The sequence below is a fragment of the Bubalus bubalis genome, chromosome X (genome assembly GCF_019923935.1).
Source record: "Bubalus bubalis isolate 160015118507 breed Murrah chromosome X, NDDB_SH_1, whole genome shotgun sequence".
Lineage (NCBI taxonomy): Eukaryota > Metazoa > Chordata > Mammalia > Artiodactyla > Bovidae > Bubalus > Bubalus bubalis.
The window spans coordinates 104,235,003-104,307,091 of NC_059181.1; the positions used below are offsets into that span (position 1 = coordinate 104,235,003).

Genomic DNA, 72,089 nt, shown 5'->3' on the forward strand with positions numbered 1-72,089 from the left:
TCCTGTGTGACTCTTTGTGACCCCATGGATTGCAGCACGCCAGGCCTCCCTGTCCCTCACCATCTTCTGAAGTTCGCCCAAGTTCATGTTCATTGCATCCCTGATGCCGTCCAGCCATCTCATCCCCTGACACCCTCTTCTCCTATGCCCTCAAACTTTCCCAGTATCAGGGACTTTTCCAGTGAGTCAACTGTTCCCATAAATGACCAAAATATTGGAGCTTCTGGTTCAGTATCCATCCTTCCAGTGAATATTCAGGGTTGATTTCCTTTAAAATTAACTGGTTTGATCTTCTTGCTGTCCATGGGACTTTCAAGAGTCCTCTCCAGCACCACAGCTAGAAGGCACAGATTCTTTGGTGCTCTGACTTCTTTACAGCCCAACTCTCACAACCGTATGTAATCACTTGGAAGACCATAGCCTTGACTCTATGAATCTTTGTTGCAGAGTGATGTGTCTGCTTTTCAACACCCTGTCTAGTTTTGTCATCACTTTCCTGCCAAGAAGCAATTATCCTGTAATTTCATGGCTGTACTCACCATCCACGGTGATTTTGAAGCCCAAGAAGAGGAAATGTGTCACTACTTCCACATTTTCCCCTTCTATTTGCCATGCAGTAATGGGGCCAGATGCCATGATTTTTGTTTTTTAAATATTTAGTCTTAAGCCAGCTCTTTCATGCTCCTCCTTCACCCTCATCAAGAGGCTCTTTAGTTCCTCTTCACTTTCTGCCGTTAGAGTGGTATCATCCATGTATCTGAGGTTGTTGATGCTTCTCCCACCTATCTTGATCCTTGCTTGTAACTCATTCAGCCTGGGATTTCTCAAGATGTGTTCAGCATATAGATTAAACAAACAGGGTGACAGAAGACAGCCCTGTCATACTCCTTTCTCAATCTTGACCTATCAGTTGTTCTATATAGGGTTCTGTTTCCTTTTGACCCGCACCCAGGATTCTCAGGAGACAAGTAGTATGGTCTGCTATTCCCATCTCTCTAAGAGCTTTCCATGATTTTTCATTGTCCACACAGTCAAAGGCTTTAGCCTAGTCGAGGAACAGTATGAGATGATTTTCTGAACTTCACTTGATTTCTATATAATCCAGCAATTTTTGGCAATTTGATGTCCAGTTGCTCTTCCTTTTCTAAACCCAGCTTGGACATCTGGAATTTCTTGGTTTGCACAATGTTGAAGCCTAGTATGCAAGATTTTAAGCATGACCTTACTAGCATGGGAGATGAGTGCAACTGTCTGATGGTTAACACATTCTTTGGTACTAACTACCCTTCTTGGCAATTGGGATGAGGATCGATCTTTTCCAGTCCCATGGTCTTCCAGATTTGCTGACATAATGAATGCAAATCCTTGATGGCATCCTCCTTTAGGGATTTGCCAAGTTCTGCTGGAATTTCATCACATCCACTAGCTTTTTTTAACATCAGTGCTTCTTGGGCAGCTGAACAAAGTCAATTTGCTGACCTCCCCCAGATGGATACCTGGGAATGGCCGCCCTGGGGGAAACATGGGCTCCAAGGACTGACCCACTTGCCCAGGCTGCTGCCTCCCACTGTCAGGTTCATTCCCTGTCACACTCTGATATGTGTGACAGACCCATTTTCTTTCACACAGTCTCTCACATTTACTTTCTCATACTGAGTCAGATTATCTGTCAGATACACTCTTTCCATAATATTCCTGCATCACTCTATAATGCTTTGTCCATCACACATATTCTCTCTCACACCTTATCTCTCTTAGAATGTATCTCTGACACTCTGCCGCACACTCCCTCTGTCTTGGTTTCTGCAGCTTAGTCTCTTCTCATGACATTCTGTCCTATAAATTCCTGTCCCAATCACACATTCACTCTGTCACACTCACTCAAAAGCATTTGCCTGTCACGGTGGTAAACTCTCTGTGAAACTCATTCTATCATACACTCTCTTTCCTTCATAGTTCTGTCACTGTGTCACACACATTATTCGTCATTGTCATTATCATTATCCTTTGCAGATCTCACCATACAGACCCAACTTCAGTCCAGTGCCTGATGGAGCACTGCAGTCATCATTGTTTTGAGACATGCAGAAACCAAAATGCACAAAACTTTTATCCACTGGTGTTGGTGAAAGAGTGGGTGTGTGTGATTTGTTTGGAGGAGACCTGCATCACGGGAGACAGGACACCGACATGGCCATACTGTCTGAAAACTGACATGATGGACGAACACATGGAAAGCAGCTGAAACAGCGCATGGACCATAGGAAGTGCTAGCTATCACTCCGGTCAAACAGCACAGGTATAGATGTGGAGTAGGCAGAGGGGGGCTGTTGGTGGGTCGTGTGGCTTGGTCCCTTGCCCTCGACTGGCATCGTAGTCTAGTGAGACCCTTCTGTGGCATATGTTGGAGAAATCAAAGTTGCACTGTGGAACTAGCTTTAGGACTTGAGCCTGGAAAGCTGTCACTTGCGTCTCAGTGGCGTCTCTGTGGACACTTGGCAGGGTCCATTCCATGCCGTCTGGGCGAGCACTGGAGGGGCCCGAGTGTGCAGGCGCATTGGGGGCACCTGAAAGGTGCGTGGCTTTGTGAGGGAGCCAAGTCCCTCCAGCCCCACGGGGTTTCCATAGCGGCCCATGGGTAGCTGGGCAGTAACCAATCCAGTGTGAGGAGGCGCCCTGAGGCGTGTCTGCACAGGCGCACTTTTACCGTCCTTACGCAGAAGGGGAGGGACTTCCTGAGGAGCTCAGTCTTTCCGCCCATTGTGTTGGCATCTAAGGGCATCGTGCGGCAGCCATGCGGGCATCGGGTAGTGGCGCCGGTGGTGCTGAAGGTGAGGCCCCGGGCCGCAGTGGTTACCAGGCCCCATTACGCCACCAGGTGGGCCTGGCAGAGAAAGAGCGCTGATGGAAGCTGCTAGAGCTCATCCCCGGGGTGAGTGGGCACCAGGTGCCCCAGGACCTGGTGGAGATGTAGCACCTGTGGCTGTAAGGCCTAGACGTGGAGATATGGTGCTGTATCCTTTTCATGGAGCCTCTCTGGGCACGGTCAGTGTATGGTGGTGGGAAACATGCCGGCAGCCTGAGGAAGGGATAGAAGGGAGCATGCGGGTGGTCCGGGGCAGCAGGACTGGGCAGCCTGGAAGGAAAGGAGGTTGTCAAGGCCTGAGGAGCCTGGAGGGTGGGGAAGATGGACCAAAGGGTTACGGAGGCAGCTCAGGGTGGTCTCAGGTTGTGGTTGGAAGCATGGGCATCCTGGGGTAAAAACGGGCCTCTCCGAGATATCCAACGCAACCAAGGAATTATTTGAAAGGAATTTTTAGTGAATGGCAGTGACCTGATTGTGTCAGTTCCAGATGAGTTTGCCTTGGGGAGTGGGGGTAGGCGGCGGGTGCTGTGGTGTCAGCTCCCTCTTAAGAGTGCTATGATGGACACTGAGGGGCTTGGTGTAAGGAGGGGGGCTGGTACCCTGGACCTACAGGAATAAACTCCCCTTTAACCTGATTTTCCCCGCTTTTAGTAGATGGACTGCTGATGACCTTGCTTTCATCCGACTTTCCATCAACCCGTTCCTCGATCAGCTTTTCATGGTGATTGATAACATTCGGAGCCTTGCGACCCCACCTCCCCAAAGCATAGGCTGAGGAAAAGGGCTGAAGCCTAACCTTGTGTCCTCTACTCGGCAAGGCATAGGGAATTCATACTCGAGTCATTGCCATTTTGTTATTTGAGTCTAAGTTTTTGCCTTTGGTCTCTCTTGGTTCACTTGTTTTGTTTCCCTGCTGCTTGAGGAGTAGGATGCTTCAGTATTTATTATAGCAGAAAATAAAGCTAAGTTACTTTATGTGCCCCAGTTTCTTTTCAGCTAATGCGCTTCTAGATTAAAAAAAAAAAAAAAAACTTTTTATATTTGTTCTCGTGTTAGAGGGAAGGTTCTGAAATTCAGATATTCCAGTAGGACAAGGTAATTCAAAACTAATTAGGAAAATAAAAATAGAGCCCTATGTTCAGCACTAAATACGGTCAACACTAAACAATATTTTCTAGTTGTACTTGGGCATTAAATTTATAAAAGCATGTAATATTCATTTAAGTCGCTCCGTCGTGTTCAACTCTTTGGGACCCCATGGACTGCAGCACGTCAGGCCTCCCTGTCCATCACCACATCCCTGAGCCTGCTCAAACTCATGTCCATCGAGTTGGTGATGCCAGCCAACCATCTCATCCTCAGTCGTCCCCTCTTGTCTTCTATCAAGTTTAGCATTAAAGATTTTCCTGATTTTTTAAATTTAATATACTACCTTTTCCACTTCCTAAAAGCTCTTCAAAAATGTGTTATTGAATAGATATGCTGCTGCTGCTGCTGCTAAGTCGTGTCAGTTGTGTCCAACTCTGTGCAACCCCACAGACGGCAGCCCACCAGGCTCCCCCATCCCTGGGATTCTTCAAGCAAGAATACTGGAGTGGGTTGCTATTTCCTTCTCCAGTGCATGAAAGTGAAAAGTGAAAGGAAGTCGCTCAGTCGTGTCCAACTCTTAGTGACCCCATGGACTGCAGCCCACCAGGCTCCTCCGCCCATGGGATTTGCCAGGCAAGAGTACTGGAGTGGGTTGCCATTGCCTTCTCCATTGAATAGATATAAGATGCATCATAATGTAATTATTGGGGACTTCCCAAGCAGTCCAGTGGTTAAGACTTTGCACTTCTGGTGCAAGGGCTGTAGGTTCAATTCCTGGTAGTGGAACTAAGATCCCACATGCCATGTGGCATGGCCAAAAAATTAAAATTGGGTTATCAAATAAAAACAACAGCAATAATAATGTAATTATTGAACATTTAAGTTGTTTACAATTTTTTCATTACTGTGGTTAATGATTCAGTGGAATTCCTGTATATAATTCTTTCCATTAATGGTTATTTCCTTAAAGTTTTAATATATTCCAAAAGTTAGAAATATTGACCTAAATGATTCTTTCTCTATTTTTTTTAAAGACTCTTGATCACAGGGAATTCTGTCATGGTCCAGTGGTCAGGACTCCAGGCTTCCACTGCAGGAGGCATGGCTTTGGTCCCATGGTGGGGAACTAAGATCCTACAAGCCATGAGATGCAACAAAACAAAAGACAGAGAGAAAACAGACTCTTTTGAAAAGAGTCTTGATCACAATTTCTTTTCAGAAAATATACCTGCTACCAGATTTCTGGTTGCCCAACATCTTTGTCACAACTGGCTTGATTTCCTACTAAAATAAAAAACTTAGTTTGTATGAGGAGACAAAACATCCGGGCACACTAAAATAAAAATTTTGTGGCTGACTGTACTTATTTCAAGTCAGTGAAGAAAAGTGCTGGGACAATTAGTTAACTGATTGTATGTGGGGAGTTAGCTCTCTCTTCATATATCTTTTATCCTATAATCTTGCTAAATTTGATTAGTTCTTGTCAATATTTTGTAGATTCCATTTGATTTTCTGCATAGGTAATCATGTTGTCTGCAGATAGTTTTACTTTTTCCTTTCCAATTGAGATGCCTTTTATCAATTGATTTCTCTCCTCATAATGGTTTGGATATTTCTCATTCTTGGCATACTCTTTTCCTTGGGTGCTGGGTGTATTTTTCCCTAGGTGTATTCCACAACTTTTAAAAATGTAATGTTATTTACTCACTTAGAAACACTTTGATCCTGTTGAGTCTTGCCTTAAGGGTTGATCAGTGGGAGTTTGAGACAAGATCCCTCTGAGTACTGTATATGATGTCAGCTGAATGACAAGTTTCTGCTATGGCTCCAGCAGACTCTCTGGAGAGAGAGGCTCTCTCTTGTGCAGGGTTCTCTCCTCCCTCTGCCACCCTTTCCTCTCTGGTCTGCCACCTGCCAGCTCCAACAGCCTCTGCTCTGCGATCCCCCCTCAACACCCAGGGGGCTGGCAGGACATGGCCTTGGCAGTCTGTGTAGACAGCAAGCTGGGGCAGCTGCACAGCTCGTCTCTTCCATGTCTCAGCTCCTAGAGATCACTGCTTATCCTCCCTGGCCTGATGCCCAGTTTTTTCACAGCCTGAGCTTCATATATTTTGGCCGGTTTTAAGGAGATCTTTGAAGTCAGTGTCAGGGCAGAGCCACTCCTGTTCCTCCATACGCATGAACAGAGTCTGCCATGACAGAACTCAGAGAGCTCTGCCCCTGTGGGCTGGAGGGAGGCAGGTGCTGCTGCCAGGAATGATGGCAATGATGTTGGGGGTGATGGTGATGGACTTATCTCACCTGCCAGCACCCAGCACCTCTAGTGGTTACAGTGATCCTTCCTTTCAAAATGTAAGCCAGATATGTCTCCCGTGTTCAGTTCCCTTCACTGGCTTTATTCTCATTCAGAATATAAGCCAGAGGTCCTTATAATGACCAGAAAGGCCCCACATTCTCATCTATGAATCCCCATTACCTCTGTACCTCCTCTGCTGTGCTCACTCTTGCTCACTCCATGCCGACCACACTGGCTGCTTGGCTGCACCCTCAACATTCCAGGTTTTCTGAGGGATTAGTGCTTTTTTTTTTTTTTTTTTTTAAACTTTACATAACTGTATTAGTTTTGCCAAATATCAAAATGAATCCACCACAGGTATACATGTGTTCCCCATCCTGAACCCTCCTCCCTCCTCCCTCCCCATTCCATCCCTCTGGGTCGTCCCAGTGCACCAGCCCCAAGCATCCAGTATCATGCATCGAACCTGGACTGGCAACTTTGCTTTTGCATAGTCTGTTCTCCCTGCCTTGACTTAATTCTCAAATATAGCTCCTGGCCACCTCCGTCATCTCCGAGGCTGCTCAGGTCTCATCTTCTCACCTGCCTTCCTCCTGCGGCCGCCGTCCCCACAGCCCCGTGGGCAGTCAATCCTCTTCATTCTGTTCTTTCCCACACCACTCATCCCCTTCTATAATACAGTATAATTTACAAATTTGTTTTACTTCCTGCCTCTTCCCAATAGAGATAACCACTATTCTAACTTCTATCACCATAGAGTATGAAAATGAATTAAAAGTCATATTGAAGAACAAAAAAAGTGGAAATATTTAAAATTTTAAGACATATAAAACAATTAAGTTGTGTTCTTTTACGTGAAAGTAAACAGAGACTAAAACTCATTGAAATAAGAGGTTTTGACCATGACACAAAGACCATGAGAACACAGTGCTGGACAGAAGTGAAATGAAGGGACACGTCCCATGGATTTCCCTGCCTTCCCCACGGAGGTCTCCCAGGAAGCGATGTCTGTGTGTGGTTCCAGAGTGGAGTCGGGTTCACGATTGGCCTTGTGGAGTTCCAGTGACTGGCAGCCTTTATTGGAAAGGCTACCCTGTCCCTTAGGCTCTTCAATGCCCCATCTGCCATCAGTGAGGTGCCCATGTGGGAGGGGTCTGTGTCTCAGCTCTGCTCTCTCCCATCGGGCCCCCTGCTCCAGCCTGCACAGTGCCACTCTGTCTCAGAAAATAAAAATTAAATTTATAAAAACAAATGGCACAATTAAAGAAATTATAATAAATGCAATTTAAGATCAAAGAAAATAAAGTAGAAAGCTGGAAACTTAGGGAGGTGCCTGGTGGAGTAAGAGGCCAGAGCTCAAGGGGCCTGGGCTCAGAGACCTTCAGGTTAGGTTTCCTGGCCCTTGCTTCTCAGGTTAGCCTTGTGGGCCAACATACCCTTCTTTGGATCGGGGCCTTGGTCTGGAGTGTCAGGAAAAACAGTTTGTGGTAATCAGCCCAGTCCTTGACTAGGGTGAGGAAGTTCACGTGGCTTCCCCTCCTTTCTCTCAGCACCAGGATTCCCCTTGGCTGTAGAGTCTGTGCCTTTGGCCTGGTTCCCCCAAACCCAAGCCCCAGCTACTCTGGTTGTCTCTGCCTTACGTCATGGCCTAGAGACTCTGCTGACCCGGCACCCAGGGCACTGGGAGCACCAGCCATGGGGAAAGAGAAGTGAGGGCACAAGAGACCCCTGCTGTGGGGAGGCTGGGTGCTGTTGCCTTTTAATGTCAGTACTGTCAACTACTGATGCTAGTTTCTGAACCAGAAAAAAGACGTTGTTTGGGTGACCAGAAACAGTGCTTGTTCCAGCCATCTGCTGAACTGCTTGCAGTGAAGTAACATGGATGTGGGGCATTCCATGTGAGTCAGGTTAGGCCTGTTGTACTTGAAAACAGCAAGAAAGTCTATTTTCAACACTCAGCCTTCAAAACGTGTTCCGAGTTTTTATCAGAGGTCATTACTTAAAACAAGAAGACACTTAGGTCATGATTCTTCCTTATGACCTTTATTACTGCCAGAAATGAAATAGTAAAAACACCATAAATTTTTCAAAATGGCATGATTTTGTCCCATTCACAGGCTCCAGGGGTTAGGACTTCAACATCTTTTTCGGGGAGACACAATCCAACCCACAGCCACCCTCCACCACCTCCCACTTCGCTCTGAGCACAAGCCCTCAGCATGTCCCCTGAGGCCTCCACATCCAGTCCCTGTCAGCTATCGGCCCCCTGTCCTGCTGCTCTCCTCTTCACCCACTCTGCTCCAGCCACATTGGTCTCCACATGCTCCCAAACCTCCCTCAAGTCTTCACTCTGTCTCTGCTTCACAACGAAGCCAACCCCGACCACCCAGTTGAAAATGGAAAACCACTCCTCTCTAAGTGCTACCTCTCTTTTCTCCTGCTGCACTTCTGGCCAGACATCTCACCACCTTTCCACAGGTTACATTGTGCAGTTTTTTTCTCATTTCTTGACAGTCTCTCCCAGCTGGACTGGAACCTCCACGGAGGCCTGGAAAGGTGTCCAGCAAAAACTGTTCCAGGGGGCCGAGAGCTGACGGACTGGATGTGGAGGCCTCAGGGCCCATGCTGAGGGCTTGTGCTCAGAGTGAAGTGGGAGGTGGTGGAGGGTGGCTATAGAAACTGTTGGAGAAGGCAATGGCACCCCACTCCAGTACTCTTGCCTGGAAAATCCCATGGGCGGAGGAGCCTGGTAGGCTGCAGTCCATGGGGTCGCTAAGAGTCAGACACGACTGAGCGACTTCACTTTCACTTTTCACTTTCATGCATTGGAGAAGGAAATGGCAACCCACTCTAGTGTTCTTGCCTGGAGAATCCCGGGGACGATGGAGCCTGGTGGGCTCCTGTCTATGGGGTCGCACAGAGTCGGACAAGACTGAAGTGACTTAGCAGCATAGAAACTGTAAGAAAATATCCTTGTGAGCTAGGAGTGGGGAAGTACTTCTAAACATTGTTTTAAGCCCCTAACAGATTAAATCAAGAATGTACTAATATATTCAATATCCTGCTGAGCATCAAGAATATAACTACAATTCTGATTTGTGGAAATGGGCAAAGGATACAAATATGCTAGTTACAGAAGAGAAAACCCACAAAGGTCACAGAATATGGTAGGAGTGGAGATGGGCGCAGTGTGCCAGGGAGCAGCCTGGCAAGACTGAATCCAGTGAAGCCTGCACATCCCTGAACTCCAGCATTTCTGCTCCTGGGAAACGGTGACCAGTCCCCTCAGTGGGGGGTATACAAAGGTGTCCTCATGGTGTCGCCTGTGGAGGCAGGAGTCAGAGCCACCTAAACGACCCACTGACTCTCCTTCTGCTCTTATGTCAGACCCTCAGGTGGGCTTGGTTAATTCATGAGCTTCCACTTGTGGTATGGAGGACAGCAGAAGCCAACACACTAGACCCTTGCTTGGTACGTTCTTCGTTCTTTGGGCTTTCCTCACACATGTCTGACCAGAGTGTCCACACCTACTGTACGTACCCATGTGACTCTGGTTCTGCCCTGACATGTTTTTCTCCAGGGATGACGGCAAAAACCTATTAATATCTGCTAAAACTACAACTAAAACTGCAACAGCGTCTGCTCATGGCTCCCCATTTATAACACCGACAGGGGAGCCTGGGACAAAGAGCTCATTTAGTTGTCTGTAAGCGACTGTGAGGCTTTACTTTCCACTTGGCTTTTGAACATGATCCCTAGCCCAGCTCAGCACTGCCCTTTACTCGGAGAAGCTGGCCTGCTCTCCTCTCATCATGTTGACTTTATTTATATATTTTGACCTGTGCTTAGTGTTCGTTGATGCACATGTGCTTTCTCTAGTTGTGGCCAGTGGCATCTACACTCTAGTTGCTGAGCACAGGCTTCTCATCGTGGTGGCTTCTCTGATTGCAGAACATGGGCTCTAGAGCACAGCCTCATTAGTTGCAGAGCATGGGCTCAGTTGCTCCATGGCATGTTGGATCTTCCCAGACCAGGCATCAAAGCAGTTTCCTTTGCATTGACAGGTGGATTCTTGTCCAGGGAACCCCTAGGGAAGTCCTAATGTTTTATCTTGCTCTGTCCTGAACTGTAACCACTTCTCTAACCTCTGCTTTCTCCTGGATTAAAAGTATAAGTGTATATATGTATGTGGGCTCAATTGTGTCTGACTCTTTGCAACCCATGAACTGGACCCTGCCTGGCTCCTCTGTCCACGGAATTTTCCAGGCAATAATACTGGAGTGGGTTCCCATTTCCTTCTCCAGGGGATCTTCCCCACCCAGGGATTGAACCTGTGTCCATTGCTTCTCTTGCATTGGCAGGCGGATTCTTTACCACTAGCTCCACCTGTCTTTTGAAAGCCCCAAAGAAAGTGTCTGTGAAAGCCAGAAGGATGGTCGGAGTCAGGTAAGCGGCTGAACTGGTTGTTCTCACCTCAGACCCCAGAGCACTCTCTCCCACATGAGCTGTTGGCTTAGCCCCAGGGTTTCTGACTCAGAGGCCTGGGATGGGGCCTGGGAACCTGCATTTACAACAAGCTCCTAGATGCTGCTGCTGCTAGTCTAGGGACCCCAGTTTGAAGATCACCGGATTAAGCAGACATACAGGCTGTATGAGGCACAGGAAAACCTGTGTGATGCCAAAAGCACAGGATAGACACATTGAGAGAGCTGGCCAAGGGCAGCAAGGAGGGAGAGCAGGGAGGGAGGCAGGATGACACGGGGACAAAAGGCAAGGCTGGGCTCGTGGTCTCTAACACACCACAATCACCCTCTACCCCCACCCCCATCCCCCATGGACATGCTCACAACAACAGGTGGACAAGGGAACATCCCCACAGGCTGTGAAGGCTGGAACCCCTGGGGGCAAGCCACAAAGACCCCCCCCCCAGACCCGGGCATCTCACCTGAAGGGCTGTAAGAAGCTGAAGATCTCCTGAGACTGGGAGATGGGCAGCCCTCCCCTCAGTCCCAGCCGGGCTTGAGCTTGCAGAGACGTGGGAAGGGAAATTAGGATCTGCTGGGCAGCAGCAGCCTGCAGCAGGGAGGCAGGTGGGTCACCACACTGCCCTGCAAGCTGCTTCTCACATCCCATCACCGGCACCCCTTCACCTCCACTCCGGTCTTTCTCCCTGAGGGATCCAACACTGCCCACAAAGCGAACTCAACACAGCCTGCCTACACTTCCTTCCTTCTTGGGAGAGAGCAGAGAACTGGCAGCAAGCAACCCCAAACCAGCACTACAACCATCCCTACACTGGACCCTGCACAGGGGGACAAACGAGCCCAAGCTCCACCCCCAACAGAGGTGGGTTCAGAAATGGAACAGTGGATGGAAAACACCACGGACAGAGGAATATGTGTGGTATGACCCAGTTATGAGACCTTGCAGAACCAAATGACATAATGTTTAAGAATACGCTCTGAAAAGATCAGGACAGGCCATGTCCTCTGCCCCTGGGGCAGCGCTTCACCCTGGGCTCTGCAGGTACAGGGGTTGGCGGGCACAGGACCCCCCGTGGAAGGCCCAACAGCAGCTACAGGAGAGTCCCCCACACGCGGCCCCTGGCAGCACAGCAGTGTGCCCACTATGCATGAACACAGACACCTGCTCACTTCTGCAACTACCTCTTTCTAACACATCCATGCCTGGGAGTCGAGGCCTTTCTTCTCTTCATCAGAAGGATACCTGATCCCAAAAAGAATTCTGATTCAGTAAATTGCCTGGCTAGGGTGCAGGAGGGAGAGCATCAAGAAAGGAAAACTAGGCAGTCCAGAGCACTCAGCTCCATCCCTCCCTCCTTGGCTCTCACGTTTTCACTCAGGAAGCACTGACTGGCTGCCGTAATGTGCCAGATATGCCGCAGTAATGTGAGGGGTGCAAAACATGAGACAGACCATGAACAGGTACATGAAGCAGCCAATCACGCCCTGTGCTGCAGCCTCCCCTCTATCCCTGGGTCACCCATCTCCCTGGCATCACCTGTTGGTAACTCTGCTGCTGAGGTATGGTCTGAGAATCAGCCAGGGCTGCCTCGCAAACACATGGCCATCCAGGTAGAGAGGTGGCAGGTGGCTGCCTGTAACAGAATTCAAGGCAGGGGAACAGGATCCAGTCTCACTGTCCCAGAAGGTCCCACAAAGCAGTGGGGGGAGGGAACATGGCAGAGTTGGCCCTGGGCTCCTGTGCAGCCCAGAGCCCAGGGGGGAGGGGCCGCTGCAGCCAGCCTTCCCCTCTCACCCACCACCCCACACACCCAGGAAGGGCTCAGTAATAAAGGAGGCTGCTATGGTCTCTGTGTCATGGTCCTCTTCATCTCCCTGCTACTGAGTCCACAGTGGAGTGTCAGAAGGATCTGCTGGAATCACATCACTGAGATGCTGGCAGCTGGGCCCCCTGAATCCCCACGGGCTCCTTTGGGCACTAAGACCGTGATGAGGATAGTGACCATTGGGGTAAAACTGGCTCCCGCTTTTTGAGGCTCAGCTGATACAAACCCTTCCTGGATGTGAGCTCATCTCATCGGCGTGGTGACCCCACACGGGGCCATCACGACCCTGTGCTATTTCACAGAGTAGACAGCAAGGCTCAGACAACTGCTCATGCAACAGAGTCTCTGCTAGGACATCTCTGCAGGAGCTGAGAGAGCCCTGCAGAGGTCACAGAGTCCTGTTGCCTCCCAGGGTCAGAAGCTGAAAGCAGCAAGTGACAGAGACCAGAGCACATAGGAACCCATGGCCCCCAGCCAAGAACACTCTCCTTAGGTCAAGGTGGGGGGGCCTCAGGGCTACAAACCCATGTTTCCCTTGAGGAAATGAAGAAGGATCCCTGAGCTGGACCAGGGGAGAGGTACCTGGAAGGGTTGCAGAAGGTGCAACCGAGGCCCTGGGCACAGGGGGCATGGAGACTCCACTGAAGGAGCTATAGCTGACTCTGCTGGAGGGCCCCCCTGGAGGATGGCGGCTACAGGCCTGAGCTGGTGCCTCCTGGCGAGCTCTGCTCCAGCAAGCTGGGTGAGTTTTCCCAAGCCTTGTGCACAGACTCCAACTTTGCATACCAGGAAGTGGGGGGAGATGGAAGTTACCAGCTGGAAGGCAGCAGGCAGCACAAAGCTAAGTCCAGGAGTGGAAGGAGAGGGTTGCTGGGGTTGGGGTCTGCTTGCTCTTGCCCCCTCACAAACCAGGCCCTGAGTTACCTTCAGAGTGAGGTTGGCAGTGGGGAAGGACATGTTGGAGAGGCTGATGGCTCTCTGGATGTGGTGGTAACGCTGCAGGATGGGGATGCTGCGGGCCAGCCCGGCCTGGAGGGAAGGACACAGTGGGACACCTGAAAGGTGGGGGGAGCCACATCTGCTCCTGCCCAGACCCAGCCTTCCAGCAGGACTGCCATGTTTCAGCAACAGAAGCACAGCTAGCGGCCTGCACGCAGGCCCTACTGCATGGCACGGAGGTCCCAGTTCCTGTCTCAGCCCCTTCCCCCAAACTGTGAAAAAGAGGCCCTGGAAAGATGCTCAGAAATACAGTGCTAGACCCCCTTCCTGCAGTGTCCAGTGCCCACCTGCAGGTCATGGGGTTTCTGAGAAACCACAGAGTAAAGAAACTTGCTTACTTAAATTAGCACAGCATTCTCAAACATGCATGACCATGGAACCCAGAAAGCTTTGAATCACAAAGTGCCAAATACACCAGACCTTAGGAGTTACACCACTCCATTTTAAGTTCAAAAAATCAGGGTGTGGAACAACTTGCCATGGGTGTGTAACTAGCTAGAGACAGCACCAAGACACAAACCAACCCTCCCAACCCCAAGGCCACATTGACAAGGCTCACTTCACCCAGGGCCTGCTGGCACAAGGACTACAAAGCTGGGCAGTAGAAGCATAGACTTACATTACTGGCCAACGTGTCCTGAAGTCTGACAACTGGAATCCCCATGGGACCAGAGGCAGAGCCAGGCTGCAAGCTGAAATCAGAGTCCTGTAAAAAAAAAAAAGGGAACAAAGCCCATAGAAATCACCCTGGCTCGTCTTCTGGCAGAGACACACATGAAGTAGACCCATAGCCTTAGCAGCTCAAAAAACCCAGTATGGGACTTCCCTGGTGGTCCAGGAGCTAAGACTCCAGGATCCCAATGCAGGGGGCCTGACGAATCCTGGTCAGGGAATTAGATGCCACAACTCAGATCAAAGGCTCCATGTGACGCAACTAAGACCTAGCACAGCCACATAAGTAAATATTTTAAAATAAATAAAGGAGTATTCACCATGTGAATAAAATGGCCAGCTGTTTCATGAGAGCTCCCAAGCAAGGCGGCCATCCCCTTCTCTGCCTGACTTCCTGCTTGGTCTAAGAACTTGCCTGGCGTTGGCAGGGAGACATAGGACCAGCCCATAGCAGTAGCTCACCCACAACACCACCCCACAACATCCCTTGCAGTGTTGCCAGCACCTACCACCCTGCTCCTCCAGGAAAGGCCCCTCCTTCCTCTCCAAGCACCAAAAAGAGGGGTTGGGGAGGTGGGTAGAAGAAGCATTTCAAGCCTCACCGTTGGATTGACTCCAAATTCAATGGGTAGCACCAGCAGGACAGAACCCACGTGAATCTCCACCCCGTTAACAGGGAGAACCATAGCCCCCTATAGCCGTTCGCCCCCTCCAAGCCCTTTCTGTTTTTCAGAGAGCACTCATTGCCAATGGGTCCCAGTCTGTGCTCCTTGCTCTGTCCCAAGCCTTGTTCTGAATCCTTGATGGAAAAGCAAAAAGGCTGAGACACATAGCCTAAAGTGACCCTGACCTCTAGCTTCCAAGGAACCTGGAGCCAGAAAAGAAGACACACCAGCCGTTCTGCCTAGCCTGGCCCCTGAGAGCCGGGCTCCGGATTACCTTCAGCTCTGACTGCTTTTGAGTTTGCTCCTTGTGGCTATTGGCCTTGGGCTCCAGGCCGGGCCTGCTTGTGTCCTCGGGCTTCAGGGTGCCACATGGGGAGTTTCGCTGTGAGGAGGTTGCTGAGGACTCTCAGGACTCAGCGCTCAGGTCAACACCACTGTCTCCCTGGCTGCTCTTAAAGCCCTGCTATGATGGAGAAGGCAGTGGCACCCCACTCCAGTACTCTTGCCTGGAAAAACCCATGGACGGAGGAGCCTGGTAAGCTGCAGTCCATGGGGTCGCTAAGAGTCGGACACGACTGAGCGACTTCACTTTCTCTTTGTACTTCATTCATTGGAGAAGGAAATGGCAACCCACTCCAATGTCCTTGCCTGGAGAATCCCAGGGGCGGGGGAGCCTGGTGGGCTGCTGTTTATGGGGTTGCACGGAGTTGGACACGACTGAAGCGACTTAGCAGCAGCAGCAGCATGCAGGACACACAGCCAGTCAGCAACTGAGTCCTGAAGAGCAAGACCTGAAGCATGACATGTCTCCTGGCCAGAGTCTGAGATCACAGGTACATGTGGGCCCCTGCACTGTGAGCATGGCCAGACGCCAAGGACCCAGGGTGGGTACTCCCTGGCCATCCCTTATTTCTCCCTTCCACAAAGGCACCTCCCCCAGACCTGAAAGCAAGACTGGAGACCAGCGATGAGCCAGGCTCACCACTTGGCTAGGGAGAGCACGAAAGAGCCGCTGGGATGGCCCTAGACAGTGAGCAGATGCTTGGTGCCTGGGGGCCACTCACCTCAGCAGAGCCAGGCTTGGTGCTGGTGAAGGCAGAGGCAGCTTTGGTCCAGGAGTCACTGGTCGAGGCCTGAAGGAGGAGGGCTTCTAGGAGAAAGACAGAGTCAGGACATCAAAGAGGAACAACCAAGCCAGAAACACGGCTACGGGCAGCTCACACAAACTCAAGTCTCCAAACCACCTCCCTCCTCAGTCTGACACCTTCACTCAACATCCCAACAATCCCAGAAACATTTCCATAAATGAGCTTCCCATGATTTCATGGACGAGGAGCTCCAGGTAAACATGCCAGCAACCTCTCACTCTGCTGTGGTAAAGCTTTTTTCACATAAGCCAACTATTTATTTCTACAAATTGGCACCTCCCTACACGTCTTTGAACGAGTCAAGCTGATCATTACTCAACTGTTGTTAGCTCAACCATTCTTGAGAATCCAACAAAAGTCACGGACCCTGTGTGTGCAGAAAACCTCCTGAGCTCTTTTCCAAGATCCAGGGCCCTTCTGAAGCCATCCACACACCCCTGGTCTGAGCAACCACGAGACACTGCACAATCCAGGAGGGAAAACCTTGATAGCCAAGGGCGACTCCCGAGTTGGTCCACTCTGCTTGACCATGCTGGCAGATACGTATCTTTGGACATTTACACTGTGACACCCACCACTCTCACAAAACCAAACTGACTGATACCAAAATTTACTGAAAGACTACTGTACTTTCAATCAGAGTTGACTATTTCCCAATATTACATTGAAATGTTTAGAATCAAGGTTTTAATCAGAAACATGAAGACAGGCCGTGTGGTAAAACTAAGAGAACCAGGCTCAGAACCCAGGCTCTCTGTCATGTGGCTCTGGGGTTGTCACTCACTCTGGAAGTCTCAGCTGCTTTGAATAAAAGAGCTGGAAATGGATGATTTCACCAAGTTCCCACTGCCCGCTCTGCAGGGCCTTCCTTGTCCAAAGCAGGAACTCAAGAAGAATCTGCTCAATTAAAATGGTTTCCTATTTTTAAATGAAAGATTACCAGAAAAATACCATTGGATAAGAAATTCTTTTAAATTCAGGGAAACAGAGATTTTCTACAAATTAAGGGCCACCCTAGTCTGGTTTCAAGTCTAAGACAACATTTGGGGAGGGGTTGACAGAAGCTTCCTTCTGGCAAGAAAAGGGCACACAGTACAGACGGTAAAGCTCTGGACTCCTGTTCTCCCAAAGAGTCGTCTGCTGCTCGCCCTGAAGGAAGAAAGGATAGCTGATGTGGGTGAGAATCAAGCCAACTACTGAGCGACATCAGCCAAGCAGGGTGGGGACGACTCTTTCCCGTCACTTGACGCGGAATGCTCTGCTCACCACCACACTTCATGCAGGGAAACTCTTACACTGTTTACAGGTTGCAGCGGCACGTGGCGCTTAGATGGCATTAATCCCAAACTCAGCAGAGGAAGCCAGGAAACAGGCAATGCTGTGTCTCTGCTCATGGCCCCAAGGGAGAATCCTCCCTGAGAAGGGCCACAAGCCTGGAAGGTGGCCTGAGCCTCGGGGTCTGAACACAAGCTCCTACCTTGAGTGCTGCTCTCCCAGATCTTGGTGCCCAGGCTGCTGCCGGGCATAGGCCCGTCACCCTGCTCCAGACACAGGCTGTTCTGCTTCTTCGCAAACCGAGAGGAATTTGAGAGATAAGACTTTGGCCTTTGACAGGAACCTATGGAGAAGAGGGTGATGGGGTCCAGCCTCAACGGCAGACCTGAAAAATGAGCTCCCCCCAAGAGGACGACCCTGGGCTCCAAAACCACACCTGAAAACTGCTCCAGAGAATTCACCAACTGTCGGTTAAAACCTCCACCATGCGGGAACTGCAATGCCAACCAAAGCACCCCTGGACATGCCCAGTGGGCTGTGATCTGAGACCACAGTAGGAGGAGGCTGGATTTCAGGGGCTAACAGGTCTACGTCCTGCTCAACCCATTTCAGGGGTGTCAACAAGGACCAGTCACCCTCTGAGAGCAGGGAAATCACACCATCTACCCCACGGAGCGCAGGGACAATGGGCCCTGGGAGGCAGTGCCTGGGAGGCAGCGCCTGGCTTGTAGCGTGCCATTCTTCCTCTCCCAGCCCAGGCGAATTCAGAACATTCTGACTGCAGGCTACAGGTCTCTGCATCCCAGCCCCCTTGCATCACGCCCCATACCTGGAGGGCTTGCTCCTTCTTTCACCTCTCCTCCTCCAACAGGCGGTGCTGCTTCTTGGTCAGGATCTCGATAAAGTCTTTGCCCACCAGAGCCCACATCACTCTCCTCCCCAGGGCTGGATCCGCAATCTTCAATGATGATATCTGAACCAAGATTCACAAGGAAGGGCAATGGTTCCTTTTACTGCAAGCTAAGAATAACCTAACCCTACAGACACCCAAAATATAAGCACTGAGTCAATTCAAAAGGCCAGGCACTTAGCTGGCTTGGGCCTCAGCATATTCACTATCACCAGGGTCTAGGAAACCCAGAGAGGATTTCTACACCCTTCTCACAACCTTGTAATGCACGGTTATCTCGAACCAAACAGGCTACAGCGAAGAAAACAGGCCTCAGAGCCCCAGCTCCACTCCTAACCAGCTGTGTGACCCTGGACATACCACTCAACTTCTCTGGGCCTCAGCTTCCCATCTTTAAAACTGGGACACTGCAAGGCTGTTATGGGGGTGCAGCAGGGCTGTGAGCAACATGAGGACATGAATCCTTTCTGTTTTGCTCTTAACCCAGTACATGCCCAGAACCTAAGATATTCAGCGAAAGGGCAAACTCAGCAACCCATGGCAGTGGCCATGACCCACCTCATTTTGCCTGGATCCTTCTTCCCCTGAAGATTTGAGCTGATACCCATGTCCGTAGTTCAGGTCAAATGATTTCATGGTCTCTCTCTGCTCTCCTGACTTCTGGGTGACCAGCTTGGCCTCCTTCTCTGCCTTCTCACAGGGGGCTTCGGTGACATCAGAGGCAGCATGGGCTGCCCACTGTAGCGTGTAGTGGCCGCTCCCACTGCCGCATCCAAGACCTCCAGGAAAGGCCTCGTCTGCGGACCTAGAGAGGAAGGAGGATCTTGTCAGCTCAGAAGTGGCTCAAGAAGGAGAAGCCACATATGCACACAGCACACACACAAGCTCAGCCCCAGTCTGTCATTTCCTCCTGGTGTCCCCTCCACCCAGAAGAAGGGGTGGCTGGTGACATGCTGTTGCGAGCCTGTGGGGAAGCCACCCCAGAGCACTGCTCCAGCAAAGCCCATGAGGAAGCTGCTCTATCCTCACCCCCTCCCCAGGCTAGTACTCCTAACCTTTCTCTTTGCCTAGTAACCCAGTAGAGCTACAGAAAAGAGATAAGGGGCAAGACTTAGAACTGGGCCACAGAGGGAGCCCAGGCCTCACTCACTGCCAGTCCCCTGGGGCAGAAGCCAGAAGTAAAGCCAGGTCTTGTCATCTTGGGCCTAAAAAGCTCCTCTAGATCCACACCTACAATAACACACATTCTCCTGTAGTGCCTTGTTCAGAGATACGAGTGAATCCACATTCTCCTGTGGCACCTTTTCAGATACAAGTGAACTACAGGCCAGGCCTCTGTGCCCTGAACTCTTGAGGAGGCTGGGAAGCAGGAAAATTGTCTTCTTTGGCACTTGGTTGGGGCCTGAGCAGCATCAGGGATGTGAGCTGCATGAGCTCTGCCCCTATCCTGATTGCAGGCCAGCTGTGGGCAGTGAGCAGATGCTGAGCACAGGGCACCCACCCCAAAGCCTCTGGTTCTGGAGAGGCGCTCTTTGGGCCTAAGCAGCCACTCATGGCCCCTGCTTACTGCCTGGATATCACCAAATGTGTGTGGGGTAATCCCCAGAGTGGGGTTGCTTGTCTTTCATGGAGAAGCAAAGGCTCTCAGGGAAGATCTCTCTCTGCAGGGCCAGGAGGCCAGCAATGCCCCAGCGAAGAAACTGCCTGGCAGCAATTGGGGGCTGAGAAGAATAGTGAACCAACCAGTGCTCACCAGGTGCCATGCACAGAGAGCAACCACAACCCTGTGGTGGTGACCCCTTGGCTGGACTCGGAGGAGACATACGGAGACTGAACTCTTGAGACCGGTACTGGGACAGCAACTTCAGGGGGACTACCCAGATGGGAACTCTAGTCTCAGTTCTGAAGCCACAACAATATGTCACAAGAGAAGCAGACAGCAGGGTGAGAGCCAATGATGGACATGCTCACACATGATGGCCTTGGTGGGCGGTCACCCCTGGAACACTATGAGAAGGAAGGAGTTGGGGCGGGCCCTGACACACGGCAGGACAGCATGCGTGAGGTGCTGCTGGAAACACCGCTAACAGAACCATAGCAACAGAAAAGGACCCGGGACTCTGCTTCTGGTTTTCCTTTTGACTTTCAAAGGCATCCCATTCTGATGACTCTCATAGCAGGAAGAAGTGTCACCGCCACCTAGCCTAACAGACTTCTCCCCAAATCCTCCTGGCTCCAGCTTCCGGCTTAGGTTGTCCACCAGGATTCTGTGGCCCAAGAAGGTCCGCTTGGCCAGCTCCTTCTTCTCACCTGCACTTACCCCGGGGGTGGCCATCAGCCTGGGGTCCAGCTCAGGCCGGCCCTCCACTCCCACCTCTTGCTGAAGTCGCTGCTCTCAGGGGATTTTCAGCCCATGGCGATGCTCCTGTCCCCAGGGCAGGGTCTGGGACGGCCTGGCCACTGGCTGGCCAGCGGGGGTGGCTCATCCTCTGGCCCCCATGGGTCCTGGGCCTCCCATTTCCGTCAGAGTTTGTGGAAGCGGGGCGGGGGGGTGCCGGGCTGGTGCGGAGGCCACCTTTGCCTGAAGGGCCAGTTCTCGGCATTTTCAGAAGCTGCTGCTGGTCATCTTGGAAGAAGGCTGTCTTGGCTTCCACATAGCCATTCTTGAAGCCCAGGAGCCCAAGGCATCAGGGTGTCTATAGGTGTCTGGGATGTAGTCTCTGACTAAGGGCCACCGGGCCCCACATGCAGGCTCCTGCCAGGAGGCACCAGGACCCTGGCTCAATCAAGAGGCCACCTCCTTGGCAGCGAAGTTTCTCTGGCTGTACACACAGTTGCTCAGCTGCAGGGGGAGGGCACGCCTGAAGGCCCGGGAGCCTCAGTTATTGGCCTCAGGCCCACCGTTGTCCTTGGGGTGCATCCTGCTAGATCGGCAGGACTCCCTGAAGTTGGCCTTCCTTCCCATGGCCTCCTCCCACTCTGGGAGCATGCCCTTATCCCGGGGCTCGGTGCCTTGCTGCTGCTGCTGCCACTTGGGAAGCGCCTCCTACTCAGAGTCCTCACTGTGGGTCTCACTGGTGAACCTCCACTGGGGCTTGTCCTGGGGGAAGTCATCCGGCGGCTCAAACTCCCACGGACCTCAGCCCCAGCCACTCCTCTGGCTTCCACTGTAGAGGCCCAGCACCCTGAGGATGCCCCCCACACACAGGCTGCTACCAGTGGGCTGCCAGTGGAAGGTCAACTCTCAGAACCCATGGCTATGGCTGCAGGCTGGCTCCGGGGCCCCAAAGCCTTGTTCCTCATCAATGAAGATCCAGTTATTCCTCCTGGTCACGAGTGGGTGGCTGGTCTCCCTAAAGGATCTGGACTCTGGGGCCCCACCAGGGTTGTTCTCCCCCTCAGGATGGCTGGCCTCATGGTCCGAGCTGGAACAGACTGAGCCCTGGTCCTCTGAGGTGGCTGGGGCCACATTGGCCAGCACAGGGTCATTTTTTTGGTCCTCATCCTCAGCTGCTTCATGGACAGGCCCCATCTCCTGGGACAGGTGGGTGCTCCCTTCTGCCAGCTCACCTTACTTTCACAGGAAGGAGCCATAACACATGCGCTCAACCCCACCCCATGGCTCTGCCTCAAGTTTCTGTGGGATTTGCCTCTGACCCCAGGGTTCCTCCTGGGCCTTCAGTCACCATCAGAGCCTCTCACAGCCATCTTCATCTCACTCCCCTTCCCCAGAGCACACTGGTCCCTCCCAAGGCACCCCTTCCCTGAAGGCAGTGTCTCCCGGGACAGGGCCTCCTCCCAGAGCTCATCTCACTGAGGCCCAAGATTCCTCCTTCAGCTGCAGGGCAGCAGGACCAAACGATGCCTCACCTGACACGCACGTCCATGGCCAAACTGTCGCTGGATTTCAGGTGGGTCAGCGAGCGGCCCTTTCTCTGCAATGCCATGTAACCCTTGGGGCTCCACACAGCGGCGGGGTCAATGGCAGTCACCTTTCTTTCCGGCAGCGGGGGCACACAGCACTGGTCCTCAGCATGACAGCCGGTCCCACTGAGGGAATCCAGGGGCTTTATGGGTTTCATCAATCCTGAAGGAAGCAATCAGCCAATCGTTCACCTCGTTCAGCAAGCCATGGGTCGTCCACAGGCCCAGAGGAGACAAGCTGCCCCGACCATCACGCAGATGCAGCACCCCACCTGCTTCACATCATCTGATCACAGAACCTCTGAAGGCACACACACACAATCTGAAAGGCCTGTTCAAAGACCTTGGAGGTCCAATATTAGCTCCCAGTGAAGAGTCCCTATGTTGAAGGGTATAAGAAACTTGCAAATGGAAACAGGACACAACCAACTAGAGAGCTCATGGCTGGTGGCAGAAAGCTAAGAGGTCAGGCAGCTAGCAGCAGGAGATGCCCGAGGGGTCTCTTTCACAGACACAGGAAAGATGAGCTATGCTCCAGGAAGTCCACACACACCAAGGAGCCAGCGTCTGTTTGCCTCCAAACCCTGCAAGAAGATTCAGAAAGGGGTCTGGGATTCAGCTCTGCTTGTTTCTGCCCCTGAGCTTACAGTGATATACCACATTCTGTCCAGAGAAGGGGAGAAGGGGGACACACAGATGACACTCAACTCTTAACTTGCCCAAGGAGACAGGGATACACTGACATCTCAGTCCAATCAGATACAAACCAGCCAGGGAGACAGCATCCCCCACCAGGGCCCGTCTGTACACTTCTTCCTGATGGGATGCTGTAGACTACATTAAAGGTCTCCCATTGGGCCAGAGTCTGTGTAGAAAAGAGGGTCTGATTTTTCAGATACTTCACAAAGCTAATTACTGGCTGCCAATGTTTTTGTGCCCATTTTTAAAGCTGAGATAATCTGATGAGGAAAATGGTTCTGCATCAGGCCAGTGGTTTTATACTTTCTTTCAGTTTTGGAGTGCTCTGTCCAAATGTGATCAATATATGACTCCAGCACAAAGGTAGTCTGATTCATGTGGTGGTGAGGACCCTCTCTGGAATCCTAAAATTACACACCCTTTACTAAGTATTAATTATGAGGTATGCAGAACTGTTCAGCACTACACAGACCTATTTTTGGCAATATGGCAGCTCATATTACCTGAAAAAAACCTCCTGTCACAGAAACGCTGGACAAAATATACTACACATTTCATTTGCAGAGCTCTGCTCCCCCAAAACCAGGAAACTCCCAGGGAGCTGAAACCACAGCCATGGGCAAGAGCCATGGGCCAGAGGCACGAGCAAGGGCTCCCTAGAAGGGAGCCAGGGACACATCTGTCAGATGCAGAAATCTACAGGTGTGCTCCTAAACACCGACCCCTCACCCTCCCGACAAGAGATGGGGCTTCTCTGCACAAGGCAGAGAGCTATAGCTGAGGTGCTGCTTACACAAAGACCCTCAAAGGGCTATGTGTTCAATTTCAAGACAGAAAACCCTCATGCTCTTTAGGACAGGGAGATGACTGAGCTAGTGTCCCAGCCAGGGCCAGGGCAGGGAAAACAGTCCCCTGTGAGGAATTCATGGCCACATGCCAGCTTTCATGCAGGCTTGGGGGCAGGAGAGTGGAGTTCATATTTACACTCCTAGAATTCTCCAGAAACTTCCTGAGGTACAATAAAAGGTAGTTCTAGGCGGGCAGAGGAAAACATAGAGCCACCCTGGAAGGATACACTGTCAAAGCAAGCTGCACAGAATCCCCAAGGTAAGAATAGCTCTGCTGGAAATGAACTCATGAGTCAAAACCCCCAGAACATTGGGGGGAAAGCAATCCACCACAAGTCCACAGCAAGTTCATAGGATCATGCACTATCCCCAAGAACTTCAGAAAACAGATCACAATGTTAAACACCAGAGAATTACTCTTTACATTATTAAAAGCATAAAAGAAAGAATTGAAAACTCACAAAAATACAAGACACAAGAATAAAAATCTGAGGGGAAAAGTCTAGTAATAAAAATACAGTCACTGAAATTAAAAACCCACTGGACAGTAAAAAAAAAAAACAAACCAGCAGATTAGACACAGTTGGAGATAACATGGAATTAGAAAATATTTCTAAGCATTTTCCCAGAAGGCACCATATAAATCAGCTCTCATATATTCAAGAGACTCGGAGGCAAAGTGAGAGGTATCATGATGCAGATATTTGTATAGCACAATAAGTACAAATAATCTAAGTGGATGACCTAGGAAGAAAGGATACAAAGAATGAAAAAAGGCAAATAGTTAACATGATAATTAGAAGAGAAACTCCCAGAAGGGATGAAAGCCATACAACCTTAGATTTGAGCACCATGAATTTTAAGCAGAATAAAGTAAGGATAGATATAGATACATACCTAGACACAGCAGTTTGAGAAAGAACTACAGGAGACCAAAGACAGAGAGATCTTAAAGTAGCACAAACCAGATACAGGAGCCACAAGAAAAGGAATACTATCTTCACAGTCCTAAAAGAAAGTAACTGCAAACCTAGAGTTCTATACCAGCTACACTATCGTTCAAGAGAAAGGCTGTCGTAGGTGAAAAATAGTGCTCAGTCGTTCAGTCGTGTCAAACTCTTCGTGGCCCCATGGACTGTAGCCAGTCAGGCTCCTCTGTCTATGGGATTTCACAGGCAAGAATACAGGAGAGGGGTGCCATTTTCTCCTCCAGGGGATCTTCTAGACCCAGGAATGGAACCCATGTCTCCTGCATTTTCAGGCGAATTCTTTACTACTGGCACCACCTGGGAAGCCCCATGTGAAGAATACATATTGCCAAAAAAGTTTCCTAGAGGCCTTGACAGAATGTACCTTCTGAAAAAATAAATGGAACCCAGATGAAAGGATAAGCAGCAAAGAAACTAGTGAACATACAGGCAGATCTGAACAAACATAGACTGAATAAAAGAACAAAGATGATTATTTGGTAAGAATCAAAACAAGGGAAAAATTAAAATTCCAGGCAAAAATTACAAGACTCATGAACTAGAGCTCAGGTTCAGGATAAACTGATAAGCCTTTGTTAAGTCAAGGCTGCTTGTTAGAATTTAACCTAACCACTCACAGTAGAAACAGAATGTAGAAGGAAAACAAACAAAAAGAATCAGAAAACTTGACACTCCTTCCTTCAATCTAAGGGCAACAACTTTGGCAACTAAAGTCACAGATTCTCAATGTGGGTAAAACCAGACACATCTTAAATGTACAAAGATATTCTCCTCCAAAAAGGGCTCAGGCTGACAATAAAAAGTTGGGGGAAAAAGATATGACATGAAGACTAATTGAAAGAAAATTGGAATGAAATTATGATCAGATAAAGTAGACATTAAAGATAGAAAACCCAAGTAACAAATGTGCTATACGAAGATTTAAGAAACAAGATGCAGTCATCCTAAGCCTATATGCTTCCAGGTAGGTAAAACAACAACTGACAGGTTTATAACATTTGACAAATCCACAATCATAGTGGAAAATGTTCACACACCTCTTAGTAACTGATCAAAGGGATAAAAAACTGTGATGATATTTGTACAGCACAGTTAGCAAGCACATTTTAACAGACCATGTCCAATAGGAGAATACATTCTTTTCAAGCCCCTGAGTGAAGTTTGATCTGCCACTTGTTAAAAATAAAGTTTTACTGGAAAGCAACCACACCCATTTACTTACTATTGTCTGTAGCTGTTTCTGTTCTACAACAGCAAAACTGGAGTAGCAGTTCATTGACTAAACTATTTATTATCTGGTATTAATAGAAAAAAATTATCACTGCTGGTCTATATCATACAGACCATGATATATGACCAAAAGGCAGCCACAGTAGAAATTAGCATCATAAGGGTGATATTAAAACTCTGTATTTGGAAATTTTACAATGTACCATTAAAAATCACTCAAAATCAGACTAATATTTAGAACTGAACAATAATAAAAATGTTATTTTAAAATTCAGTGGTTCATAAACTCAGGTGAGACTTAAATACATCAGAAAACTCAGAAACTAGTGATCTAATTAAGCATCCAACATAATTGGATAAATAACAAAATAATTTCAGTGGAAAAAATGGGGGGAGGCAGAAATTAATGACATAAAAAACAAATAAAAGACAGGAATTAAGAACCTCAAAAGATACGTTTTTAAAAATGACATTAAAAAAATGACGTTCGACAAACCTTGGGAAAGACTAATCAAGAAAAAGAGAGAACACAAACACTAAAGAACGGAAAGAGGGACAAAACTACCTAGCAGAGGTATGAAAATTAATTAAGACAATTTATGATTCATAATCTTAAAGTCTCTTCCTAAGAATTCTTTGGGAGAGGTACTATTATACCCTCATTTTGCAAACAAGGAAGTTAAAACTCAGAATGGATATGTGAGTTGCAAAGAGGTCATACTGGAATCCTGGTGGGGTCTGTCTACCTCCAAAGGCAAGGCCCTTGACCACACCACATATCCTGGCCTTCCACTGCACCTTGGTGATTACCCAAGGGATGCAGGGCCTAGGGGTAGAAATCCACTGGGGCATGAGCGGGCGGGATCCGTGGGTCCATGTAGAAGCCCAGTATCTGGGTGTGGTGTGGGTAGAAGGTGTGCTACGGGTGGGATGGCAGAGGGTATGCCAGCTGCCAGTGCTGCATCTTGTACAGCTGCTCCTGGCAGAGACAGAAACCCGGCTGCACAGGTGCTGCAGAGCAGACAGTCTGCGTGTGCACGCACACACACTCTTCTAGGAAAAACCCACCCAGACAGAAGACCAAAGAGGGGAGGCCCCAGTGTATGCATGACAACGTTCAGGCCCAGGCCCTCTCCCAGGACAGATGCATGGTCATGCCATTGTCACACGGGACCCTGGGACTCCCCCACTACACGCGGTAGCTTGGGTGCTCACACAGATCAAAGGCTCTCCTGGTGCTGACACGTGACCAGCATACCTCCAAGAGCAACGCTCCCCGATGCTCCTCCCTGCCCCCAATCCCCACTGCCTCTTCAATCCACTCTCCACACTCTGATGCCCTAACCATGGCTGGAGTCTTCCTGGGTTCTCCACAGCTCTCCATCTAACAGCTGGAATCCTACAGGGCTGCATGTGATCTACAGGGTTCTGTGGGTCCTGACCCATCTGCCTCTCCAGCATAACCTCCCATGACTGCCCTGGCCTCTAGTCCACATACCTGCCTGCCCACCTGCTTCAGGCCCTGGAAACACGCTGGGCCATCTCTTCCCTGGGCCCCACTCACCCACACCCCTCCTTCAGGTTTTAGCTTAAAGAGCACTTCCTCTGGGAAGCCTGACACAGGTTCCAAGGAAGATCAGGTCCCCTGTTCTCGGCTCTCACTGCACTGGTGTTTCTCCTGTGGTTTCTCCCGTGGCCCCCCTCCCTACATCAGGGGATCGTGTGCCAAGTTCACTGCAGTCCACACACCTGTACCACCGGAGGTGGTGCAGAAAATGTTCATTGCATGAATGGATGAATATAACACATCAATAGAGTATTAAAACTCAAGGACCTAGACCTAGTGAGGGTTCATTTCAGACCCTGGTCCACAGCACCCCTGGGGCTTCCCTCACAAGTGCATCCCGAACCAGCATCCTGGCCAGACACAGGTGCAGTCAAACAAGCAGGACAGCTGACCTGGCACTCCCTATCCTACCAGCCTGCTGGCTCAACTGCAGCCTGAGCTGGGTTCCCTGGATGGCTCGCCAGTGCTCACAGCACCTCCTAGGAGTGCTCGGCACTTAGTAAGCAGAGCTCTCCCAGGATCTGCCCACAGCTCCTCCTCCTGTTTAGACCCCAGGTCCCCAGAGGAAGCTGACCAGGCTACTCTGGCACATTCAGACTTCCTCCTACTCTTCAGGAAAGATTTACCTGCCACTGCCCATCCCTACCTTCCCAAGAAGACTTCCCTGGAGCAGCTGTTATGACTGTGTCTGGCTGGAGTGACTCCAGAGATCTCTCCAGTCAGCAGTAAATCTTCACCAAACCGAGGAGTGAGCATGGTGCCTGCTCACAGTACAAAACTACAACAGCACAATGAATGTACGTAACTCTCTAGAACATAGGCCACAGCGGGCTTCTTTTTTCTAGGAGCCCAAGAAAAATAGGGTCTGGGGAGAAGGTTGTAAAGGCACCTTTAAAAAATTCTGGGGAAAGGTGGAAACTTTGATCTGTTTCCCCAGGGCATCCACACTTTGGAACATTTTTGTTATGTAGTTAGAATAGGAAAAAGGAGCCCAGAAAGGCGGTGGCTAAAAGACAATGAAGGGGAAAGCCCGTGAAATAGAACAAAGGAAGGTCTGAGGACCAGAGTGAGGATCTCAGGTAGAACAAAGAGCACTCCTGGCTTGCCCAATTTACACAGGGAAGGCCCAGGGGGAGGAAAAACACACAAAACAAGGAGCCAAAGGCCGGGGTCGCTCTCTCTCCTGTGTGCTCTCGCTCTTGCTCGCGCTCTCTCTCTCTCTCTGTCTCTCTCTCTCTTCACGTCTTTTGGCTCAGCATGCTCTCATGCCTCCAGGATGTACTTTCCTTTTATTTTCTAAATAAAACTAAGCCGTAACACAGAGCTGTTAACTCTGATCTGTCTGAGAGCTATAACACGGTCTGTCCGAGAGCTGAGAGCTATAACACAGTCTGTCCCAGAGCTGTGACACGCCAAGGGCTTTAAGGTCCATCACTTCAAATTTTTGTTGTAAGGAGACAGAATTCCCCTGACTTCCCTGCTGTCTCAGATGATAAAGCGTCTGCCTACAATGTAGGAGACCAGGGTTGAATCACTGGGTTGGGAAGATCTCTTGGAGAAGGAAATGGCAACCCACTTCAGTATTCTTGCCTGGAAAATCCCATGGACAGAGGAACCTGGTAAGCTAGAGTCCATGGGGTCGCAAAGAGTCAGACATGACTGAGTACTTTCTTTTCTGACAATTTTTGACTACTAACAATAATGTACCAGACTTCCCTGGGGGCCCAGTGTTTAAGAATACACCTTTCAATGCAGGGGATGTGGATTTGATCCCTGATCAGGGAACTAAGATTCCACATGCCACAGGGCACCTAAACCCATGTTCTGCAACCGGAGAAGCTGACGTGCCACCACAAAGACCCAGCACAGCCAAAACAGAGAGAGAGAAAGACTCATTATTTTAAAAACATTGAGGGAACACCAATAAAGATACTACTGGACTACTTATAAACTAGTCTACCGGCATCGAAGAACCCCTCACTGCCACGCAGAGTGTCAGGGCTTCATTCCTTCTGCTTCACACTGACCTATCCAACGCCCCACACAGCTAGATAAGCAGCACTGTTAGGACCAGAATCCAAAGCTGTTTGACACGAAACCTACCAACCTCTGCCCTTAAGTCAAAGCCAACATGCCTCTCTAGTGCTCTCCACACAGCCCCCAGGCCTCTTCCTCCTGTGGAGACTCCAGGGTGGGGTTGCTGTCAGTGTGAAGAGTAGCCACGTTGTACAACTCTGAATGAAAAAACCACTCAGACACCATCGACCATTCCTTTCAACACTAGATGACAGGGCCCATAAACTACCAACAAAGGTTTTCATTCAGAGGATGAATTACCTGGAGAAATGAAAGGCCGGGGCTGATCTCCAAGGCTCCCACTCTCCACATCCCTGCTGGCAACTGGGGTACAGGACGGTGCGTGTCGTTTGCTTTAATTGAAGGGGCCTGGAAGATGGAGGGGCAGGTCTGTTTACCATATGGGCTAAGCATCTCCTGTTTACCTGCTGCTGCTGGAACCTGCAGGGAGCGACTTTTGCTATTTGCTGAATGCCTGCTCAAGGGACCCAGCCTCCCTGGGCCCCTCCTCACTGCTGCTGCTCTTAGCCACTGCTGGAGGAGCTGTGGGGGCGTCTTCTGAAAATGTATTGGTGGTCTCCTGGGCAGAGAACTCAGGGGAGACTACAGAACAAGTAAGTGGACCAGCAACCAGGTGAGCTCATGGAAGCTTGGCTGAGTGAGTATTTAATGGCAAATGCTTTTTCTTGTTGGCATATACTTTCCACTGCTAAACTATTTGCATCCCCAAACCCCGGCACTGGGCTAACACTTCCTATGCCCAAGCTCAAAGACTCCCCCAGCCCCCCACCATCACAGATGAGAAAATGAAGGGTGGAGAGATCAGCTGAATTGCCTGAAGTCGCATGGTCGGGAGTAGAGCTGGGATGTAATTCCAGGTGGGAAAGAGTCTATTAAAATGGACCCAGCACAACAGAGCAGTTGGAGCCTCAATGAGAGCCCACGTGCCCCCACCTCCACCCATAGCCATGAGAGTCAGGCTGGCCAGGCAGCCCCTCTGAGGATGACAGCCACACCTACCCCATGGGGCTTCTGCGAGCATTAAGTGGGCTGGTCCACAGAGTGCACTTCAAATGGAATGCTCCCCACAGTCTCTGAGACTGTGCCCCTTGGCATCCCCTGCTGTCTTCCCCATCCCAGCATTGCATTCTTTTTTCCAGCTTTATTATAATTGACGTTTGCATTCTTAAGAAATCTACTGCAGAGAGCAAACACCAGTGCAAAGCCTGGGGGTGGCGGCAGCTTCCCAGAGGCATGCTGATGGGCAGGGCGGGTGTGAAGGAGCAGCGGACACACCCCACACCCAGACCCAGTCTGCACTCTGCTGTCCACTCCCTGACTCTCTACTGCCACCTCAGTGAGTCCCTACTCTGGGCCCAGGCTTCACTTAGACGTCAGTGACACAACATTTACAGAAGGACCAGAGTCTGAGTTCCCTGACCAGAAGGGCACAGATGACCACCAGGTCACCAGTACGCCCTCCATCTTAGAAGCTTTCAGCAACTAAACCTATCATCTGGCCCGTGAGGTTTGAAAGTGATTATATGTAAAAACAAACAAACAAAAAAATCTCTAAAAACGTCTCTTTGAGGTATTTTATCTACTTTTGAGTCTCTCATTGATTATTAGTTACTAGACAACCACCAGGGTGCCAATGATGCAGTGTGAAAACCTCTCAATTCTGGGAAGATTTCTCACTGATTTGCAGGAAGTGAGGCTGCAGGCAGAATATGCAGCAGTACAAAGAATGGGCCGGGTCCCTGGACCCCAGCCGCTGGAAGTCTAATGACATATGACTGGCAGAAAACCAGACAACTTCTTGTTTTGAGTGATAGCTACACAGATGAATGTAACTGTCAAAAGTCATCAGACATAAAAAAACAAGATCCGTGACTTTTCTTGTATTTCAGTTGTTATTGTTCAGTCGCTAAGTCTTGTATGACTCTTCTGCAACCCCATGGACTATAAGGTTCAAGAGAAAAGCTGCCACTGGTTTAAAATCATGCTCAGTCACTCAGTTGTGTCCGACTCTTTGCAACTCTATGGACTGTAGCCCACCAGGCTCCTCTGGCCATAAGCATTTCCCAAGCAAGAATACTGGAGTGAGTTGCAATTTCCTTTTCCATGGGATAGTCCCGACCCAGGGATCAAACCCATGTCTCCTGCATTGGCAGGAGAAGCCAGGGAAGCCCTTTATGTAAAGTACACCTCCATAAAAGCAGTAACTAACAGTGACTGTAGACAGTGACTTTTCTCCTAAAAACTAACTTGTCATAATCCAGAAACAATTACTACAAGATTATAAATGTCTAATTTAGAAGCACAAAGGTAATTTTTACATAATATAATTGGGGCCAAGTGTGTACTCTCCTACGTTGTCCTGACCTCTGCCATCTGTCCAGGCACTGACGGTAATGCCCATGTACTGTCTCACTGCGAGATTCCACCAGGACACATCTCACCCTCTGGTACTCAGGACACCTTTCAGATTATCCCTAAGGCACACCCCTGATTATTCCCTTCAGAATTTCCCGGAAATGAAATACCAGAATCAAAGGGTATGTGCATATCATCAAGACTACAGATGTGCCTTTCAAAATTGCCTGAAGTGAGCTATCATTTTATAAGCTAAATGTTCTGTAAAACATTTAAGCAATGACAATCCTTTCCAAAATTTGGATTTATGAAATGATAAGAGATTTTTTTTTTCATGGTAAAGACTGCTTTATTGGTGGCAGCTAATACAAGTCAATAAATATTGATCCCCAAAGAACTCAGTTATGTATCAGATTACTGGGCCACAGAGAGCTGAATGGAATTGAACCAACTGATTGCTGGGAGGATAAACTCAAGTCAATCCTGCTTCTTGGGAAATGAAGCCACAGCCAGTTCATACATGGCATATGCCGTTCCACCAACTGTAAGAATCATGGTGGCTCTATACAGGAGGGCATCAGCTATCCCACCCTTCAGATGCACTGGAATTCCATTATCCTCCTGAAACAGCTTTTGTTTCTCTGGAAGCTTATTTTCAAACTGCCTGCGTGAAGAAGTACTTATGGTCCTCTTAGCAATCTGACGGAGAGCCAGAAGATTCCGTAGCATCTTGGCTCAGTTACTACCCACCAACCGCGACAAGTGACCACCAGCAACGAGAAGGTCCCACGCTCTGATAAGAGATTTTATCTTTGTCCAGTCTAGATAATAATAAAAACACTCAAGATAATTCAGTGTTCTTATGCGCAGATCAAAGTAAAAAAAAAAAGCCTTCTTTTGAATACGGAGCAATCCAAATATGTGAATGAAATCTGGGTTAATTGCAACATAATTTATAAGAGCTGTACTGTGTGTATTTTCACTTTTGTGTCCCCTGTACCGAGCATGACGCTTAGTGTGATATATGATATGTGCTCAGCACAAAAGGCTCAAGATAAAGGGAATTTCCACTTTAGAGGAAGATGTGGAACAGGAGTCCTTTAAATAGCAAAGTGCACATAGAAAAATAGCAAAATAGCAAATAGAAAATGGCAAGTCTGCCAAGTTTATTTAAATTAATACCTTCCCCTCCACAGCTCTGACCTTCCTGCTCAGTATCATCCCAAAGTCATGCAATGTGGCAGAACCAGGCCAGCACCTGGTGCTGGGGGGTCAGACAGCTCAGGGCAGGTGGTCAGAGCCCTCAGGGCAGGTGAGCAGGGTGTTCACATAGAGTCCCGGCTGATGAGGAAGGTGAAACCCAATCAAGTGGGGTGAGGAAGGAACTTCTAGAAGAGAGGGCTCAGCAGGGAAATTCAGGACCTCCAGGAGGGGGGGGGGAGGCTGGCATCTGAGGAGCTGAGGAGGGCACCTATGCAAGGGAGAGGGTGAGGGTAGAAATAGGGAGACTAGGGAGATAATGGGAAACAGCCAGAATGAAGTGTGTGTGTGTGTGTGTGTGTGTGTGTCTCACTCTCTCACAAACATACATTCCCTAACTCTCCCTGTGTGTGTCTCTCTCTCACATCTGTGTGTGTCTCTCTCTTTCACATACATACATTCCCTAACTGTCCATGGAAATGGCCAGAAGCAGTGGCACTCCTGGTGCCCATGTACTGGTTTATAAGTGTCATTAAAGGCTGACTCCAAGGCCAACGTTAGGTAAAGACAAAATGAGCTTGGAAAAGCTTGTTCTACCAGAAAGCAAGGAATCCCTCAAAAAATAATAGAGACATGTGAAAAGCACAAGGCTGCCAGCCTGAAGCTCCCAAACCAAAGACAGCCTGAACATCCAAAGAAACAATGATATTAATTAATTAAAAATTTGATGAGAAACAGGATATTCATAGTCTTAAAGTAACTAGCTGCAAAACTGCTATCAATTACGAATCGGAAGTGCATGTGAAAGCTCCATGTTATGAAACCCAGTAGCCACCACCTCAATCCTGAGATCAAAGTAAGGCTGTCACAGCGGGCAGATGTGACTCTGGTTACGTGAAGCAATGAGAAGAGTCAGTGCTAGTTCTGAGAGACTCTAGCCAGAAAAGGGAAGCCTTGAACCCTACCACGAGGAAGCTTCAGACTAGCCCAACTTGAGGCACACTGCACAAAGCAGTTGGCTTCTGATCTTCCAGAGCTTCAACCTCAGGAAAGTTAAGCAAAGGCTGAGGGGATGCTTCACACTGAAGGATGCCTGACCCTGACCCCGATTCCTGAGCATCAAGACCATCAATTGGACAGTGGGGACAGTGGGACGGGGTCTGAGGACAAGGTGGCAGTGGTATGTCAATGCTAGCTTCCTAGACTTGACTGTGCTTACCTAAGAGGTGTCCCGTGATGACAGAGCCTGTTCAGACTAGCAACTTACTCTTCAAATGGCTCAGGAAAAAATATTCTGTGTATTACACCACCTTTTCTGTAAGTTTGTGACTGTTCTCAAAATCTTAAAAGAATAATTTTTAACTTAAAAAAAAGAGGGACTTCCCTGGGACTTCCCTGGAGGTCCAGTTGTTAATACTCTGCGCTTCCAATGCAGGGGGCTGGAGTTCAGTCTCTGGGCAGGGAACTAGATCCCACACGCTGCACAGTGCAGTCAAAAAACAAACAAAAAAAAAAAGGAGGGAGTTTCAAGAGGGAGGGGACATATGTATACCTATGATTGATTCAGAAATAGGGGAAAAAACAAGACAATACTGTAAAGCAAATATCTTCCGATTTAAAATAGCTTAGAAAAAGAGAGAGAGAAATGTCCACTTAGGATTTTTCTGAAAACCAACCAGACCACTAAACTCAGTGAAACCTAATTGAATGTCCATCTGAAAGAGTTAGACTCTGTCTGTAGTGACAAGGTACACACCACATTGAGTCCCCAAGCCAGCCACTACTCAGTGTTCTCTGAACAGGTTGAGACTCCTCCTGCACCCCCCCGCCCATGATGGGCTCCCGAAAATTCCCTGGCTCCAACCCTTCCTGTTCATTGTAAATGCACAAAACAGCCTTTCAGGTGACCTGCTGGAGTCTCTGCCTTGGATCTCTGGTCAACTGAACTTGGAAAGGGCTTGTGTGTGTACTCACACACATGCCTGTCCCCCAGCTAAGTGGGCACAGAATCCCTCCCCCTCCCCAGTGCCCATGGGACCTAGTACTCAGGGCCTGACGCCCAAGTGTGCAGCTTCCTGGAAGGCAGCTCAGGTTCCGGCACCTTCCGGATGACACAGGCCATGCCTCCTGTTTCACTCCAGTATTTTCCTTCCTCTTGGGTGCACTTGGCATCAGCACTGTTTCCAGAGCTCAAGGACAACTGCCGCTGCCTCCTGGGGTCCCAACTGTTCCTAGGAGGAATCACAAAGTGTTGGTTTTCCTGGTTGGCCCAGGCACAGTCTCATCTTCCTGGTCAGACCATTAAGAATTCTAAAATTAGCTTCTACAAACAGATTTCCTTCATAAAAGATCCACCCCACACACCCTTTACGGGTGAGAAGACATGCCCTGAGCACCTACACAGCAACCACTTTACCAGTCAGTTCAGTCACTCAGGCGTGTCAGACTCTTTGCAACCCAATGGTCGGCAGGACTCCAAGCCTCCCTGTCCATCACCAAGCCCCGGAGTCCATACAAAATCATGTCCATTGAGTCAGTGATACCATCCAACCATCTCATCCTCTGTTGTCCCCTTCTCCTCCTGCCCTCAGTCTTTCCAAGTCTTTGTTGACAATGCAATGTCTCTGCTTTTTAGTATGCTGTCTAGGTTGGTCATAACTTTTCTTCCAAGGAGCAAGCGTCTTTTCATTTCATGGCTGCAATCAACATCTGCAGTGATTTCGGAGCCAAAAAAATAAAGTCAGCCACTGTTTCCACTGTTTCCCCATCTATTTGCCATGAAGTGATGGGACTGGATGCCACGATCTTCGTTTTCTGAATGTTGAGCTTTAAGCCAACTTTTTCACTCTCCTCTTTCACCTTCATCAAGAGGCACTTTAGTTCTTCTTCACTTTCTGCCATAAGGGTGCTGTCATCTGCATATCTGAGGTTATTGATATTTCTCCCGGCAATCTTGATTCCAGCTTGTGCTTCCTCCAGCCCAGTGTCTCTCATGATGTACTCTGCATATAAGTTAAATAAGCAGGGTGACAATATGCAGCCTTGACATACTCCTTTTCCTATTTGGAACCAATCTGTTGTTCCATGTCCAGTTCTAACTGTTGCTTCCTGACCTGCATACAGGTTTACCTTTACCAAGTCAGCCCTAAACACACAGCTCCAGGCAGAATGCCTCGCACCCATTACTTCATGTACTGCAAAAACAAACAAAGAAAAACGCCTCTACTTCCTCCATTTTAAATGATTGGTTACTGAGCCTCCAGGATGTTTGGGAGCTGTTCACAAGAAACAGCTAACAGAGTTGAACCCAGGACTCCCACTGCAGGGCTTTCTGTCTATGCCAAAGCCCCATCCCAGTGCTGAACAAATGTCCCTCACAACAGCAGAAGGTGGCTTGCTGTGTGATGCATTGGAAAGAGCAAGAGGAGCAATGCACACACTGCATAGAGGAGGAGGAGACAGATGCCCAGCAGAGGCTACGGGAAGGCTCAATGAGTAGTGCTCACTTTAACAGGCTGCAGTGTAAACAAAGGCTCTGTGACAAAACATATGTGCATCTACTCGCACCTCTTCAACTGCAAAAGTGGTGCCCAAAAGCCCAGCGGGAGTACAGAGAAAGCCAGGGAGTCAGGCCCAGCTAATAAATGTGCTCATGTGCACATGTGCCCATGCACACACACATGCACAAATGCTCCAGAGGTAGAGGGAGATGAGGCAGGTGAGGAGGATCAGGAGCCCAGAGACAGGGCAACAACTGCCAGTGCCTCCTGACAGCACACCAAGAGATGTGGTGCCCACAAAAGTCCCTGATCTTCCAGGAAAGACCTGAATCTATCGAAGACAATGAATAAGACACCAGTTGAGGGTGACAGGGAAGGAGGGACCGGCCGGCCAGCCTCTGGATGGTACAGGAAAGAAAGAATGTGGGTCCCACTGGCCCCCGAGACCCTGCAGCAGGTCAGTGCACTATGGACAAGGGCCATCCTCACTGAATGGTTAGGCCCTGTCCATTCAGGACACCCTTTCTGGACTCCAGGTGAAGTGCTGCTGCCCCCAGTTCCCACCTGGGTCTCAGGAGGTGGAAGAGACACTGGGTTGTCCTTTCCACCTCCTGCCCAGAAAATGACAAAGGCCAGTTCCCAAAAGTCTGAGCAGAGTGGGCAGAGTGACTGCTTGGGTCTCACAGGGTCCCGGTGAAGAGGGGTTTACTCCTGACTGGATCCTTCTTGGCTGGTTCTCTTTCTATGCTGTCGTCACATCAAATCTCACAAAGACAAGGCAGTCCAGGTGCCCACAACGTCACTCCCCCAGGTGCCAACAACCCTCCTTATTTATTATGGGCAGGGAGACAGGGTGGCTGGTGTAATGTTCCCCTGAACCAGAGAAGAGACACCCTAGGTTGTGTCTCTTCTACCGCCTGAGACCCAGGGCATTGGGAGCAGAGCACCTCCACCTGGGGTACGGAGAGGGTGTGCTAAATGGACAGAGCCTAACTCTCCAGTGTGGCTTCAGGGCATATGGGCAGGAGGGGCACTAACTCCTTTATAAATATTTCACACAACCACTGAGTTCCTTTTGGGTTTTGGTTTCAGATCTTTTTGATATGGTCCATTTTCAGAGACTTTATTGAATTTGTTACAATATTGCTTCGATTTTATGTTTTGATTTTTTGACTGCAAGGCATGTGGGAATGTTCCCAAGTCCAAGTTCACTCTGCTTGTCTCACAACAGGCCAATAAATCAGAGGCGAGGTGCTGAGGCCTGGAATACGAATTTACTTGGAAAGCTGTCAGACTGAGAAGATAGCAGACTAATATCTCGAAGAAACCATCTTGTAAGGGTCTGGATGCCAGTTCTTTTATAGAACACAGAGCTGGGGAGGTGATAAAATAAAGTAAAAAGGCCATTATTCTGGCAAATATCTCCTGGAATGGCCAGTCTCAGAAGGAGATGTGTTACTTTCTCCCTTCATCTAGCCATCCACAAGTGGACAGATCCTGAACAAAGGCAGAGGGTCAGAGTTTCCTGAGGCAGGCCATTACATATGGACAGTATCCCTGTAGTATACAAACCAACAGGAAACAAAGGCTAAAGTAAAACATTCAACATGGAGACAGATTTTGTTCTTCCCTGTAACAATTCCCCAGTGTCAGTGTCCATTCCTCAATCTTATGGAAAAAGGGATGATGACTGTTCTAATTTCTCCATGAGTTACATCTTTTGGGGTGTGCCCACTACTGGTGCCAGTGTTCCGAAAGTCTCTACTTCATATGTTTAGACATAAAAATATTTATAACATAGGTGTTGACAGTTATGTTTTATTCAGTAAGAATCTTTTAGGAATTCAAACCCAGAAGGCAGCATCTAAAGTTAAGGAATTTAGCACTTTTCTATGTATGCAAAGATGCACCAGCCATCTCACTGAAATTGTTCCCTTTGATGCACACCTTACCACCTGGGACCAGTATCCTGTCTTCTTCCCTCAGGAATCACCTTGGGAAGTGGCTGCAGTCTGATGGCTGGTAAAGAGCAGGTTTCTTCAGGGCTCACCATGAGAAATGGCTCCAGTCTGATGACTGCCAGAAAGCAGGTATTGTTTTCCTTCCCGAGTTTCCTTAGGGCTTACTGTGGGGGGTATTTGCACTTTGATGGCTGCTAGAAAGCAGGTATTCTTCTCTTTCCCGAGTTTCCTCAGGGCTTACTGTGGGGAACGGCTGCAGTCTGATAGCTTCTAGAGAGTAGGAGGGGAACCTGGGTCCCCATTGAGATCATCTCAGCAGAGACAATAAGCACATCCTGTGACTCCAGACAATCTTCCAATGTTCAGGGTTCAGCGTTCAGCCTGCAGGATCCATAGCCATCAGCTCAGCCACCATGCTCTGCACTTAGTTGCTATGCAGCCCTGAAATCTACACTGCAGGAGGCCCTCTAAAGGTGGCATCCTTTTCAGCAAACTCTCAGTCACACCCTCCAAGCCCAACCCAGCCCCAGCTTTGCTGAGAGGGTCTCACTGGGGATGCAAGATCCCCCTCCTGTACTCCCACATTCCATACCCGAGTGAGGAGATGGCAGGGGCTGGGGGCACAATGCCTCCAAGCATGTAGGGAACAAGTTCTCACATCCTCTCTTGTGGTTCATCCCTGGGAGCACAGTCTCATGTCACTTCTAGAGGCAGGGGACCCCTAGCTCAAGCACTCTCTCTAGGGGACATAAGGCATGAGCATTAACAGAGGAAACCCCGAATAACCTGCTTAAGCTGGAAGACTAGTTCCTGGGATGTGACATAAAGTCAGAAAGTAGCTTCTCGGTGGGACTGGCCTTCTCCAGACCTAGCCTGGAGATAGAAACAGTGGACTAAGGGCCCTCAGCTGGGGCAGCCACACAGTGCCTCTTGACAGCCCTGTGGAGACTGTGTGGCCAGAGGGACCACGAGCCTGCACTCACCCAGAGGACAGCCTCTGGGAGGTCTGTGGCAGACCAAAGTGACCATGAGTATGCACTCACACAGCAGACAGCCTTTGAGAGGTCTGTGACAGGCCAGAGTGACCACAAGCCTTCATTCACCCAGTGGACAGCCTCTGAGAGGTCTGTAACAGGCTAGAGTGACCATGAGCCTGCACTCACCCAGCAGACAGCCTCTGAGAGGTCTGTAACAGACCAGAGTTACCATGAGGGTGCATTTACCCAGCAGTGAATTCCTGTCTGGAGAATCCCATGGACAGAAGAGTATGGTGGTCTACAGTCCATGGGGTTGCAAAGAGTCAGACATGAGTGAGCACGCACAGGTGAAACAGAAATGGACTCATGGACAGAGAGAATAGACTAGTGTTCTCTGAGGTGGAGGGGGTGGTGGAGGGATGGAGTAGGAGGTTGAGATGAGCAGATGTAGCTCTTTATAAATAGAGTGGATAAACAAGGTTCTACTGTATAGCAGAGAGCAATACTCAGTATCCAATGATAAACTATAAAAGAATATTTTTAAAAATAATGTATATATGTATATAAGTGTATCCCTGAGCTGTGCAGCAGAAATTAACACATGTAAACCAACTATACTTCAAAAATTAAAAAAAAAAAATCCTGATTATTAAAAAAAAAAAAAAAAAAAAAAAAACAGACCCTAGCCAATTACAACAGATACTCAACCCAGGAGCACAGCATCCTGAGTAGTCAGAACATGGACCAACCAGTCAGAAGAGGGGCCAACAGGAGACGGGATCTCAGAGCGGCCCACAGGCTGGCTGCGAGCCTTGGGCGCCCTAAGCCATGAGTGTTGCTGGAGAAAATGAAAATTTTACCAATGACTCCTCCTCCAGCTCAAAATGAAGTGGCTCTGCTTCCCCTGACCCCTTAACTGAAGGGGCCCTGGGACGCCCTGGCTTGGTGCTGGGACCAGGAATGTACTGGTCAGATCCCAATCCAGGGGAGGTCTGTGAAGGCAGCTCTGTAGCACGGTGAGCCAGGATGAGCCAGGATGAGCACAGCAGCTCAGCCCGTTCCTCAAGATCAGACAAAATAGCACCCAGGAGGCCAGAAAGTGTTCTAATGGAGGGACCCCATGTTCGGTACCTCTGCTCTCTGGCTGAGGCCCAGCGCTAACCCCCCTGTGCCGGTCTGCAGCACATTCTGCACACATCCTGACAGCTCAGTTGCTGAGCTCCAAGGTGAAGGTTTGTGATTGCAGCCATGCTCACAAGCATCAACAGCACCGACCACCTGGCTTTTGGCCCAACTGCGAGGTCCAGCTGAGACCAGTGGACATGTTGTCAGCTGTGCTCTAGAGTGGCCCCTGTGTCACCAGTAAATGGTAGTATCACAATGCAGGCCAGCGGGACTCAGCCTGGAGGATAGCTAGAATCAGCAAGGACACTGACCCATGAACACTCCCAGTCCTGGGCCAGGCAGTGACCCGAACAGGCAGACAACTGAAGAGAGCAGAGTTCATGGCACAGACAAGGTACAGCCATCCCTAGGCAAGCAAGGGGTCCCATCTCAGGGGGAGCCCTTGGGATACCCAGCTTAAACATAAAGAGGCTTCAGTCACAGGTGCTGGGAACAGACTTGGAGACTCTTTTAAGTCATGCAGGGCAGGGCACACAGGTGAGTTAAGGCCAGAGGGAGTTTACTGTAAAAAAACAGAGTGTCTGGGGGAACAGACGGGCTTGAGTGGAGCTGAGCCCAAGGGGCTGGGAGTCTGGGCTTAGAAACCCTGTATGCCACTCTCCTGTTTCTGCCTCCTAATCTACTTAACACCCACTCTGCAGCCTGAAGCCGTCTGTCTTGCGCATCTCCACACTCAGACTGTCCACTCATTCACAGATATTTGTTCAGCACCTGCCTCTGGCCAGGTCATGTTCCAGGCACGGGACAGCCAAGAGGAGACAGACAATAACCCCAGTCCTTGGGGAGCAGAAACTCTACCAGAGGCCAAATGCACCCCTCCTGTGGCCAAGCCCCGGCCTCACCCTCCTCAGCCCACCGGCCGGCCCTGGTGGAGCTCTGGCCTCCAGACAGAGTTCCGTCTGAACATTCCCCCTCCTCCAAGAAGGCGCCTCTCTGGACTCACCACCCATCAGCCTCTGCCACCCTGTGCCCTGTGTCCTTCTCAGCACATACCACCATCTGAAATGGCCTTCCTGACACCTACATCACCTCAGTGTACCTGGCAATGTCACATCCTCAGTGAAGGAAGGTCCCAGCTGCCTTCACGCCCTTTCTGTTGAGTTCCCACCACAGATTCCCATCACGGAGGCCTGGAAGGACTCTGCAGACAAGTGTGGAGCAGGGGCTCGGTGGGGCCCGAGAGGGTGGATTCACCTGGGCCACTCAAGTGGTCAGGGTAGGCAGGGACCTCCCAGCACTGGCTGGGACCTGGACAGCAGGTAGACCAGCTTCCTTCTCCCTGGGACCACGAGGGGACAAGTCTCTCGTCACTGCTTAGGGTCATGGCTGCCCAGAAGGACTGTCAGCTTCATGGTACTGAGCACCCTGTGTGCTGTTACACGTTTTACCTGTGTGATCTCAACTCCCTCAGGTCGAACACTTTGGGCTACACACTTGGAAGAGTCAACAGGAGTGGTTTAAGGTCACTTGAGGTAACACAATCCAGAGACAGAAGGCCCCACCACCTGCCAGGAGGCCTAGGGACAACACCAGGAAGGGAGCTCCTCATCTCCTCCTCGGCATCTCATGTCTTCCTTGACGTGAGTCGTGCCCCCCTGGTGCCTGGGAGGCTGCTGTGCCTCCAGCATCACATCACACAGTCAGAAGGGGGTGGGAGAAGGAGGGCAGACCCAACAGCAGAGCTGTGCTTTGTTCCCAGGAGCCTGAAGGTGCTGTGTGGCAGCTACCATGTGGGGATCACCTGGTGAGCATGGCAAGGCTGGCCCTGGAACTATTAGGCTGGATCCCCTGCCTGGCCTCCTCTTAGTCAGCCTGCTGCCCTCTCAGGTTCCAGGTGAAGCCCACAGGATGGGCAGGGACCCTGGTGAGGCCACAGAAGCAACTGTGGTGATGACCTGTCCTGCGCCCTCCCAGGACTAGGTTCCCTCTTGGGGCAGAGAAGGCGTCAGGGCTCTAGACAGAGGAGGTGACAGGCAGCCACCAAAAAAGGTTTGATTCTTGTCTTTGGTAGCTTGCTTCTGACATTTGAGACTATAATACTGGAGTGGGTTGCCATGCTGTCCTGAGGGGATCTTCCCAACCCAGGGATTGAACCCAGGACTCTTGCATTGCAGGCACATTCTTTACTATCTGAGCCACCAGCGAAGTCCAAGAATACTGGAGTGGGTATCCTGTCCCTTCTCCATGGGATCTTCCCAACCCAGGAATCGAACCAGAGTCTCCTGCATTGCAGGTGGACTCTTTACCAGCTGACCTAACCAGGGAAGCCCACAAGAAAAGGTTGCAAAGTGAAAATGACAAGCCCGTCAACAATGCTCACCCTAGATATGGTCCTGGGATCACTCTTCTGCGTCCCACGCCAAAAGGTGTTCCAGCACACAGCCCCTCTGCACCTCAGCTTCAGCCTCTTGGACACGGGAACTCTCACAGATGCACCTTGAGCCTGTGCTGGTGAAGAGGCGAGAGAACCCTTCTAAAGGAGTGAAAGCTGCTGCAGATTCAAACCACAAAGCTATATTGCCCCTCCCCTGGGTTACCAACTGGTACTCACCGCTCAACTTACACCACCAATCAGCTCACTCTCTGCACTCAGCTGCACAGCTGCCAGTGTGCAAAAGTGAGGATTATTTAAATGTCCCTAGTGGTGGAAGTATGCTTCTTTTTGGTCCTGTCCCCATGTTGTTGTTCTGGAGAAGACAATGGCAACCCACTCCAGTACTCTTGCTTGGAAAATCCCATGGACGGAGGAGCCTGGTAGGCTGCAGTCCATGGGGTTGCTAAGAGTCGGACATGACTGAGCGACTTCACTTTTGCTTTTCACTGTCATGCATTGGAGAAGGAAATGGCAACCCACTGCAGTGTTCTTGCCTGGAGAATCCCAGGGACGGGGGAGCCTGGTGGGCTGCCGTCTCTGGGGTCACACAGAGTCGGACATGACTGAAGCAACTTAGCAGCAGCAGCAGTAGCAGCAGCAGCCATGTTGTTGTTCAGTTCCTCAGTCAAATCCGACTCTTTGCGACTGCATGGACTGCAGCAAGCCAAGCCTCCCTGTCCATCACCAACTCCTGGAATTCACCCAAACTCACTTCCACCGAGTCGGTGATGCCATCCAAACATCTTATCAACTGCTGTCCCTTCTCCTCCCACCTTTAATCTTTCCCTGCATCAGAGTCTTTTCTGATGAGGCGGTTCTTCACATCATGTAGCCAAAGTATTGTAGCCTCAGCTTCAGCATCAGTACTTCTAATGAATATTCAGGGTTGATATTCTCTAGGATGGACTGGTTGGATCTCCTTGCAGTCCAAGGGACTCTCAAGAGTCTTCTCCAACACCACAGTTCAAAAGCATCAATTATTCAGTGCTCAGCTTACTTTATAGTCCAACTCTCACATCTGTACATGACTACTGGAAAAACCATAGCTTTGACTAGACGAACCTTTGTTGGCAAAGTAATGTCTCTGCTTTTTAATATGCTGTCTAGGTTGGTCATAGTTTTTGTTCCAAGGAGGAAGCATCTTTGAATCTCATGGCTGCAGTCACCATTTGCAGTGATTTTTAAGCCTCCAAAAATAAAGTCTGTCACTGTCTCCACTGTTTTCCCATCTACTTTCCATGAAGTGATGGGACTGAATGCCACGATCTTACGTTTTCTGAATGTTGAGTTTTAAGCCAGCTGTTTCACTCTCCTCTTTCACCTTGATCAAGAGGCTTTTCAGTTCCTCTACATTTTCTGCCATAATGGTGATATAATCTGCATATCTGAGGTTACTGATATTTCTTTCAGCAGTCTTGATTCCAGCTTGTGCTTCATCCAGCCCAGTGTTTCTCATGATGTACTCTGCATATAAGTTAAATAAGCAGAGTGACAACATACAGCCTTGACATACTCCTTTCCCAATAGGGAACCAGTCCATTGTTCCATGTTCGGTTCTAACCGTTGCTTCCTGACCTGCATACAGGTTTCTCAGGAGGCAGGTAAGGTGATCTGGTATACGAATCTCTAACTGTTTGTTGTGATCCACACAGTGAAAGGCTTTTGTATAGTCAACAAAGCAAAAGTTTTTGTGGAATTCTCTTTCTTTTTCTATGATCCAACGGATGTTGGCAATTTGATATTTGGTTCCTCTGCCTTTTCTAAATCCAACTTGAACATCTGGAATACCCTGGTTCCATTCCTGGGTTGGGAAGATTCCCTGGAGAAGGGATAGGCTACCCACTCTAGTATTCTTGGGCTTCCCTGCTGGCTTAGCTGTTAAAGAATTTACCTGCAGTGTGGGATACCTGGGTTTGATCCCTGGGTTGGGAAGATCCCCTGGAGTAGGGAATGGCTACCCTCTACAGTATTCTGATCTGGAGAATGCCATGGACTATAAAGTCCATTCGGTCAGAGACAGTCGAACTGAGCGACTTTCACTTTATAGCAATGATTAAAGGGCAGAGTTGTTGATAAGGATTAGGGTGCTCATTGGAGGGACTGATGCTGAAGCTGAAATGCCAATATTTTGGCCACCTCATGCGAAGAGTTGACTCATTGGAAAAGACCCTGATGCTGGGACGTATTGGGGGCAGGAGGAGAAGGGGATGACAGAGGATGAGATGGCTGGATGGCATCACCGACTCGATGGGCATGAGTTTGAGTGAACTCCAGGAGTTGGTGATAGACAGGGAGGCTTGGCGTGCTGCGATTCATGGGGTTGCAAAGAGTCGGACATGACTGAGCGACTGAACTGAACTGATTGTGATCCACACAGTCAAAGGCTTTGGCATAGTCAATAAAGCAGAAATAGATGTTTTTCTGGAACTCTCTTGCTTTTTCAATGATCCAGCAGATGTTGGCAATCTGATCTCTGGTTCGTCTGCCTTTTCTAAAACCAGCTTGAACATCTGGAAGTTCACGGTTCACATATTGCTGAAGCCTGGCTTGGAGAATTTTGAGCATTATTTTACCAGCATGTGAGATGAGTGCAATTGTGCAGTAGTTTGAGCATTCTTTGACATTGCCTTTCTTTGGGATTGGAATGAAAACTGACCTTTTCCAGTCCTGTGGCCACTGCTGAGTTTTACAAATTTGCTGGCATATTGTTCAAAGGTAGAAAGCCTTAAAGAAGAATCAACAGAAGCCCTCCTCCCACCCAGGTGTCCCATCTTTCCATATCAAAGAAAAGTGAAAGTGTCATTTGCTCAGTCATGTGGGACTCTTTGCAACCCCATGAACTACAGCCCACCAGGCTCCTCTGTCCATGGGATTTTCCAGGCAAGAATACTGGAGTGGGTTGCCATTTCCTTCTCCAGGGGATCTTCCCAACCCAGGGATCCAACCTGGGGTCTCCTGCATTCCAGGCAGATTCTTTACTGTCTGAGCCACCAGGGAAGCCCAGATCTGCATGAAATGTCCTCACAAAATATGTACCTTTCTATTTCATCCCTCCCTTCCTTCCTCTTATGCTTCCCTCCAGAGATTTTTTTTTTACAATACACATACAACATTTTCTAGAAACGTATTTTCTCTCATCCTGATTTTTTGCACAAATGGTAAAGTACTCTATGTACTATTCTGCACTTTTTTCACTTAAGAGTATGACCTGGAGAGCTTGCCAGATCAGTAGAAAACTGCATTTTCTCCTTCTAGCCAAACAGCATTTCATTAGAGTACCATTGTTTGCTGGACATTTCAAGTGGCTGCTTCCAATCTTTTGCAACTACAACGTGGCAGTGAGTAATTTAGTGCCACACAGCTCTAACAGGTATCATTTGCAGGGTGATTGCCCCACAGTGGAACTGCTAGGTCAGAGGGTATCAGGCTGGTACTGATAGGCTGTGCCAGTCTGCCCTCCATAAGGACTGTGCCAACTTTAATTTAAATAACCTCTGTTATTCCTGTTAATTAAAAACAAATACATTCAATTTCCTTAAGAATATTTCAACCTCATAGAAACAGAGCCTACAGAGGGCAAAGAACCACTGTGAACAGCCCAGTGAACAGTCTCCATAAAGCCTCTGGAAGGACCTTGTTTAGGTCTGAAAGACCTTGTCACAGTCTCCCCACCCACCCCTCTCTGCTTGTCTGGTTCCCTCCACCTCACCCTCCAGGCTGGAGCTGCACGTCCCCACCACACCGACTGACTGACATCCCCACTGGAGATGGAGGTAGGGGCAAGCATTCACCTGCATGGCAACTCGACCCAGAAGGGCCCGTGCTCAGGGTGTCAGAGCAGCCAGGAGTGCAGGGCAGTTGGTGCATGGAGCTGGTGTCTACCCTCAACCATGACACATGAGACCTGGCAAAGCCTCGGCCAGCAGGGATGCACAGAAGACAGAGGCAACACCAGGACAGGGCTGAAGGTAAAGATGGTGGGCTGTGCTGGTCACAAAGAAAGGGAAGCTGTGGTCTAGCCACTCACACCTCTGTCCCTCTCCTTCCATTCTGGGTGCTGCCTGGCGCCATCTATGCATCATGCTAGAAATATGCCCCTAACACTGGAAAACCAGGAGAGTTCAGAGAGAAATCTGGATGTTTGGTTCCTCGCAAAAACACCTGCTGACCCTGGGCCCACAGACACAAAGGAGCCGGTTTCCCTGGTCCCACCACTCCCTGGCAACTGTACCCCAGCCTGCCTTGGAGACATCTCAGCATGCCGCTCGGCACTGATCTAAAGCTCTGGACACATCCTCCTTCCACTGGCCCTCCATCATTCCTGGGCTGAACAGCCGTCTGAGTGTCTCCCTGTCAGGCGGGACACCATGGCAACAAACTCCACATAACCTCTGCCTGTTCTGGTGCCACAGTCAAAAAGCAAGTAGCTCAGGTCCCAGGGCTGCTGATTTACAAACCCAGGCCACAAGCCTGTACCCGCCATGTGACACCTTGCCCTACGAGGGAGGAGGCAGGTGTTTGCTGAGCAAGGACTTGTTCCATTAGCAGCTCATTCAACCAGGGTGTGCAGGGCCAGCACTGGGGTCTCCTCCCCATACCTGGGGAACTGTCTTTAGTGATAATATTCAATGAGACCAGAGACCTGACATGGTCTGCAGAATCAGTGCCTCCCCACCGGGCAAAGGTAGTACCTCGTTCAGCGAGGAGAGTCCACAAAGCTTCAGGCTGAAGACTGCCTGGACTGAACCTGGACAGTCCAGAAAAGGTACCCATCCCACCCATGACCCATTGTGATGCCACACACACACTTCCCACCTTCATGGCCTGCTGACTTTCCATTCAGCTGTGCCCATGACTTTGGTCCTCCAGGAGCTAAATTTATATTCTGAAAGAAGGAGAGGAATGAGAACAGGGCCAGCTCAGCAGGCTGCTGTCTACACCCAGACCATGTTGGAGCAAGGTGACCCAAGGCTACACTGCTGTACCCACTACCACCAGCCGGGCAGGACCCAACCACATGTGCTTGCCACATAGCCTTTCACTCAGGAAGCACCTTGGGCTCAGGAACCACTGGCCACATGAAAGATGCGGAGAAGGCCAGAGGGCAAGCAGCCAACCCAGGGTCACACCCTGGAACATGTGCCCCCACAGAGCTCCTTTGTCTTGCTCCAGGGACAAGACCAAACCCCAACTCTAGTGTGTGCCTTAAAAACTGTGCCACTGCAAAGAGAACACACGCGTGGGAAAGTGGACATGCCTGCTGTGTCACTGGCCAGCCCAGCATCACTTCCCATGGCTACTGTCATACTCCAAGGCCCAACTCTGCAAGCCCAGCCTTCTGTTCCCCCATCATCTGGGCTCGCCAGCTCGACACACCTTTGCCATAAGCTCCCTACATGCAGGCCAGGTGCCAGGAACACTGGAGTCACCTGGGTTAGACACCCAGCTAGGGAGGGAGTACCCGGACTTGTCCCCACCCTGCCTGGGTCCAAAGCCCCTTCAAATCCCCAACCACTGAGTTCATCTGCCTCTCCCAGCAACATGCCTTAACAACTGAAGGTAAAGATACAGAAAACCGAGCTGACACAGCAGGACGTCTTATCACTCACTGGACTGCATCCCAGATCAAATAATTCCCTCCTCCCATCCTCCCCCCAGCTGCCACCTCCACACACACTCAGGGCAGACAGTGGTCTCTTTAGCCTCCAAGGCAGAGCTGACCAGGAGCAACCCATTTATGACAGACTTTCCCTGAGTAGCCTGGAATGCCCACAAGCCCTAATGGGGCTGAACAGATGGGGGTGGGGGTTGGGCCACCAGATCAGGAGGCAGAGGCCCCGGGTCACTGTTATTCCACACCCACCCCTTGGGGTCTGCAGTCACAGGACCCCTGGCCCTCACCCACCAAAGGCACTAAACTGGAAGAGAAGGCCTATGGAGCCAGCCAAAGAAGGCTTAATTACTATGCCCAGAGTCAAACTGCCTCTGAGATGAGGTTTCAAAGTTGGCAAACACTGGGGGTCTCTTCCCCTCACCATCGCTGCAGGACAGGAAAGCCAGGAAGCACCAGACAGAGGGGCCACAGGCCGACTCCAGGACAGAGCCTGACCCAACTCCCGACAGTCCCACAGCACCCGTTCTCCTCAGGAGGCCAGGCCCTGCATGATGGGGACACAGTGAGCTCATCTCTAACAGGCTTGCAGAGGTAGCTCTGACATAGAGCCAGGGCTGCAGAAACAACCAAGGCCCCTTAACTGCACTCAGTTTCAAATCTGGGCAAGAGACACAAACTCCACACTACCCACTAATCCACAGGCCCCAGTGGACTTAGGCTGGTGAACATGGACTCACACACATGTGGATTTTTTCTTCTTCTTTTCCTTTGATTTAAAAGTGCAGTTCAGTGTTGGCTGAAGGGGGGTGTCCCTCTGGCAAGGCCATGAACTTTTCCCACAGAGTGGTTCTTTTCTAGAGAGCCATCGAGTGCCCAATATCTGTCCAGATTTCTAGCTACCAGCTGCTGGCCTCTGTAACGCACAGATGCTGATGGACCAAGTACAATATGAGCTCTTGATTAAATCATGCCTTTCTGTTTAGAGTGGTGTCAGAAATGCATTGACGAATGAAGAATTAGAGCTCATAAGTCCACAAAGCGTATTCTGAGAAACACTAGTCCCCAAAGATAGTCTACTAAAAGACATTTCCAAGGACAAGTAAATTTGGGGGCTGCAGTCCACAATCTCCTGCCCCTGGAGACACAGGACACATCAGCATACTGAAGACACAGAGAGAAAGTCTGACACTAAGAAAACCCAGTGAAGGTGCCTGCTTTGTTTTGTTTTCCAAACTCACCAGACTGTTGAACCTCCTATGGCCTAACACTTGCTGTCTCCTTATGTCCCCGATCTAGCATGCAGCTGCCCAGGTGACTCACCTCGAGCTAAGCCAACAGGAATCCAACTAGGCATCTACATTATATCCTGAATCTGGGGTCTTTCTTGAAAGACCCTCTTCAGGTTAGCCTCTGGAACAAACAGGTCACACTTTTCGGGGACAGGGTCCCCAGCACCTACCTCCTGACTGAACAACTGTGTAGGCCTCTGCAAATTGGAGACAGATTTCTGCAAATTGGACACAGATTTCTGCAAACCCGGCTGTGGCAGCAACTCCAGTGGCTGAGAGACCGCCGCACTGGAACTGGACGAAGGCAAGACACATGTGAGGATCAGACAGGCCATGGCCACCGGGTCCCTCAACATTCTGACCTCCTCTGGCGGATAAAAATACCCCCCCCCCTTGCAGACTCCTAGGCTGGCCAAGAGAACGAGAAACTGGACAACATGTGAGGTCTGCTCACTGACCCCTAACAGGACGGCCAGTCCTCTGCCTTCCTTCACAGCCTTCTGCTTGCAAAGACTGAAAGCTCACTGTGAACAGCAAACAGGTGGACAACAAAGTGACGGAGGATCTGCCATGAGGGCGGCTACAACAGTGGTGGAAGGGGCCCCGATTCTCACTCCTGACCAAGGGTTCACAGCTCCTCGGGCCGACCACTCTGAAACAGGAGACTTTCTTTTAACCTTCTTTTGGTTTATGAAAAAAAAATACATGCTCAAGGTAAAAATAAACACATACAGCACTGAATGTGTCTCACCACCTCATCCTCCGGAGAGAAACTCACGCAGATTTTTTTTTTACACATCAGCATAGTATTTTTTTTACCACAAATGGGGTAACACCACACAAACACCTCAGTAACTTGTGTTTTACTCAATCCCTGACATCTTTCTATGACAACACATGTGGATCCACCACTTTCTTCTAATGACACAGGTGGATGGCCTAGAATGTGCCAATCTCCAGATTCTCTTCCATGACAGATAAAACCACAACGAACTTTTCTGTGGACTTCTCTGTGCACACTGTGTGTAAGCAGTCCCGCAATCTAAGTTTTCAAAAGCAGGACAGCTGGATTGAAAGACGTTTTAAAGTTTACAAGATTCTGTGGGGCTGCCCTCCAGCAAAGGTGCCTTACTTTTTTTGAGTGATCAACACGAAAGGGTTCTGAAGGAAGGTTTCTGCCGACTTGCAGATGTCTGGTCACACTTTGTTCTCAACCTTCTACCCGACAAGCTTCAAGGAGGACAGTGATCACCTGGCCAAAACCCCATCCAGTGCTGGCAGTTCATCTATGTGAATCCAAGGTTTACTCAACCCAGTCATCACCATGGGTGAAGGCAAGGGACACTCTTCTCACATCACCTTCTACCTGAAATAGATGCTTCCATGTGACATCACTTCTGGGTTCTCCAAACACAGAGTCCCAGCAAGTGAGGTCCCCGAACTTGGCCACCTCCCTGACCACCAGGGAGGGAGCAGCAGAGATGTGGCACCAGCTGCCAGCAACGTTTTTCACCTCTTGCTGGCAAACAAGCTTCAGCACACCGGCCTCGTTCAAGTTGCCTCATGTTATGCCGATGGTGCGTTAAGACTGGATAAAAGGAGGGAGCAAGGTGTTGTCCTCCCTCCAGAACTAGCAGTGGCAGAGGCATCTCACTGCTTACACGGAAACATGTAGCATCAGTTTCATTAGAGGCTGCAGTGTCTGTGACTGACAGGAATGATGACAGTAACACTGACATCTGCCATCCACCAGGCCCTGTGCCAGGCCCTGTGCCAAGCACATGACCATGTCCTCTCATCCATTTCCTGTAGACGCCTCTGGAGCCAAGGGTTATTTGTACTTCACAGGAGGACACTGATGGTCAGAAGTCAATGGTTTCCCAGCTTCCACAAGGCTAATAAACAGCCTGGCTAGAAATCACACTGCTGCTGCTGCTAAGTCGCTTCAGTCGTGTCCAACTCTGTGCGACCCCATAGACGGCAGCCCACCAGGCTTCACCGTCCCTGGGATTCTCCAGGCAAGAACACTGGAGTGGGTTGCCATTTCCTTCTCCAATGCATGAAAGTGAAAAGTGAAAAGTGAAAGTGAAGTCGCTCAGTCATGTCCGACTCTTAGCGACCCCATGGACTGCAGCCTACCAGGCTCCTCCATCCATGGGATTTTCCAGGCAAGAGTACTGGAGTGGGGTGCCATTGCCTTCTCCAGAAATCACACAGCAGTGTCTGATTCTACAAGTCACACTATACCATGAATCACGACAATCCCTACACAGACTGTTAGGAAATGTTTACAATTTTCAGTTATTACTGATCAATCACCTGGCTGAATTATCTGTTCATTCTCTACATCTTGTCTGAAGGAAATGGAGGAAGCTTTGGGCCATTCTCAATTAGAGAAAAGGACCCTGGTTGGCAGGCCATGATCTGGACCACCTTTACTTTCTGGGTCCAGAGTATCAGCAGCCAGACCTCAGGGACACAGGGCACAAAGGTGGACGAGGCCAGACTGCTCCATTTCCACTGTCTTCACATGGCCTCTGTGTGTGTTCACATGGCTTTCTTATAAACATACCAGTCATTGGATTACAGCCACCGTAAACAGTGTGACCTCATCTTAACTAATCACATCTGCAAAACCCTAATTCCAATCAAGTCACATCCACAAGTTCCAGGGGTTGGGACATCAACATCTTTTTCGGGAGGACACAATCCAACCGACAGCCACCCTCCACCACCTCCCACTTCACTCTGAGCACAAGCCCTCAGCCTGTCCCCTGAGGCCTCCACATCCAGTCCCTGTCAGCTCTTGGGCCCTGTCCTGCTGCTCTCCTCTTCACCCACTCTGCTCCGGCCACACTGGTCTCCTCACACTCCCAAACCTCCCTCAAGTCTTCACTTCGTCTCTGTTTCACAACAAAGCCAACCCCGACCACACAGTTGAAAATGGAAAACCACTCCTCTAAGCGCTCCCTCTTTTCCTGCTGCACTTCCAGCCAGGGATCTCACCACCTTTCCATAGGCTACCTAGTGTAGTTGTTTTTTCGTTTCTTGACGATCTCCCCTGGCTGGAATGGAACCTCCATGCAGGACTGGAAAGGTGTCCAACAATGGAATGGAACCCCCATACAGGACTGGAAAGGTGTCCAGCAAAAAATGTTCCTTCAGTTACTGAATAAATAAAACTACTATCAGATCAGATCAGATCAGTCACTCAGTCATGTCCGACTCTTTGCGACCCCATGAATTGCAGCATGCCAGGCCTCCCTGTCCATCACCAACTCCCGGAGTTCACTGAGACTCACGTCCATCGAGTCAGTGATGCCATCCAGCCATCTCATCCTCTGTCGTCCCCTTCTCCTCTTGCCCCCAATCCCTCCCAGCATCAGAGTCTTTTCCAATGAGTCAACTCTTCGCATGAGGTGGCCAAAGTACTGGAGTTTCAGCTTTAGCATCATTCTACTATACAAAATGTAATAAAATATCCTTGTAAGCTAGGAGTGGGGAAGCACTTCCTAAATATTGTTTTAAGCCCATAACAGACTAATATCAAGAATATACCAATATTTTTAATAATTTGTTGATCATCAAGAAGATAACTGCATTTCCAAGTTGTGGACATGTGAAAAGAATACAAACAGGCTAGTTATAGAAGAGGAAACCCTCAAAGGTCGCAGGATATGATAGGAGTGGAGATGGGTGCTGAATGCCTGGGAGCAGGGTGGCATGACCGAATCCAGTGAAGCCTGGACATCCCTGAACTCCAGCATTCATGCCCTGGGAAACTGTGACCAGTCCCCTCAGTGGGGGCTTATAAGGGTGTCCTCACGGTGTCATCTGTGGAGGTGGGAGTCAGAGCCACATAGAGGTACCACTGACTCTTCTTCTGCCCTATGTCTGACCTTCAGGTAGGTCTGGTTAATTCATGAACTTCCTCTTGTGAGATGGATGACAACAGAAATCAACACGCTAGACCCTTGCTCGGTATGTTCTTTGGGCTTTCCTCGCACATGTCTGACCAGAGTGTCCATACCTACTCTATATACCCATGTGAGTCTGTTTCTGCCCTGACATGGTTTTTCTCCAGGGATGATGGTGAAAACTTATTAATATCTGTTAAACCTACAACTAAAACCATAACAACGTCTGCTTACGGCTCCCCCTTTGTAGCACCCACAGGGGAGCCTGGGACAGAGAGCTCGTTTAGTCATCTGTAAGTGACTGCAAGGCTTTACTTCCCACTTGGCTTTTGAACAGGATCCCCAGTCCAGCTCCCAACTGCCTTTACTCAGAGAAGCTGGCCTGCTCTCCTCTCATCACATTGACTTTATTTATGTATTTTTGCCTGTGCTTAGTGTTTGTTGGTAAACATGGGCTTTCCCTAGTTGTGGCCAGTGGCATCTGCACTCTATAGTTGTTGAGCACAGGCTTCTCATCATGGTGGCTTCTCTGAATGAAGAACATGGGATCTAGAGGACAGGCCTAGTAGTTGTGGGGCATAGGCTCAGTTGCTCTGTGGTGTGTTTGATCTTCCCAGACGAGGCATCAAACCATGGCCCTTGTATTGACAGGTGGATTTCAGTCCACTGAACCCTCAGGGAAGTCCTCCTCATGATTTATCTCACTCTGTCCTGAACTGTAACCACTTCTCTAACCTCCGCTTTCTCCTGGATTACAGGGAGGGAGGAGGGAGGGGGGTTCAGGATGGGGAACACGTGTATACCTGTGGTGGATTCATGTTGATGTATGGCAAAACCAATACAATATTGTAGAGTAATTAACTTCCAATTAAAATAAATAAATTTATATTAAAAAAAAGTATGTGTATATGGGCTCAATGGTGTCTGACTCTTTGTGACCCATGGACTCTAGCCCACAAGGCTCCTCTCAGCACGGAATTTTCCAGGCAAGAATACTGGAGTGGCTTTCCATTTCCTTCTCCAGGGGATCTTCCCCACCCAGGGACTGAACCTGTGTCTATTGCCTCTGTTGCATTGGCAGGCGGACTCTTTACCACTAGCGTCACCTGTCTTTTGAAAGTCCTAATGAAAGTGTGTGGCTTTACAAATTGGACCACCTAAATCATTTCCTCTACAAGGAGTTCACTGACAGCATCCACTCACGCCTGCTGTAAGAGGACTCTCCTGCAAGGGGGTGGGGCTCAGGGGCCAGATTGAAGTACAACCCCTGATGCAGTCACCTCCCATGGCACCAGTGATCCCTCACAGATGCACCCCACACCCAGGAAGCGCTGCCCCAGCCCCGTTGTCTCTCCTGGCTGTACCTTGCCTGTTGACTTGACCCCCTTTCAGACACTGAAGTAGACCAGCACCCAGCAGGCCAGCAGAAACAGGGTCACCTCCTAGTTGAGGGCCTCTGGCACCTTCAGCCCTCCAGAGAGCTTCAAGTCTGTTCTTGGACAGGGAAAGCCCATGAGCATTGTGCAAGCAGAGGGCAAGAGACTGGGAAGTATCCAGGGGCACATGGCCCTTCCCTCAGCCCTTGAGTCTAGCCAGTTTCTCCCGTACTTCTGAGGGGCCCGGGGCATGCCCACAGCCTGGAGTCCCTGCAGTCTGTGTGCTTGGACCCCAGGCGGCCCCGTCCCATACCATCCCCAGTGGGCCCAACAGCAGTCCCCACTTCCCTCCCCAGGCAGGCAGGCACAGGCCGCTCTGCATCCCTGGTCTCAGGACTCCAGGGCCAGGTCCCGGTGCACACCCATGTATGTACCTTTCTGCCATCTGACTGCTGAAGATGGCAGCCAGCTCCGAATTTCCATCATCTCCTGTCTCAAGCAGATTTTTCTGTTGCTTGGGATCAACCAACCAATTACAGGGTTCTTTGTGCCACTGATTATCCCTAAGCCTAGGCCAAGAAAGAGCGCCTAAGATTAACCTAGGCAGTGCATCCTTCCCCAGGGCACTGATTCCTACACTGGTTGCTGAATATTATGGGGGCCTAATTGTTTGCTTATATTGGCCTTTGGGCACTCTTAGCCCTGTTGTTTTCCTCTGGCTGGAGGAGGAGGGTGTTTCAATATTTCTTATAGCAAAAAATAAAGCTGAACTATAATTCTGTGTCGAATATATTTGCAAATACTGCGCCTCCACAGTTTGCTGCCTCTGTCCTTGGTTTCAAGGGAAGGTTCTGGGTTTCACATACTCTAGTAGTACAGTGTAATTGAAAACAATTTAAGAAATGTAAGAAAATTAAAATGTATTATGTCTTGTTATTCAGCGTTAACTGCTATCAGTATTTTGAAACATTTTCTTAGGTTTAAAGTGGCATTTATATATAACAATAATTAATTTTTGCAAGGTCAGGATTAACTTTTTCATGAATTATTTTCATTTAAGATATAAGCTTTTTTTCTAAAATTTCTTCAAAAACAAGTACTTGGATGCATAAAAGAAGTTCTATAATATAAGTGTTAAACACTTAATATTTCCATTTTCCCTATTAATGACTCAGTGTAATTCTTCTGTATAAGCCTCTGTCTGACTGGTTATGTCCTCAAGATAGACTGCAAAGGGTAGAAAAACTGGGTTAAAAATTCACTTTTCTACTGATTTTTTTAAAGTCTATTCTTCTACAGTAGGTAGTTGCTACTCAAAATTGTGCCCTCCCACCAGAATTCTAGTTTGCCCACCACCTTTTACCAGTAGGTCTACTTCCTCCCAAAGTAAAAAACTTAGCTTGCAGAAGATCAAACAACTCAGAAACACTAGAACTGTAACTTTACAGCCTACTGATCTTGTTTCAGATCAAAGTACAAAAGTTTAGGGACAATTAGTTAAGTCTTTGGGGGACAATTAAGCTCCCTCCAATGTTTAGTGTTTCCTGCTACCTCACCAAATTTGCTAATAGTTTTACTAATTCTGTGAGCTACATCATATTTTCTACATATATGATCAGGTTATACCCTGGAGAATGGAAATGCTACCCACTCCAGTATTCTGGCCTGAAGAATTACATGGATTGAATAGTACATGGGGACATAAAGAACTGTATGAAAAGGCAAAAAGATAGGACACTGAAAGATGAAAGCCCCAGGTGGGTAGGTGCCCAATATGCTACTGGAGATCAGTGGAGAAATAACTCCAGAAAGAATGAAGGGACGGAGCCAAAGCAAAACCAACACCCAGTGGTGGGTGTGATTGGTGACGGAAACAAGGTCCGATGCTGTAAAGAGCAATATTGCACAGGAATCTGGAATGTTAAGTCCATGAATCAAGGCAAACTGGAAGTGGTCAAACAGGAGATGACAAGTGTGAACGTTGACATTCTAGGAATCAGCGAACTAAAATGGACTGGAATGGGTGAATTTAACTCAGATGAGCCTTATACCTACTACTGTGAGCAGGAATCCCTTAGAAGAAATGGAGTAGCCCTCATAGTCAAGAATAGTCTGAAATGCAGGACTCGGATGCAATCTCAAAAAGGACAGAATGATTTCTGTTCATTTCCAAGGCAAATCATTCAATATCACGGCAATCCAAGTCTATGCCCCGACCAGTAATGCTAAAGAAGCTGAAGTTGAATGATCCTATGAAGACCTACAAGAACTTTTAGAACTAACACCCAAAACAGATGTCCTTTTCATTAAAGAGGACTGGAATGCAAAAGTAGGAAGTCAAGAAAGACCTGGGGTAACAGGCAAATTTGGACTTGGAATACGGAATGAAGCAGGGCAAAGGGTAATAGAGTTTTGCCAGGAGAACGTGCTTGTCATTGCAAACACTCTCTTCCAACAAAACAAGAGAAGACTCTACACATGGACATCACCAGATGGCCAACACCAAAATCACATTGATTACATTCTTTGCAGCCAAAGATGGAGAAGCTCTATACAGTTAGCAAAAACAAGACTGGGAGCTGACTGTGGCTCAGATCATGAACTCCTTTTTGACAAATTCAGATGTAAATTGAAGAAAGTGTGGAAAACCACTAGACCATTCAGGTATGACCTAACTCAAATCCCTTATGATTATACAGTGGAAGTGAGAAATAGATTTAAGGGACTAGATCTGATAGACCGAGTGCTTTATGAACTATTGGGCAGAGGTTCATGCCATTGTACAGGATACAGGAATCAAAACCATTCCCAAGAAAAAGAAATAGAAAAAAAAAGCAAAATGGCTGTCTGAGGAGGCCCTACAAATAGCTGTGAAAAGAAGAGAAGTGAAAATCAAGGGAGAAAAGGAAAGATATACCCATCTGAATGCAGAGTTCCAAAGAATAGCAAGGAGAGATAACAAAGCTTTCCTCAGTGATCAGTGCAGAGAAATAGAGGAAAATAATAGAAAGGGAAAGACTAGAGATCACTTAAAGAAAATTAGAGATACCAAGGGAAGATTTCATGCAAAGATGCACACAATAAAGGACAGAAATGGTATGGACCTAACAGAAGCAGATGGAGAAGGCAACAGCACACCACCCTGGAAAATCCTGTGGACGGAGGAGCCTGGTAGGCTGTAGTCCATGGGGTCGCTAAGAGTCGGACACGACTGAGCAACTTCACTTTCACTTTTCACTTTCATGCATTGGAGAAGGAAAGGGCAACCCACTCCAGTGTTCTTGCCTGGAGAATCCCAGGGACAGGGGAGCCTGGTGGGCTGCCGTCCATGGAGTCGCACAGAGTTGGACATGACTAAAGTGACTTAGCAGCAACAGCAACAGAAGCAGAAGATGTTAAGAAGAGGTGGCAAGGATGGGAGGAGCTAAGATGGCATAGGAGTAGGACAGGGAGAACACTTTCTCCCCCACAAATTCATCAAAAGAACATTTAAACGCCGAGTAAATTCCACAAAACAACTTCTGAATGCCGGCAGAGGACATCAGGCACCCAGAAAAGCAACCCAAGTCTTCGAAAGGAGATTTTTAATTTATGCTTTTTGGTATTTGTTATCAATTTTGTACCTATATTTTCTTTATAATTTTTGCGACTTAGTTTGTTTTTGTTTGTTTTTTCTCTCTTTCTTTTTCTTCTTCTTTTTTTTTTAACATTGTATTTTTGAAATTCCAAACTCTACTCTAGATGTTTAACTTTTGCTTTTTGGTATTTGTTATCAATTTTGTACCTATATTTTCTATATAATTTTTGCAACTTTGTTTGTTTTTGTTTGTTTTTCTCTCTCTTTCTTTTCCTTCTTCTTTTCTTTAACATTGTATTTTTGAAATTCCAAACTCTACTCTAGATTTTTAATTTTTGCTTTTATGTATTTGTTACCAATTTTGTACCTTTAAGAACCCAGTCTTCAGGACCCATTTTTCACTAGGGAGCGAGATTACTGGCTTGACTGCTCTCTCTCCCTTTGGACTCTCCTTTTTCTCCACCGGGTCGCCTGTATCTCCTCCTTAACCCCTCTCTACTCTACCCAAATCTGTGAATTTCTGTGTGTTCCAGACGGTGGAGAACACTTAGGGAACTGATTACTGGCTGGATCTGTCTCCCTCCTTTTCATTTCCCCCTTTTATCTTCCTGGCCACCTCTGTCTCCTTCCTCCTTCTTCTCTTCTCTGTAAAACTCTGTGAACATCTCTGAGCGGTCCAGTTGTGGAGTGCACATAAGGAAGTGATTACTGGCTAGCCCACTCTCTCCTCTATTGATTCCACCTCATCTCATTCGGGTCACCTCTAACTCCCTCCTCCCTCTTCTCTTCTCCATGTAACGCTGTGAACCTCTCTGGGTGACCCTCACAGTGGAGAAACTTTTCATCTTTAACGTAGATGTTTTATTAATGGTGATGTATAGAAAGAGAAGTTTTGAAACTACTGTAAAAATAAGACCGATAACTGGAAGTAGGAGGCTTAAGTCCAAACCCTGACTCCAGGGAACTCCTGACTCCAGGGAACATTAATTGACAGGAGCTCATCAAACACCTCCATACATACACTGAAACCAAGCACCACACAAGAGCCAACAAGTTCCAGGGCAAGACATACCAAGCAAATTCTCCAGCAACACAGGAACACAGCCCTGAGCTCCAAGATACAGGCTGCCCAAAGTCACCCCAAAACCATAGACATCTCATAACTCATTACTGGACACTTCATTGCACTCCAGAGAGAAGAAATACAGCTCCACCCACCAGAACACCGATACAAGCTTCCCTAACCAAGAAACCTTGACAAGCCACCTGTACAAACCCACAAACAGTGAGGAAACGCCACAATAAAGAGAACTCCACAAACTGCCAGAATACGGAAAGGATACCCCAAACTGAGCAATTTAAACAAGATGAAGAGACAGAGGAATACCCAGCAGGTAAAGGAACAGGATAAGTGCCCACCAAACCAAACAAAAGAGGAAGAGATAGGGAACCTACCTGATAAAGAATTCCGAATAATGATAATGAAATTGATCCAAAACCTTGAAATCAAAATGGAATCACAGATAAATAGCCTGGAGACAAGGATTGAGAAGATGCCAGAAAGGTTTAACAAGGACCTAGAAGAAATAAAAAAGAGTCAATATATAATGAATAATGCAATAAGTGAAATCAAAAACACTCTGGAGGCAACAAATAGTAGAATAACAGAGGCAGAAGATAGGATTAGTGAATTAGAAGATAGAATGGTAGAAATAAATGGAACAGAGAGGAAAAAAGAAAAACGAATTAAAAGAAATGAGGACAATCTCAGAAACCTCCAGGACAATATTAAATGCTACAACATTCGAATCATAGGGGTCCCAGAAGAAGAAGACAAAAAGAAAGACCATGAGAAAATACTTGAGGAGATAATAGTTGAAAACTTCCCTAAAATGGAGAAGGAAATAATCACTCAAGTCCAAGAAACCCAGAGTCCCAAACAGGATAAATGCAAGGCGAAACACCCCAAGACACATATTAATCAAATTAACAAGGATCAAACACAAAGAACAAATATTAAAAGCAGTAAGGGAAAAACAACAAATAACACACAAGGGAATTCCCATAAGGATAACAGCTGATCTTTCAATAGAAACTCTTCAAGCCAGGAGGGAATGGCAAGACATACTTAAAGTGATGAAAGAAAATAACCTATAGCCCAGATTACTGTACCCAGCAAGGATCTCATTCAAATACGAAGGAGAAATCAAAAGCTTTACAGACAAGCAAAAGCTGAGAGAATTCAGCACCACCAAACCAGCTCTCCAACAAATACTAAAGGATACTCTCTAGACAGGAAACACAAAAACGATGTATAAATTCGAACCCAAAACAGTAAAGTAAATGGCAACGGGATCATACTTATCAATAATTTACCTTAAAAGTAAATGGGCTGAATGCCCCAACCAAAAGACAAAGACTGGCTGAATGGATATAAAAACAAGACCCCTACATATGCTGTCTACAAGAGACCCACCTCAAAACAGGGGACACATACAGACTGAAAGTGAAGGGCTGGAAAAAGATTTTCCATGCAAATAGAGACCAAAAGAAAGCAGGAGTAGCAATACTCATATAGATAAAATAGACTTTAAAACAAAGGCTGTGAAAAGAGACAAAGATGGTCACTACATAATGATCAAAGGATCAATCCAAGAAGAAGATATAACAATTATAAATATATATATATGCACCCAACACGGGAGCACTGCAATATGTAATACAAATGCTAACAAGTATGAAAAGAGAAATTAACAATAACACAGTAATAGTGGGAGACTTTAATACCCCACTCACACCTATGGATAGATCAACTAAACAGAAAATTAACAAGGAAACACAAACTTTAAACGATACAATAGACCAGTTAGACCTAATTGATATCTATAGGACATTTCATCTCAAAACAATGAATTTCACCTTTTTCTCAAGCACACATGCAACCTTCTCCAGGATAGATCACATCCTGGGACATAAATCTAGCCTTGGTAAATTCAAAAAAATTGAAATCAATCCAAGCATCTTTTCTGACCACAATGCAGTAAGATTAGATCTCAATTACAGGAGAAAAACTATTAAAAATTCCAACATATGGAGGCTGAACAACACGCTGCTGAATAACCAACAAATCACAGAAGGAATCAAAAAAGAAATAAAAATTTGCATAGAAATGAATGAAAATGAAAACACAACAACCCAAAACCTGTGGGGCACTGTAAAAGCAGTCTTAAGGGGAAAGTTCATAGCAATACAGGCATACCTCAAGAAACAAGAAAAAAGTCAAATAAATAACCTAACTCTACACCTAAAGCAACTAGAAAAGGAAGAAATGAAGAACCCCAGGGTTAGTAGAAGGAAAGAAATCTTAAAAATTAGGGCAGAAATAAATGCAAAAGAAACAAAAGAGACCATACCAAAAATCAACAAAGCCAAAAGCTGGTTCTTTGAAAGGATAAATAAAATTGACAAACCATTAGCCAGACTCATCAAGAAACAAAGGGAGAAAAATCAAATCAATAAAATTAGAAATGAAAATGGAGAGATCACCACAAACAACACAGAAATACAAAGGATCATAAGAGATGGGATCAACAATTATATGCCAATAAAATGGACAACGTGGAAGAAATGGACAAATTCTTAGAAAAGTACAACTTTCCAAAACTGGACCAGGAAGAAATAGAAAATCTTAACAGACCCATCACAAGCACGGAAATTGAAACTGTAATCAAAAATCTTCCAGCAAACAAAAGCCCAGGTCCAGATGGCTTCACAGCTGAATTCTACCAAAAATTTAGAGAAGAGCTAACACCTATCCTGCTCAAACTCTTCCAGAAAATTGCAGAGGAAGGTAAACTTCCAAACTCATTCTATGAGACCACCATCACCCTAATACCAAAACCTGACAAAGATCCCACAGAAAAAGAAAACTACAGGCTAATATCACTGATGACCATAGATGCAAAAATCCTTAACAAAATGTTAGCAATCAGAATCCAACAACACATTAAAAAGATCATACACCATGACCAAGTCGGCTTTATCCCAGGGATGCAAGGATTCTTCAATATCTGCAAAGCAATCAATGTAATACACCACATTAACAAATTGAAAAATAAAAACCATATGATTATCTCAATAGATACAGAGAAAGCCTTTGACAAAATTCAACATCCATTTATGATAAAAACTCTCCAGAAAGCAGGAATAGAAGGAACATACCTCAACATAATAAAAGCTATATATGACAAACCCACAGCAAACATTATCCTCAGTGGTGAAAAATTGAAAGCATTTCCTCTAAAGTCAGGAGCAAGACAAGGGTGCCCACTTTCACCATTACTATTCAACATAGTTTTGGAAGTTTTGGCCACAGCAATCAGAGCAGAAAAAGAAATAAAAGGAATCCAAATTGGAAAAGAAGAAGTAAAACTCTCACTGTTTGCAGATGACATGATCCTCTACATAGAAAACCCTAAAGACTCCACCAGAAAATTACTGGAACTAATCAATGATTATAGTAAAGTTGCAGGATATAAAATCAACACACAGAAATCCCTTGCATTCCTATACACTAATAATGAGAAAACAGAAAGAGAAATTAAGGAAACAATTCCATTCACCATTGCAATGGAAAGAATAAAATACTTAGGAATATATCTACCTAAAGAAACTAAAGACCTATATATAGAAAACTATAAAACACTGGTGAAAGAAATCAAAGAGGACACTAATAGATGGAGAAATATACCATGTTCCTGGATTGGAAAATCAATATAGTGAAAATGAGTATACTACCCAAAGCAATTTATAGATTCAATGCAATCCCTATCAAGCTACCAACAGTATTCTTCACAGAGCTAGAACAAATAATTTCACAATTTGTATGGGAATACAAAAAACCTCGAATAGCCAAAGCAATCTTGAGAAAGAAGAATGGAACTGGAGGAATCAACCTGCCTGACTTCAGGCTCTACTACAAAGCCACAGTCATCAAGACAGTATGCTACTGTCACAAAGACAGAAATATAGATCAATGGAACAAAATAGAAAGCCCAGAGATAAATCCACGCACATATGGACACCTTATCTTTGACAAAGGAGGCAAGAATATACAATGGATTAAAGACAATCTCTTTAACAAGTGGTGCTGGGAAAACTGGTCAACCACTTGTAAAAGAATGAAACTAGAGCACTTTATAACACCATACACAAAAATAAACTCAAAATGGATTAAAGATCTAAACGTAAGACCAGAAACTATAACACTCCTAGAGGAGAACATAGGCAAAACACTCTCTGACATACATCACAGCAGGATCCTCTATGACCCACCTTCCAGAATACTGGAAATAAAAGCAAAAATAAACAAATAGGATATAATTAAACTTAAAAGCTTCTGCACAACAAAGGAAAGTATAAGCAAGGTGAAAAGACAGCCTTCAGAATGGGAGAAAATAATAGCAAATGAAGCAACTGACAAACAACTAATCTCAAAAATACACAAGCAACTCCTACAGCTCAATTCCACAAAAATAAATGACCCAATCAAAAAATGCGCCAAAGAACTAAATAGACATTTCTCCAAAGAAGTTATACAGATGGCTAACAAACACATGAAAGAGATGCTCAACATCACTCATTATCAGAGAAATGCAAATCAAAACCACTATGAGGTACCATTTCACGCCAGTCAGAATGGCTGCGATCCAAAAGTCTACAAGCAATAAATGCTGGAGAGGGTGTGGAGAAAAGGGAACCCTCTTACACTGTTGGTGGGAATGCAAACTAGTGCAGCCACTATGGAGAACAGTGTGGAGACTCCTTTAAAAACTGGAAATAGAACTGCCTTATGATCCAGCAATCCCACTGCTGGGCATACACACTGAGGAAACCAGAAGGGAAAGAGACACGTGTACCCCAATGTTCATCGCAGCACTGTTTATAATAGCCAGGACATGGAAGCAACCTAGATGTCCATCAACAGATGAATGGATAAGAAAGCTGTGGTACATATACACAATGGAGTATTACTCTGCCATTAAAAAGAATACATTTGAATCAGTTCTAATGAGGTGGATGAAACTGGAGCCTATTATACACAGTGAAGTAAGCCAGAAAGAAAAACACCAATACAGTATACTAATGCATATATATGGAATTTAAAAGATGGTAACAATAACCCTGTATACGAGACAGCAAAAGAGACATTGATGTATAGAACAGTCTTTTGGACTCTGTGGGAGAGGGAGAGGGTGGGATGATTTGGGAGAATGGCATTGAAATATGTATAATATCATATATGAAACGAGTCACCAGTCCAGGTTCGATGCACGATACTGGATGCTTGGGGCTGGTGCACTGGGACGACCCAGAGGGATAGTATGGGGAGGGAGGAGGGAGGAGGGTTCAGGATGGGGAACACATGTATACCTGTGGCGGATTCATTTCGATATTTGGCAAAACCAATACAATATTGTAAAGTTTAAAAATAAAATTAAATTAAAAAAAATAAAAATAAAAAAAAAGAAGAGGTGGCAAGAATACACAGAAAAACTGTACAAAAAAGATCTTCACAACCAAGATAATAATGATGGTGTGATCACTCACCTAGAGCCAGATATCCTGGAACGTGAAGTCAAGTGGGCCTTGGAAAGCATCACTACAAACAAAGATAGTGGAGGTGATGGAATTCCAGTTGAGCTATTTCAAATCCTGAAAGACGATGCTGTGAAAGTGCTGCACACAATATGCCAGCAAATTTGGAAAACTCAGCAGTGGCCACAGGACCGTAAAAGGTCACTTTTCATTCCAATCCCAAAGAAAGGCAATGCCAAAGAATGCTCAAACTACCACACAATTGCACCCATCTCACACTCTAGTAAAGTAATGCTCAAAATTCTCCAAGCCAGGCTTCAGCAATACATGAACCGTGAACTTCCAAATGTTCAAGCTGGTTTTTACAAAAGGCAGAGGAACCAGAGATCAAATTGCCAACATCCACTGGATCATCAAAAAAGTAAGAGAATTCCAGAAAAACACCTGTTTCTGCCTTATTGACTATGCCAAACAAAGCCTTTGACTGTGTGGATCACAATAAATGGTGGACAATTCTGAAAGAGATGGGAATATCAGACCATCTGACCTACCTCTTGAGAAATCTGTATGCAGGTCAGGAAGCAACAATTAGAACTGGACATGAAACAACAGACTGGTTCCAAATAGGGAAAGGAGTACGTTAAGGCTGTATATTGTCACCCTGCTTATTTAACTTATAAGCAGATTACATGATGAGAAATGCTGGGCTGGAAGAAGCACAAGCTGGAATCAAGATTTCCAGGAGAAATATCAATAACCTCATATATGCAGATGACACCACCCTTACGGCAGAAAGGGAAGAAGAACTAAAGAGCCTCTCGATGACAGTGAAAATGGAGAGCGAAAAAGTTGGCTTGAAGCTCAACATTCAGAAAAGTAAGACCATGGCATGCGGTCCCATCACTTCATGGCAAATAAATGGGGAAACAGTGGAAACTGGCTGACTTTATTTTTTTGGGCCCCAAATTCCTGCAGATGGTGACTTCAGTCATGATATTAAAGGACGCTTACTCCTTGGAAGGAAATTTATGACCAACCTAGAAAGCATATTAAAAAGCAGAGACATTAGTTTCCCACCAATGTCCGTCTAGTCAAGGCTATGGTTTTTTCCAGTAGTCATGTATGGATGTTAGAGTTGGACTATAAAGAAAGCTGAGCACTGAAGAATTGATGCTTTTGAACTGTGTTGTTGGAGAAGACTCTTGAGAGTCCTTTGGACTGCAAGGAGATCCAATCAGTCCATCCTCAAGGAAATAAGTCCTGAGTACTTATTGGAAGGACTGGTTCTGAAGCTGAAAGTCCAATAGTTTGGCCACCTGATGCAAAGATTTGACTCATTTGAAAAGACCCTGATACTGGGAAAGTTTGAGGGCAGGAGGAGAAGGGATGACAGAGAATGAGATGGTTGGATGGCATCACCAACTCAACAGACATGAGTTTGGGTAAACTCCAGGAGTTGTTGATGGACAGGGAAGCCTGGCCTGCTGCAGTCCAAGGGGTTGCAAAGAGTTGGACACGACTGAGTGACTGAACTGAACTGAACTGATCAAGTTATCTGTAGATAAGGTATGCTCACTCAGTTGTATTCAATTCTGTGCAACCCCATGGATTACAGCCTTCCAGGCTCCTCTGTCCATGGAATTTTCCTGGTAAGAATACTTTAGTGGATTGCCATTTTTTCCTCCAGGGGATCTTCCTGACCTAGGGATCGAGCATTCATTCCCTGAATTGGCAGGTGGATTCTTTACCACTGTGCCACCTGGGAAGTGGCACAGTGTTAAAATTGAAAGAAAGTGAATGTGCATCTTCACTGAGAAAAGATTTAGCAAATTGGAGTAAGCCTATGCTTTGGTGGTTCAGGGGTAAAGAACCCACCTGCCAATGAAGAAAACTCAGGTTCCATCCCTGATTCTGGAAGATCCCCTAAAGTAGGAAATGGCTACCCATTCCAGTATTCTTGCCTGGAAAATCCAATGGACAGGATTCTGGTGGGCTACAATCCATAGGGTTGTGGTGTAGAACACAACTGAGCAACTAAACAACAAAACAATAAAAGAAATCAGAACCAGTTGAGAATCTATGTGAGGATATGACACATTCCTGTTCTTAAGAGTATGTTCCCACCATGTGATTGTGGGTATTACTTTTGACATTTTAAAAATTTGACTGTGTGGGTCTTAGTTGCAGCGTGCAGGATCTTCAGTGAAGCATGTGGGCTCTTATTTAATAGTTGCAGCATGTGGCATCTAGTTGGCTCACCAGGAATTGAACCTGGGCCCCCTGCATTGGGAGTGTGGAGTCTTAACCACTGGACTACCAGGGAAGTCCCTGACATAAGTATTTTCTTTATTTGAGAAAATAATAGTCTGCACTATTAATGGGCTTCCCACGTGGCACAATGGTAAAGAATCCGCCTGCTAATGCAGGAGATGAAAGAGGTGCAGGTTCTGTCCCTGGGTTGAGAAGACCTCTTGGGAAAGGAAATGGCAACCCATTCCAGTATTTGTGCCTGGAAAATTCCATGGACAGAGGAGCCTGCTGGGCTACAGTCTATGGGGTTGCAAAGAGTCGAACATGACTGAGTGACTGGGCATGAACACACTGTTAGATTAAGAAATAATATTTCCCAGTTTTGTTCCTTTAAACATTGAAATTGATTTTGGATTTGATGAAAAGTCTATACCACTGTCGAGGACATGTATGGATTTTGTAACCCAGTATCTATTTTCCTTCTCTTGGTACTGGTATGCTGTCACTCTTGAAAATTGCCCCTTTCCTTTTCTCTAGGCCATTGTGATTGTGATAGAGCTGACTTCACATTTGATTCCAGGGGTGGGCATGTAGCTCAGGCCTGGCCATTGAAGGACTGCTTTCCTCCTGCTATGGTGATATCATCCAACCAGTGACACTTTGTTTCTCTAGGGGAGGCAGGCTGGCAACGGACAGAGGTAGAGTTGGAGCAAGAAGGCAAATCACAGGGAACAAAATGCTGGGTCCAGCCATGCCTGAGAAGACAGAAACTATCTCTGTACCTTGTAGTTATACAGACCCAGAAATTCTCCCTTTGGCTTAAAAACCAATGTGTTTTGTTCCACTTATTTTTCACTTGCAATAGCAAGTCTTGACTATTAGTGAATTGAAGGATCATAATTGTCTTTCTTACTTAACTAGTGTGGTCTGAAGACTTGGCCCTTCTTTATTACTTCAAGGAAGAAACAGGCCTATTTTCTTATTAAGGGGTTAGCTGCTTGCACGTCAATTCATATCATGGTTGAAAAGCAGACAAATAAGTCAAAGGAGAGGAGGGACACGGCAAGGGGCAGCTGGAGGAAGGGGACAATGAAGAGGACCATCCCTTTCCAGACAGGGCACCCAGAATTGACCCAAAAGTGGGCCATGTAATGGATACAGCAAAGCCTGTGCAATCCACAGTTCTTTTAAGAGCTGTATAATATTCCTCACAATGTGTGATCCATAGTTATTTTTGCCAATCTCTTGTAATTAGGCCTTTAGGCTGTTTGCAATTTTTCAGTATTATAAACAATGCTGAAATGGACATCCCGGTACATTTGTTTTTGTGTAACATATTATCTGGACAAGGAAATGGCAAACCATGCCAGGATTTTTGCCTGAGAAATCCCAAGGACAGAGGAGCCTGGTGGGCTACAGTCCATGAAGCTATAAGAGTCAGACATGGCTGAGTTACCAAACCACTACCACCAACACATTATGTACAATAATTCTGATTTAATAAGGATTGTTGAGTGAAAAAGTAATCTCTTTTTAAAATGTTCTATACATATTACCAAATATGTTTTATACATATTTCCATGCCCTCCAAAAACATTGCATTGATTTGACTACAACAAATTGGGTATGAAAGTGTCCATTTTTGTACTGCCTACCCTGAATTTGTCAGCTTGTTGTTTAGTCACTAAACTACGCCCAATTCTTTTGCAACCCTATAGACTGTAGCCCACCAGGCTCCTCTGTCTATGTCCGTGGGGTTTTCCAGGCAAGAATAATGGAGTGAGTTGCCATTTCCTTTTTTAGAGGATTTCCCCGAACCAGGGATCAAACTCACATCTACTGCTTGGCAGGCAGATTCTTTATTTTACCACTGAGCCACCTGGGAAGCCCATTTGTCAGCTTAGCATGGCAGAATAAAATAATAATAAAATACCCCAGACTAGGTTGTTTAAGGGCTTTCCTGGTACCTCAGCTGGTAAAGAATCCACTGGCAATGCAGGAGACCCCAGTTCCATTCCTGGGTTGGGAAGATTCCCTTGAGAAGGGATAGGCTACCTACTCCAGTATTCTTGGGCTTCCCTGGTGGCTCAGATGGTAAAGAATCCGCCTGAAATGCAGGGGACCTGGGTTCTATCCCTGGGTTGGAGAGATCCCCTGAAGGAGGGCATGGGAACCCACTTCAATATTCTTGCCTGCAGAATACCTGTGGACAGAGGAACCTGGCAGGTTACAGTCCATGGGGTCGCAAAGAGTCGGACAGGATTGTGAGAGTAACCACAGCACGTTAGGAACAATGTTTGTGAATAAATTTGCCAATTTAGATGAAAATAACAAATTCCCTGAATGACACAAATTCCCAAAACTAACTCAAGAAGAAATTGGGAAACCTTAATATCCCTATATCTATCAAATATATGGAACCGAAAACTCCAGGCCCATGTGACTTAACTAGTGAAATATTTAAGTTTAACTAATGAAATATTTTGGAGAAGGCGATGGCACCCTACTCCAGTACTCTTGCCTAGAAAATCCCATGGACGGAGGAGCCTGGTGGGCTGCAGTCCATGGGGTCGCGAAGAGTCGGACACAACTGAGCGACTTCACTTTCACTTTTCACTTTCATGCACTGGAGAAGGGAATGGCAACCCACTCCAGTGTTCTTGCCTGGAGAATCCCAGGGACAAGGGAGCCTGGTGGGCTGCCATCTATGGGGTCGCACAGAGTCGGACACGACTGAAGCGACTTAGCAGCAATGAAATATTTAAAGGAGGAATATCACCAATCCTATACAAATTCTGTCAGAAAGTAGAGGAGGGGAAACACTTCTCAAACCATTTATGAGGCCAGTCTTACAAAATACCAAAACCATATGAAGATATTGCAAAAAAAGAAAACCATCGACCAATATCCTTCATTAAGTTAAGCACAAAAAATGAAATGTTAGCAAATTCAATCCAGCAATATATAAAGCATTATGACCAAATGAGATCTATCCCAATAATGAAAGATTGGTTATGGATTAAACAACCAGTGTTACCCATCATATTAAGAAAACACAGGAGAAAAACTATATGATCATTTCGATAGATGCCAAAAAAGCATTTGACAATATTCAACAACGACTATGATAAAAACTGTCGGAAAACTAGGACTACAAACAGACTTTCTTAATCTGATCAAGGTAATCTACAAAACTCCTACAGCTAACATGATAATGCAGGAAAATCTAATCCCTCCACTGGGGGTGGGGGAAGGCTGCTGGCCTGGGATTTGGAGGGCCACCTAGAGGTCTATCCAGCCAGGGAGTGGGCATCAAGTGGCTGGACTGAAGTGCCTGCCCCCTCCTTGGGCAGTGGCCCTGATCCAGTCACCTACTGTGGCACCCGGCATATGCACCCCATGCCCAAACAGTGCTGCCCCAGCCCCGTGGTCACCCCCCGCTATACCTTGTTTGTTTACTTGACCCCCTCCCATACACAAAATTAGACCAGCACCCAGCAGGCCAGCAGACACAGGGTCACCTCCCAGTTGAGGGCCCCTGGCACCTCCAGCCACAAGACTTTTCCTGGGGAGGGAAAGCCCATGAGAGTTGTGCCAGCAGAAGGCCAAGAGACTGGGGGTGTCTTGGGGGACACTGCCCTTCCTGTAGCCCTTTAATCCAGCCAGTACTACCAGTGCTTCTGGGGGCCTGATGTAAGTCCCCAGCCTAGAGTCCCTGCAGTCTGTGTGCCTGGAGCCCCAGGCAGCCCAGCCCCATGCCATCCCCAGTGAGTGCAACAGCAGTCCCCGCTTCCCTCCCCAGGTGGGCAGGCACAGCCCTCTCCGCATCCCTAGTCTCAGGACTCCAGAGTTGGGTCAACCCACTCCAATGTGAAGCCACCTGTGCAAGCACACACACACAGATACTCATGTGCATTCATCTGACCTGTGCTCTCTCTTTCATGCACACACACACCCATGTACATGCACCTGACTACACATTCCCTACTGCACTCACATGCATGCCCATGTGCAAGTACGTGAGCATGTTCTCGCTCTGCCTCTCTCTCAGACACTCACAGACAGGCCTATGTGCATGTACCTGTGAATGTGCTCTCTCACACACACGCACATGCCTATGTGCATGCACCTGTGCACACGCTCTCTCTCTTAAACACACACGCATGCACACACCTATGCACATGCAGCTGTGCAGGCACTCTCTCACACACACACACACACGCCCATGAGCAGGCACCTGTGCACAGGCACTCTCTCTTGGCACACACACAGACATGCATGCTCACACGCCCATGTGCATGCATCTGACCACACGCTTCTCCTACCCACCTAT

The 72,089-nt window shown here is 47.7% G+C and overlaps 1 protein-coding gene, 1 non-coding gene and 1 pseudogene across 2 annotated transcripts; all 3 read right to left on the reverse strand.

The window, feature by feature from the left end:
* Positions 1-11,192: 11,192 nt before the first annotated feature.
* Positions 11,193-30,527, reverse strand: LOC102404709 (annotated as a pseudogene).
* On the reverse strand, positions 12,583-12,668 carry LOC112582401. The gene has a single exon (XR_003106938.1). It is a non-coding gene; the product is annotated as a small nucleolar RNA SNORD62 (small nucleolar RNA).
* Positions 30,528-32,262: 1,735 nt separating the features above from the next.
* Positions 32,263-32,736, reverse strand: LOC123332034 (cytochrome c oxidase subunit 7A2, mitochondrial). The gene has a single exon (XM_044937522.1). It carries the CDS (start codon positions 32,666-32,668, stop codon positions 32,417-32,419), a length of 252 nt encoding a protein of 83 aa, XP_044793457.1. The 5' UTR covers positions 32,669-32,736; the 3' UTR covers positions 32,263-32,416.
* Between the last annotated feature and the right edge of the window lie 39,353 nt (positions 32,737-72,089).

What these genes read in the sequence shown, in the direction of transcription:
- LOC123332034 (XM_044937522.1), bottom strand. Translation starts at nt 32,668, where the DNA reads ATGCTACGGAATCTTCTGGCTCTCCGTCAGATTGCTAAGAGGACCATA.